Here is a 70,071-nt window from a genome sequence, read left to right on the forward strand (position 1 = left end):
CCTCTCTCTGCCTCCCCCCGCCATATCTGCTTACAGGGCTGGGGGCCCCCACGTGAGTATTTATTTTATTTTATTTTTGGGGGGGTGGTTGAGAAGGAAAGTGGTTTTAGAACCAGCTGTGAGTGGCGTTGAGAGGCTCAGGGCTGAAAGGAGGTGGGTGGGGTCCTCTCTCTAGGCTCACTCAGGGAAGCCTGGAGTCTGGGTTTCTTTTCTTTCTTTGGACATAGAGGGAAGAGAGGAGTACCAGGTGCCTCCGGTGGATGGGAGCGAGTGTGGGAGGGGCAGGGGAGAGGGGCTTCTGTACTAAACCGGGGGTGTAGTGGGGTAAGCCTTTCGTTTCTGGCATCCTGGGTTTCTGGCAACAGGACCGCAGAGTGGCTGGGAGCTGTCCCAAGTGCTGAATTGGACTCGGTGGGATTTGCTCCTTTGGAACTGTCCCGGGTATTGAATGGGGCTGTGTTGGGGGCCCAATGATGGAAAGGCTGCTGGGCAGTGCTGAGGGCTCACTAGAAAAATTCTCCCTGATGACCTACTTTCCAAGGACAGGATCCCTGGATGGAAAGATAGATTTTGGGGTCCTTCCTCTGACCTTAGGCCTCACGGTTCCTAACGGTATTTGGGAAAGGGACTCCTCTTTTCCTGTTTCAGTTCCTCTCCCCTTTCCAAAACCACCCGACTGTTGGTGTGGGGGTAGGGATGGAGGGTGATGTTGCGGTTGTGAGCTCTCTTCTCTTGGGTAGTTTTTAGTGCAATAAGCTTAGGGGTATTGGCACCAGCCTTTCTCCTACTGGGTCCCAGAACTTCAGGCTCAAGGCAGATCTGGATTAAGAGACTTCAGGTTTTGCTGGTTAGGCCTGGGGTGCGTAGAGCTCAGGAGTTTAGGATAATTTGATTGACCATGTAGCATCCCCCTGCCCACCATACTTTCAAACTCAGGACAGGAGACAGTGACATTTTCTGCAAGCCTGTCTCATGCTTTGCCCACCCCAACCAGAGCTCAGAGCAGCATTTGGGAGAGACTTTGTTGGGGAGAAAGATTTCCAAGCAAAGGACTTAAGGAGTGGGTGGGATTGTTCAGTGCCATGCAGCAGAGAAGGAGGAGGCTACTAGAGATGGGGCAGTGGGAAAAGAGAAAAATCTGGGGGGAGAAAAATGATTCAAATCGGGGGATGGGGGTCTGGATTTCAGTTCTTAGCTCCCTTGTAAATCTTTCCCGCACTAATCTAGGGTCAGGATCATCTTAATTTTCTGGGTTCTTATGCTCCATCTTTGTAAATCTGAAGGGAATAGAGCAAGGACTTATTTTTCCAGGTCCCTTCCCTTGTCATCCCAGGGGGATGAGAGCCAAATGTCAGGACATGCAGATGAGGCTGTGGGGGAACAACAGGCAGGAGTGGATGATAGCAGCTTCACCTCCCATCCCCAAGGAACAATCAAATATTCAAATGGGATCCTTCTTGAGGGGAGAGGAAGGAGAAAGTTTCTGGATGCTGGGCAAAAACTGGGTGTGGCAGGGAGTTCAAAAAAAAGGGGAGGTATTTAGGGACCCCAAACTGAACCCGTTCATCCCTTTCCAGATGTGACTTCTACTTACTAAGGAGCCCCTCACCCATCATGTTTTTGATGTAACTCATCAAGATGATTCCTCCCTTCTCTAGCTGCTTGGGAGGAGCTGAGTTCTCCAATGCTGTGGATGCTGGGAGGTGGTGGGTGTGGGTGTGGGTGCCTGTTTGGGGAGGGGAGGTGTTTGTGCTCCACTCAGCTCCCTTGGTTACATAACAGCTTTGATAAGACTTTACTTTGGAGCTGCTGCTACTGCCTGAAGCAGTCACCCCTCCACCCCCACATGGAACGTTGGATGTCCACCCCCTTCTCCCTGGCCCATTGGAGGGTCCTGCTATTCACGACCCAGTGTTCCAGCAGCTGCCTTCCTGTTGGGAGGTGTCTTCAGCTTGCTCCCCTGCTCCCTACCCAGCTACTCTTTTCTAAATACTTGCTTCTTTTATTATTGTGAGCCGAGATCACCCCCTGCCCCTTTACGTTTTTAAGCCTCCAGGTCTACCCTGTCTTTGCTGGGGCCCTTGGCTGGAGTGGGAGGGGTTCACTGAACATGATGAAGCTGCCCTCTAGGGAAGAAGAGAAGCATCCCCAAGAAGTTTTAAGGCCCAGAGATAATTTTCTTCCTGTTCCTCCCTCTGCCCCAATAGCTGTTTTGGAGTCTGGGAGCCGTGGACCATACCCAGAGATACTGGGAGGAAGAACTCTGGCCTTGATATTTTCTCTTCATTTCCCCTTTCAGAATTAAAAAGTTGTATATATATGGGAGGTGGGGGCTGCCTGTTGGGTGGAAAAAGGTGCACCTATTCTGAGGTGTACCTACTCCATTGTTCCCTGCCTCCCAGGTTGTCTGTGGAAATATTGGTTATTCCAGGCATGAGACAAGGGGATGACAGAGCCCTTTTTTGGAATGACTTTTGTTTTCTTTGAGTGGGTAGGAATGGAGTATATCCAGGAGTGGGGCATATCCTATTGATAATAGGAATAACTTTCCAAAATGAAGTGGGAGACTGGCAAGAGGAGAGAGCAAACGCAAACTTGTGATGTCACTTGGAGAGAATGTGGACTCCTGGCTTTGTGCACATCTCTGCTATTCCAGTGCATGTGCATGTGTGTGTGACTGTGTATATGTCCATACGTATGTGTGAGTATGCTGTATGAATGGGTACAAACACATTTATGAGTTTGTGTATTACGTGTATATGTATGTATGACTCTGTGTATGCGTCTATGTATATATGTGACCATAAAAGCAATTACTTAAACCCGTGTGTGGGAGGGTGCTCACCCAACCATACATATATGTGAGTGTAAGTATGCATGTGAGCACGTATGTGGGGGCACATGAATTAACAGCATGTGAATATGTGTACATAAGTTGAGTCATTCGTGTGAATAAATGTGACAGAAAGAATGAGACGGAGAGATTCTGACTAAACATTGGGACTGTCCAAAAGTCGTTTTCACACAAGCTTGAACTTGATCCACTCTCATGCCTGTGGCTCTTTTCCAAAAACCAGGCTCCTCGAGGTGTCTCAAGTTATCTTCTCATGGGGACCCAACTCTTCCCTGCCACCATCCGTATGAAAGGATCTTGCAGAGGAGAAAACTGTACAGGCCTTGGGGACAGCTGAGAAAGGGAGCTGAGCTCAAGGCGCATCAGATGCTATGGTGCTCAGGGGTGTATGTAGGGGAAAGAGTTTGGGAGCTTGAACGTTACTGCTGAAGTTTCAAGAATGAAGCAGAACAAGCTGGGCTTAGTGGATGAAAGGGGTAGGGATTTTTAGGGAGGCCCAAGTGTGTGCATCAGCTTCACACATGGGCGTGTGTACATGTATATGTGTGCATTACTTGTCTATGCCTTAATATGCATGTCTGAACATAAATGCACTTTCTAAAATGTATACATACACGTGAAAAATCGACAGGAATGTGCATACCAACAGAAGGATTTGTCGACATGTACATACACGCTAACACACATATGCATATAGACAGAGTAGAAGAAATATGTGGGCATGTGTTAATACTGGCCTGATTGCCACCCACGATGACATACACGTGCACCTCACTCACCCAGGTTAACAACAGCCTACAAATAGTCCCTGTTCCATCACATGTGCCTCCCCCAATTCATCCATTCATTCAGCCAGCGTTTTTCTTATGTCGGTGATGCGCCACAGACCGTGCTGGACACTGGTGATGGTCCTTGACCTCAGGTAACTTACAGTCTAGAGAAGGTAAAAGACCTGGACCCAAGTAAGGAGAGTGTTCAGGAAAGTAGGAGGACGTAAGTGTTCACGGGGGCAAGTGGAGGCCTATGGAGGGCTTGGTCAGTTCTGGAGCGGGGAAGGGAGGGGTTTGGTAAAGGAGCCATAGAAGAGGAGGCCTTTGAGCCAAGGCTTGAACAGGTGTTCACCAGGTGGGCAGAGGTAGGAAAAGGTGGTTTAGTGACAGGAAATGTCCCAACTGGTCTCCCTACCTCCACCCTTGCCAGCCCCTCCTCCGGAGAGTCTCCCCACAAAAGCAGCCAGCTTAAGATGAGATCATGCCTTTCCAGTGGCTTTCCATCTCACTCAGAGTGAAATCCTAAGTGCTTAGTGGGGTCGGAGTGACATAAGTGCTGTGTGTAAAATAGCCTCCAGGGACCTCCCTGATCTCAGATGCCACCCCTACAAGTGCCTCCCTTCGGTTCCACAAAGATGCTGAGCACAGCCTCACGTTGGGGGCCTCTGCTTTTCCCTCAGCCCGAAACGCTCTCCCCTCCAGATACCCACATGACTTGCTCCCTCGCTTGATTCAAGTCTTTGCTCAGAAGTCACTTTTTTGGAGAGGCCTCCCCCACAGTCTTTTTTTTGTTTGTTTGTTTTTGTTTTTGCGGTACGCGGGCCTCTCACTGTTGTGGCCTCTCCCGTTGCGGAGCACAGGCTCCGGACGTGCAGCCCCAGCGGCCATGGCTCACAGGCCCAGCCGCTCCGCGGCATGTGGGATCTTCCCGGACCGGGGCACGAACCCGTGTCCCCTGCATCCGCAGGCGGACTCTCAACCACTGCGCCACCAGGGAAGCCCCACAGTCTATCTTAAATAGCCCCTTGTCATGCTGTCCTCTCACCTCCCCTTTTTAAAAAATAATTCAGCACTTACCACTTCCATTATTTCATATATTTGTTCATCATCTCTTTGTCCATTAGGAGAGAAACTTCATGAGAATGGAGCAAGAGAATGTTTTGTTCACTACTGTACCTACTGTGTCCAGAAGAGTGCCTGGCTCGGAGGCACTCAATACGTATCTGTTGAAGAAACAGATTTTAGGAAGATCGCACTGGCAGCCAGTGAGGAGAGTGGATCGGGCTGGGCCAGGATACAGGCAGGGAGATCAGTTAGGAACCCATTGTAAGAGCTTTAGTGAGAAGTTAGGATGAGGGCAGCCTGATGGAGAACATTGGGAGTGGAGGTGGAGAAAGGGAGATACAGTGTCCAAACACGCGCATGTATGCACACACAGGCACACGTGTGCACATGTCATATTTTAGCCAGTGACATCTCCTATCTTAGTCGCGGAAGGCTAAGGAAGAAAGTAAAAGTGTCTATATGTAAATTGGTACGTATGTCATGAACACCCAGTGACAAGCGGGACAGCCTCCAGCTAACCCTGGATGATGGGATCTTCTCACCAACCCCCCCCCCCCCCCCACATATGTCTACCCCTGTCAGCCAGGCTGCGAAGGGCTGCCAGGCAGGTTCCATTTGATCAGTGATGCAGGGCCGCTGCCTGAGGGAATAGGGATAGGGCACAGGGTGCTGAGCGGTAGAAAGGGTCTTTGGAAGGCAGAGTCACAGAGCCTGAGAGACACACGGGGAGAAACACGTGGACCCTGAGAAGAGTGCTCAGAGCCCGTGAGGAGCTCAGGCCTGGCCGAGACTTCCTGAGGCCAGATGTGGTGGGAGGCAGGACAGCATCCTCAGGCAGCGTCCACTTTCTAGCCCTCACCTTTCCCTGGCCCCACTCCTCTCCCTGTTCCACTCTGGTCCCGTTTCCTAGCCGGGTGGGTGCCTTGACCAAGTATGGGCTTAGGAGTGAGTGGTTCCCCACTAGGGTGTGGGAGTTCCGGGATGTGGGGACACCCAGGGAACTGGGACCCGATTTCTAGCGGACAGGCTGGGGCTTTGGCGGTAGGGAAGGAATCTCTCTGAGAGGCTCTGCTGTGTCTGATTTCCTCTCTAAGGAAAGAGCATAGAGACTTGAGCTTGTGTTGCAGAATGAGGAACTGAGGTTAGACCTCAGGCACGACCATTCAGCTTCTAGGGTGAAGTGACTGAAACTTAGTACCTGGGGAACGCTTGGAGGCGGGCTGGTAAGAAAAGGAGGAAGAGGTGGGACCTGTGGGTCAGCCCCGCTCGTGCCGCTGCCTGACCTGCGTAGGGGGCGGGCCCTGAGGCCTAAAATCCGCGTTGAGAGATCCTCCGCAACCCCTCCAAGAGCTGGGTTGCCTCATTTCCAAGAGCTAGAGCCCCTTCCAGGTTCCGGGGTGTATGATGGGGACCTTCTGCCAATCTCTCCTCTCATCTGGACCAGGGGCGGGGGCGCTGCCGCCGCTCCCCTCCCACCTGGGCTCTGAGCGTGGGGGTTGGGCCGAAAGAGCCGCCAGAGCCGCCCACCTGCCCGCGGTGTCATGGCAACGACTCTGCCCACGTGGACGACGAGGAAAGGGAGGAGAAGAGAGGAGAGGAGGCACCACAACAGACAGGAGAATGGGAGGGGGCTCCTCAGGGTCTTGCACGCGGGAGCGCCCATCCCTCCAGCTTGGCCCAGGGCCCCCGGGGCAGGGTGGGGCTTGTGCTCCCGGCCTGGCCTCAGAGAGTGCGTGTCCTTGGGCGTCCTGAGTGATGACAACCTTGGCCTCCTGGGCTGGGCGCCCCCCCCAGTGGAGTCCTGGGGGAGATGGGGCTTTGGCATGTGCAGACCTCTCCTTCTCGCCCCACCCCACAAGTCCGGGATGGTGCCTGGGGTTGAGGGGATGAGAGCACGACCTACTTCTCCATTTTCTCACTATTTTTCAAAAGGAAAATGACCCACTTTTCAGCCAATTGGACTGGGGCCTTTTCCCAGGCTCATTCCCTGAGCCCCCCTGCCCAGGCCTCTGCTCCATCCTCAGCCTGTTAGTCACGTGCTGGACCCACTTCCTGAGGGAAGCAGGTGCACCTGTGTGGAGGGTCCGTCCCTGCCATCTGCGGCAGGCAGGGGAGGGGCCTATTCCAGGGGTGGCCAGGGCCTGAGTGATTTTATGTCAGCCCCCCTTTGGGCTGACAGTCCCCATTGACGGCCATGGTCCTGGGCACTTTGAGTGTCCTGTCTGCCATCCCCTTACACTGCTAGGACGCACACCGTGGAGGGGCAGGAAGGACTCTGGGGAGGGTGGGAGAAGGACTGTACCCCTCCTCTCACTCTGTATTAGTGGGTGATGGTGGGCTGTCTTCCCAAGCTGCACCATTTCCATGTGGAAAGGGAGAGCCGGTAGCACTGGAGAACCATGTCTGTCTGTCTGCCTTCCAGAGAACCCTCCTGGAGGGTTCTGTCTGTGCCTCTCTTCCCAAGCCCCTCCTCCTCTCTAGGATATTGGTCTGGGCCTCAGAGCCCCCTCCCTCCCTCAGCTATATTGGCTTGGGCTGGCTTGGGGGGGGTGATTAGGGATTTAATTATTTAGTTTCTCCAGCTCAGTAGATTAATTCCATCCATCACAGGCAGGCTGAACCATCTCCCGATCTTTGGGTTGCCTGGCCAACCCCAGAGGGAGGCAGCATCATTGCTCACCTGGGCCTAGTATTGGATCTGGGAACAATGGATAAAGTTCTTGTTGGGGGAGGATTTAGTGTATGACATTGAGCAGATGTGGGTGCTTAAGTGATGTGAAATGAACATGTATGTCGGTTGTGTGGGGATAAACATGTGAACGTGTATGTGAGGTTCTATATCTGCACAGCTTCTGTGTGCACAGGCATCAATGTCCATTGGATGAAAATGCACGTGCGTGTGGACCCTTGTGGGAACAAGTTTGTATATATCTGTGCACATTATGTGATGATGACTAGCTATTTGAGGACAAATGCCATGTGAGTTGCGTTGGATGAGTCTGCATGGCTGTGTAAGCTGCTTCTGGAGAACACGTGTGTTAAATTGTGAATAAGCAGTCTTGGGACCGGATGCCCATGTGCAAGGGAGGGATGGCAAGGGTGGAGGTTTCCTGAGGCTGAGTGATGAATCAGGGCACACTGAGGGTCCACCTGGTGACCTCAACAGACCAGTTTGGTCAGAGAGAGATGCTCCTTTAGACCTGCCAGGGGTTGGTCTCCTAGTGGTTGAGAGTGTCAGGCCAGGACTAGATCCAGATTCAAATCCTCCACCACCTGTGTGACTTTGGGCAATTTTCTTTGCATTTCTTAGCCTCAATTTCCTCATCTGTAAAATGGGAATAATAATGGAACCTACTACAAAGGATGGTTGCGAGGCCTACACACAGAAGTACATCTAAAGCACTTAACACAATGCCTGTTCAGTTGTAGGCATTCAAAGAGCTGAGCCTTACACTTCAGAGTTGAAAGGTACCAGAGGGTGTATGATCTGAAATGTGTTCTGTGCTTGAATGCATACTATACCATCCTCCAAAGTGGTCCTCCAATCTCAGCTTATATGCCTCCCTGGACAGGACACTCCCAGCTCTTCAGGAAACCCACGTCACACTTTACCAGCTCTGCCTGCTGGAGAGTTCTGGTCCGGCTGCAGGGAGTCATTTCCCTCATGCCTTCTCCCATTTCTCTCCCTATTTCTATGCACCAGCCGAGGGGTGCTGCTTCTTGATGGCTCAATTATTGATCTTGAACTTATTGAGCATCTACTATAGGCCAGGTTTTGTTTATACAGAGATAGATCAGATGGATCCTGGTTTTCAAGGAGCTCACAGCCTGCAGACAGCTATTTATCCTACTGTGTTGAAGTATGGGACCTTAGAGAAGGTAGCAACTGCTGTGCTCTGGGATTGATGAGGAGGGCACGCTTAGGTGAGGTTTCTCGGAAGAGAGGATACTTGAACTGCATCAGAGGCAAAGTTGGGAGGACAGGCTTTCCATACGGAAGAATCTCATAGTCTGTGCTGACTCCTCTCCCCATACTCTCTCCCGTTGTGGTCCTAGCTCCTGCTAAGCCCGGAAGTCCAGCGAGGAGAGCAGGGGTTAAGAGACCCTGGCTGCTGGGGGAGGATCAGCCAGAGCAGAGGGGAGGGAGGTGGCACCACGTCAACCTGGCAGTTAGCCAACCAACTAGCCCTCATCGGGTCCCCTGGGGGCTGGCTCTGTGCTTGACTTCCCTGTAGGAGAGGCCCAGAGAAGACAGACCCTGGTGCGGGCAATCCTGGCCCCACCTCTCACAGAGAGCTTCCAGGACAGTGTGCCAACCCAGGAGGCAGGCTTCATGGGGCAGCAAGACACCTGGGCCAGAGAGTAGCACAGGCCACAGGCCTGGCCTGGCTGAGAAGCTGCTGCCCAGGGGACCCTTGCCATGGACTTGGGATTCTACCTGTTGTTTTCTAATGGCCCTAGAAGGTTCAGGTCTGGCAGCATCCTGGAGGCCAGGGCAGCGTCAGCCCAAATCTCATCAAACACATACAAATAAAAGAAGGCACTAGGGTGCTCACGTCAGGAGAAGCCAACGTGTGGAAACATATGTGCCAGTTGCCTTGAACAGATCAGCTTATTTTCTCATTGCCACAGCCTTAGAAGGTAGGTATCGTTATCCCTATTTTACAGATGACCAAATTGAGACTCATGGTCACGCAGGTAGACTGAGATGAAATGGTCGGAAGCAGATGATTGTCTTTTCAATACCGAGCAATAAGTTCACCGGGCTTTCCCTCCCGGATCCTTGGAGTTGGAAGAAAGACCACCAGCCCTGGCTGCGGGGATCAGTGGGGTCTACAAATCAAGGGCGTCTAGTTCTCTCAGATGCCATCATCTTTGGCCACCAGAGCTGCTCTGCTGTCTTCAGCATGCTTAAGGGGTGGGAGGTCTTCAAAAGGAACCTAGGCAAACAGAAAGTCCTGGGTGAAGCATGAAACAAATGAGTATTCAGGGTTTTGGATCTCTGATCCATACCTGATTCAGGTATGGCTACAGCCTCTGACCGAGGCTGTCTGAGGAACCCTCTCAAAGGCGCTGCTCCCAGATCGCACGTGTTTTAGTGTTTTCTCCCTGGTAGTCAGGAGCTAACCCTCAGCTCTGTGCTACTTGACCCGCAGTACCTTAATCCTCGTGACATCATGGTGAGAAAAGAGCTAGGCTTGTCCCCATTTGGAAGGTGAGGAAACTGAACTAGAGAGAGATGCAGGGACTTCCTTAAGGCCACGTGTCTAGTAACTGGTGGACCTGGGACATGAACCCAAACAGTTGTCACTCGGGACCCATCACCCACAGTCTCTCTCGTTAGCCGTCCCTGACCAGGGTCCTATAGGAGTCTAGTCCTGGGATCCTGCCTCTCAGCGGTTGGCTGGGATGACTTCCCCAAAGCAGACTCCTGGAGACCTTCAGGAGGGGGAGCAGGGACAGGCTGAGCAACCTGAGGATTGATGAGTTGACAGAAAGGGAAGAACGGGCCCAAAGCAGTTGGCTGTGGCCGCAGCTAGCGGGTATGAGGGGTGAGGCTGGTCAGGCGGAACTGTATCTCGTAGGGCATTTGGTAGCCCTGGAGAAGCCTGAACTTTGCTTCTGGTGCCTCTGGGCTATATGGCCCCAGCTGGGAGAGAAGCTGGGACCCAGAGAGTCTGGAGGAAGAGACCTATTTGGGGCTGGGAGATTCCCTCCTCACGGTCTCCTCCTTCTGCTCTGCAGTGTGGGGAGTGTAAATTTCCCCCTTCATTCCTCTTTCCCCTTGCTGCCTTCCTTGAACTCTGCCAAGGGGCACACCTCGAGAGCCCCAGACGTGGCTGGAAAAGAACCATCTTTACCTGCCATTTGAGAGGGCCTAGATAAACAGTGACGAACAGGGCTGGGTTTGGTGGCGGGATTTCGAATACCAAATCCTCCAGGGGCTCTTTAGAGCCCTTATAGGGAAAGGAGCGGAGGTCCTTTCTGTGGGCTGCTGGGCACAGGAGTGGAGTGGAAAGTGACGACATTCATTCATGTGATAGATACTTTTTGAGCACCTGTTCGTGCTAGGCCTTGCTCTAGACACTCAGAATACTGCAGCACATAAGACAGACTTAGTCCCTGCCCTCCTGGGGCTTATATTCTGCTATGGGGAAACATACTATAAACATGTAATAGATAAAGAAAATAATTTCAAAGAGCAATAGTGCTATGAAGGCAATGAAACCGGGTGATGTAGAGCGTTTCTGGGGGCTGGAGTCCGACTTTAGTTAGAGAGTGGTCAGGGAGGGCCTCTCTGAGCTGAGACCTGAGAGATGAGACAGAGGAAGCCATGGGAATATCTGGGGCAGAGTGTTCCAGCAGAGAGAACATCAAGTACAAAGCCCCCTGAGGTGGGATTTTCAAAGAGATTGTAGGTAGTGTGGGTTATTCACGGGCTGAGCACTGTCCAACGGGTCAGGAGATGGATTTAGACTTGGATCTTCCTGTGTCTCAAGTGTTTTGGAGCAGAAAGCCCATTTTCTGTAAAATTCCTACCCTAAACCCCTAGGAAGAGTTGATTAAATGAAGTAATAAAGGTGAATGAAAAAGATCCCAACCCTCCCTCCTGTTCTGTTCCCCCTCCCTTCTTTCCACTTTCTGGGGTAGTGAGAGGAAGAGAAGGCTTTTCTAGGGTCCTAAGGGTGGGGGCTGGGCACGAGGCCTGCCGAGTCTTCAGTGACAGAGCTGGGTAGCGAGGTTGCAAGAGGCCAGGGGTGAGGAAACCAGCCCAGCTGTGGAGATCCTGCCGAAGGCAGCTGAGAAAAGCCAGTGCTGAAATGGTCAAGGGGGCTGGGACAGCCCTGGATGCAGGAAAAGGCTGGGGCTGAGGAGGAATCCCTATCCGTGGGCATGGAAGTGTGGGCTACAGGTCAGAGGCTCTGTGTTAGGGCCCCCCACTAGCTGGCCCCTTCACCGGGGACGGAGCCCCAGCCTCTGAGCTGCTGTCAGGATAGGGGGTGGAGGAGGACTGGAAAGGGAAACTGAGGCAGAATCCTGGCCACTCTGGTTAGGTTGACACAGGGAAAGGGGGTGGGAAGGCAATGCCTGAAACTTTGAGGTCCCAAGGGCACACGTAGCTCACCCGCAGGCGTGGAGGAGCCTGGGCCTACAGCAGCAAAATGAATTCCAGGCCTCACTTGCTGTAGGTTCTGCTATGTTGGAACTGGTGAGGGGATGACCTCAGAGGCTCCAGTGTGAGGGGACTAGAGAAGGCTGATCCACAGCAAGAGAGCAACTGTACCCTTTTGCTGCCATCTGGACCATCATGTCCAGCTTGTAGCTCTTCCAGACAGCTTCTTGGGGGAAGGCATGAAGCAGTTAATACTTGATTTCTGAAATCTTTATCTTTGCCCAAAGCATCACTTTGTGTCAGCCTCTGAGACCCTGGCTTTTGTCGAAGGCACCTTGCTCCTTGGCTGCCCAGGTGTGGACAATCTTGAGTAAGAACTGCTTTTTTCCAGTAGAATACCTTCGGTCTTATATAGCTGTCCCAGAGATACTAAGTGACCTACTCAAGGTCACACTGTAAACCAATGGAGGAAGTCATAAAAATGAAAATGCAAATACGGATAGCTACCTTTATTGAGTATTCATCATGTGCCAGGTGCAGTATTATATGCTTTACCTGGTTAACCATCACATCCTTCATCTCTTTCTGATGGTGCTAATATTATCCCCATTGTACAGAAGAGAAAATAGGCTGAGAGAGGTGAATCACCTGCCCAAGTACACACAGCTAGTAAGTGAATGGAAAGGGACTTAATGGAGTCTGACAACAGAGGCTATACCAATAACTGCTTTGATCCAGGGAGTTTGGGAGTCACCTAGGTCTCAAGAAAGGAAAATCAGCTGGTTTGGCCACACAGGGTCCTGGGGGAGAGGACAAGAAACCACTGTGACTCTTTCCTCTGCAGCCCTTTTCCTTCCTCCATTTCCCATTGTTTTTCTGGAAGGTAATTGCTTGGGGCAGTGACAACCTCCTGGCGAATTACACAGCTGGTTTCCCAGTGAGATTTGTAACAACAACTCTGCCAGCCTGGCAGCCCCCAGCAAGTTCCAGTTTAAGACACTAATTGCTGGATTGTGTAGTTGGTGCTAAATTGGGTAATTTCTCGGTGACAGCATGTGTGCCACTTCTTCCAATCCCAGATAGATGCGAGCTGCATCAGAGAATGTGTCACTCACAGCACCCTCCTAGCCTCCTTCACTCCCCACTTCCTAGCCAGCTACAGGCAACTGCAAAAGCAGCTGCTCCCCTGGGCTCAGAGGTTCGCCATCTGGGCAGCTCTCTGTGTGCTGGTGGCCTGGGATAGTAGATAGATGACTTGGTGCAATAAAATGGGGGAAAGTAGCACCAGCATCCAAAGTTGTCAGAGGGTTTCAGGGAGCTTCCTTTATTCTGTACTTATCTGACCTTGGACTTGGAACAAATTCAGTACTCACCACTCAGGGGAAAAGGCTAAACCACACTTTGGAGTGTGTAGTATGTGTGTGGTTCTTAGTCATTTGTTTCCTTTTTAAAAAACAAAACAAAAAAACCAAATTCATTACTGTGTTCCTTCAGAAGGGTGTTTAATCCGTTTGGCTTCCCTGAGCAGCAGCCCAGGTATGAGGAAAGCTCAGGCCTTGGAGTGGGACTACACTGGGTTTGACTTCTGGGTTTGTCACCAACTGTATGACCTTGGGACGGTCAGCCCCTCCAAGCCTCAGTTTCTTCTTCTGTAAATTGGGAGGTGGGGATAATACCTATCCCTTGGCATAGTTGTGGGAATTAAAATGTCATAAGTGAAAAGGATCTTGTTCTTTATAGGCTTACATTCACTCAACAAACACCTGCCATCTACCAAACATTGTTCTAGGAGTGGGGGGGGGGGGTAATGCAGTGAATAAGATGGACGAAATTCCTCCACTTACATGGAGCTTACATGCTCCATGTAAGAGAGACAGACAATTTCTGAATCACACAAATTGACAATGGTAATGATAGAAGAGCTATAGAGGTACACAGTGCCTTGAGAGCACACAGCAGGGGGATCTGACCTAGTCAGGGAGGCCAGAGAAAGCTTCCCTGAGGAAGCAACAACCGGGCTGAGATCTGAAGGGTGTGTAGGAGTTAGCAAGGCAGAGGTGGACGGGAAAAGCTTTCTGGACAGGTAGGGGGTGGGGAATAGGCCCCGTGATGGGAGAGATCATGGGACTGCAGAAAGACTGGCCTGGCTGGAGCAGAGGAAGCAAGGGGGAGAGTGTTATGAGCAGAGTTTGGAAGCCCAGGAAGGGCCAGAGCCTGCAGGCCTTGTTGGATGGGTTAAGGCATTTTATCCTAAGAACATCAATAAGCCAGTGAAGAGTTTTAACCACAGAAGTGACATGATCAGATTTGTGTTTCCAAATGACCATTTGGATTGGAGCCGGGTAAGAACGGAAGCAGGGAGACCATTTAGGAGGCTTTTGCAGACGTCCAGGCAGGAGATGATGTTCTGAGGTAGTTGGATTAGTTAGCAGTGTTTTCTGCTGCAAATACAGAAAATCTGGCCAACAGTGGTTTAAATAAGGAGGAGTTTACTCCTTCCTGCATTTAGGCCTGGAGGAAGGCAACTGCTTTATGTCGGAGCCATGGCTCAGTGACTCCAGGGCCAGCATTTCTGTGATTCTCTAGGCCTTTCTTTCATGGTGGCAAGACAGCTACCCTAGCTCCAGGCATCATGATTGTATTCAAGTTGAAAAGAAAGGGAGGAAGGATGGTACTTGCAAGCCCCATCCCTTTTATTATAAAGGCAAAAATCTTTCCCAGAATCCCTCATCAAATTTTTATGTATATATCGTTAGCTACAAGTGAATCATGTGGCTTCTAGGTACAAGGGAGGCTGGGAAAGGGGAAAGGAGGTTGAGAATGAGTTTTGGCTAGTCAGCCGACAGTGATTTGGTGCATATGGAAATAAGTGGGCAGATCTATTTTTAGGAAGCGGAATCCATAGGACTTGGCGATGGATTGAATTATTAGTCCCCTCCTCGCTTGTTTTTCCTGCCTGTGGATTATGTTTAGTAAGGAGGTGGCAGCAGAAGGTATGTGATCATAAGTGTGATATATAGGAGGAAGTTTATATAATGGAATCTATATCAATTAAATCTTCTCTTTAGGAAATCCATCAATTGGATATCTTCTTCTCCCAGTAATTTGGATTTGATTGTATTGTTTAATATTTGGACGTTGGGGATTTGGGAAGTCCAAAATGAAGGCTTCACCTGTGGGATTATATTGTGTAATCTTTTAGAGTTTACAGAGTGGTTTTGTATCGCTTGATACGAAAATCCTTGGAGATAGGTGAGCAGGTATCATTAGGCTTAGATAGGGTAGGTCACTTGTCTAGCGTCACACACTTTCTGGTCTCAGGGCTTGAGCTTTTTCCACTAGCGAGTACTGCCCTGTAGGACATGGGTAAGGGAGTTGGGGGTGGCTTGTCTGGAGAGAAGCAAACACAGGGACCCATCTCCTTTGAGACTAGAGCTGGGAGGACATGGATTGATGCTAAAGAGACTGATAAGATCTTGATGAAGGTTTAGGGCTGGCAGCAGCACCTGTGTGGTGGTGGAGGAAGGGGGGAAACCTGGGAATGCCCACACCATTGGTGTGGACGTTCCCAGGTTTGATGTGGCCACAAAGAAAGCAAATGGGATGGTCTGGGTTTCTGTCAAAGTGGCCTTTTGTGCTGTGAGTCTCAGACATGGGTCCTGCCTGGGGTAGGAAGAAGAGGACCATGCCATGGATGAAAGACCAAGCTATCAAAGCTTCTTTCCAAGGTGGGGAGATGCTTCTAGGTGCTTTTCCAATAGCTGCTTGAGAGGCCATTTTGGTCTGAAGTCCCCTCCGCTTCCCCAGAGGGGGGCAAAGGAGGAGAATTGTCATCTAGAGCCAGGCAGTTAATATCTGTGAGGTGCCCCCCACCCAGTTCCCCTCCAGGCAAGATAATGAACATCTTCTCCAGCCCAGGCCATAGGGTGGGCCAGGGGCTGGGCATGTCCTACCTTCCCCTCTGTGGAAGATTCCCAGGAGACTTCACAATCTTCCTCATTGTCTCACATCCCTCAGGGTCAGGAAGTTCTTCTTGTTGTCTGACTGTGTCTCTTCCACTACTATTAATCATGTCCGCAGAGCTAGCTCCTCCTGACATCCCTGTGCCTAATAATGGCATCATTAGTCTTCCAGTCACGGCTGCTGCAAACTTCAGAGTCGTCTTCCTTTCTGACTCTCTCCCATCTCTTCCCAGTGTTTTCCAAACCCGTGTCTGCTGGAACTCTCTCAACCCATGCCTCAGAATTCCTTATTTGCCCAACTCTTCTGCCTTTATGCTTGCTGTTCCCTCCACTGGGAATTCTCTCTCCCTTACACACAGCCATCTTGTTCTCCATCTTAAACACACTTTTCTCTGGGAAGTCTTCCTCAATTTCCCTCTATTGGATCTGCTCTTGCCCTCATCTTAACGGCCTGACATTTTGGTACCTCTTTCCAGCACAGTCATTTATTCATCTACTTAGCGAACATTTATTAAGTACCAGCTCTGGGCAAAGCCCCGAGTTAGGTGCTGGAGATCCAGTGATAAATAGAGGTTGGTTCCTACCCTGCAGAAGACCAGATTCTAGTTGGGAAGACAGAAACTGAAACAGACAATTTCAGTGCAGTGTGATAGCTGCTTTCATGGGAGGAACCCAGGGTGTGATAAAAACCCAATAGAGAGGCATAACCCAGAATAAGAGCACAAAAAGTCTTCGAGGGAAGGTGGGCTTAATATGAATAAGTGTTAGTTAGCCAGGGGAGTTGGTTGGAAGGTGGATGAAAGGAGATTCTAGGAGGAAGGAGCAGCTTGTGCAAAAATACAGGGACCTAAAATAACCCTATCACGTGAGAGATTGTTCCCCTGTTAGACTACAAGCCTCTCGATGACAGGGGCCACACTTAAATCACCTCTATACACTTCTCATTCCGAGTATTATTATGGTAGCTGCTCAACAAATATTTGTGGAATGGAATCATTTTTGAGGGCAATGAAAAAAAATGCAGTGGCTCAGCACCATGGACAGATCACACAGACACCTGCAGTTGGAGGTAGTCCAAACTGTAAGCTCATTTGCATACATTTGCATAATGAAGCCAACTTCATATCTCTGGGGGCCCAAAGGCTCTGCATCATGGGGGATCCAATCAGTCCTGGTTTGGGGGGTTGGGCAGGGAAACTGTCAAGGCCTGAGACTGATCCTCTGAGGACTCCAGGAGAATCTCTTTTTCTCTTTGCTTACCACCCTTTTCTTTTTGGTCAGGAGCCAGTGGTCCTGAGCCTTCTGAAGTTAGGATTCTGCCTGGCGGTGGGAATCCTGACACCAAGGATGGGACAACCCGGATGGTGAGTAGTAGGAGACTCTGGGAGATGGGGTTCTTTTTTTTTTTTTTGGAGATGGGCTTCTTAAATCAGAATAACCTGGGTTTGACTCTTGATTCAAAGTGACTCACCCATTTACCGGCTTTGTGACCTTACCATTTTGAGCTCAATTTTCTCATGGGTAAGTGTGGATAATGTCTACACATAGGATTTCAGTGGGATTAGAGAATATTAGGTATGCACACTACCTGGTACGTAGCAAGTGCTCAGAGATGAGCTGTGAGCAGGATTTGGAAGAAGCCATCCCCATGGTGGGTATGGGGAGGCAGTGGAGGGGAGGAAAGGAGGAAGAGCCTTGGAGGTGCTGCTGTCTGGAGTCTTTGAGGCTGTCATCACCTCATAGTCAGCAGATGGCCCAGGAGCCTGGTCTGGGATGAGAGAGGGCGCCGTCTGCCAGCTCCTCAGTCCCTGTCCCTCCTGCTGGCACCCCCTCCTGCCGTAGCTCCTGTCCTGGCAGCTCTGGAGTCCTGATTGGAGGCAGTACTTGCTGAGAGCTGACCTCTCTGTCCTGTAGTCTTGGCAAGCCTGGGATGGGGGCCAGGAGCACTGGTTCCAATGCTTTCTCTCCATCACCCCCCTGCCCTGCCAGCCCACTGTTCCTGGGAGGAGGAACTCCTGGGTTCTAACCCCAGTTTAGGATTCAGATGCTGCTCGAAGAGCCAGCATTCTTCCTCTTTATGTTTCTCCTCCCTTCATGACTCCCCTCCATTGGAATGGGGGTGGGTGGTAAAAGGCAAAAGGGGAAATTTCATCAGGGGATATTTGGAACCCGGAAGAGGAAGGTGGAGTCATCTCAGGTTATCCCTTCCTATCTCAGTCCTGGGTAGGGGGGAAGGAGAATAAGCTTACAGCCAGATAGAAGGAGCTGGGTGTGGAAGGAAGCAGAGGGGTTTTCCTGCAGAATCGTGATTGATACGTAGATTTGGGTCCAGTGTTCTCTTTGGTTATTGCTTCTGGGAGCTGTGACCCAGAGGCCTGACTCTTCCTAGCCGTGGAATTGGGTAGGGATGAGACACAGGTGTGGTGCTGGATCGATTTGCCTCATGTCAGCTTGTTAAAAGCTAGTTCACCTAATGGCTAGTATGTTTGACTATTGTTTTTATGTCTGTATTGGTATCTTTTTATTTTGGGTTACCTAAGGATTTTTAAAAACCCATTTGGTTGAGGGCATTTCCTCTTGTGAATAAGTATTTATCATATCTGCAGCATTTGATGAATGGTGACGTTATTTTGTGCCCTTGTGAGCATCTTTGTCTAGTATGACTGTTTTAAGGCTTTTAAGCCCATTTGTGGAAAGATAGTGGAATCAATCGCACTAAATTGGTATGCACTACCTAAAGGGATATAAGAATACCTAATAAAAGATAGTTTCAGGTGACGTGGCCTGTCGTTCAGTCCTAATCCCACTGCTCCCTGTTTTTCCAGGAGGTTCCTGGGGCCTGGCCCCCAGCACTATGAAGAGCCCTTGCTGAGGCCATGAGGGGTTATCATGGCGACCGAGGCAGCCATCCCCGCCCAGCCCGCTTTGCCGACCAGCAGCATATGGACGTGGGCCCCGCTGCCAGGGCTCCATACCTGCTGGGCTCCGGGGAGGCCTTCTCCACCGAGCCCCGCTTCTGTGCCCCAAGAGCTGGCCTGGGACACCTTTCTCCTGAAGGGCCCCTGAGCCTGAGTGAGGGACCAGCGACAGGCCCCGAGGGAGGGCCGGGAGGGGCCGGGGTTGGGGGGGGTAGCAGCACCTTCCCCAGGATGTACCCTGGCCAGGGCCCCTTCGACACCTGTGAAGACTGTGTGGGCCACCCACAGGGCAAGGGTGCCCCCCGCCTGCCTCCCACACTTCTGGACCAGTTTGAAAAGCAGTTGCCCGTTCAACAAGATGGCTTCCACACGCTGCCATACCAGCGAGGGCCAGCAGGGGCCGGGCCCGGGCCAGGGTCTGGCACTACCCCGGAGGCCCGCAGCGAGAGCCCCAGCCGCATCCGGCACCTGGTTCACTCTGTGCAGAAGCTGTTTGCCAAGTCCCACTCTCTGGAGGCGCCAGGGAAGCGGGACTATAATGGGCCCAAGGCTGAGGGCAGAGGTGGCTCCGGCGGAGACAGCTACCCTGGCCCGGGCTCTGGAGGCCTCCACACCTCCCACCACCACCATCACCACCACCACCACCACCACCAGTCCCGGCATGGCAAGAGGAGCAAGAGCAAGGACCGCAAGGGGGATGGACGGCAGCAGGCCAAGGCCACGGGCTGGTGGAGCTCCGACGACAACTTGGACAGTGACAGCGGCTTCCTGGCCGGTGGGCGGCCCCCTGGGGAGCCTGGTGGTCCCTTCTGCCTGGAGGCTCCAGATGGGTCCTACCGGGACTTGAGCTTCAAGGGGCGCTCGGGCGGGTCGGAAGGCCGCTGTCTCGCCTGCACTGGCATGTCCATGTCACTGGACGGACAATCGGTCAAGCGGAGTGCCTGGCATACCATGATGGTCAGCCAGGGCCGGGATGGATACCCAGGGGCCGGGCCAGGCAAGGGGCTCCTGGGTCCGGAGGCCAAGGCCAAAGCCAGGACTTATCACTATCTGCAGGTGAGGCTTTGGTGGGGGTGGGGAACAGGGTCCTCAGCCCTCATCAATGTTGTCACCCAGGGAGCTGTGGAAAGGGTTGGGTGGGAGCCAGCTATTCCCAGGATGGAGGGTCTGGAGTCAGGGAGGCTCTCCCTTGCCTCACTGTATTGCCTTGAGCCCCTTTGGGGACCTCAGTTTCCCTGTTTATGCAGTGAAGGGGCCCTTCTATTTTGATATTGTATGTCAGTGCCGGGAAGACTTTTCCTTTACCTGAGGTTTTGGACAAGCTGTGCTGGCCTCTGCCTCATGAGGCTGGAGGCAGAATGAGGTTGAGAGTAGGCAGTGAACAGGACAGTGCGGTGCTCCCTGCCTGTAGCTTCCCCAAGATTGGAGGTCAGCCGTTGGAAAGCAGTCCTCTTGCCCCTTAGGCCTTCTCCAGACCTCTTTTCTGCCCAAACCTGGGTGGTCCAGATATTGTTTGAATGTGAAGGTCAGTTATTTCCAGAATGTGCCTCTGCTGGTGTTTGTCGTTCTGGGGAACCTGCAGCAGGACACCCGTGAGGCTGTGGAAGAGCCTGGGAGCCTGTCTCATGGGTTTCCCCAGGCTGGGCTTCACACAAGTCTGAGCTCCAGACACAGCAGCAGGCCAGGGCACACTGTCCCTGTCCTCTTCTACCAACTCTATAGTGTCTGCAGTTGAGGCTAAGAGCTCTGAACCCTTCTTCTTATGGAGCCTTCATCCATCTCTCACTGTCCCCTCTCCGTCTTCCTATTGAGATGGGGTCGGGGGCTCTTCTTGCCATCAACCTCCCTCTTCTCTGCCTTACGCTCCCCTCTCATATCCCCTGACAGGCTTTCTTGAGCCCTGCTATAGTTTTAGGAGGAAAAGTCTAGACAAGTCCTAGAAGTCGAGTAGACTTAGGGTTATCCCCCAAACCCACGTTCCGCATAGTTCGTCTGCGTCCATTCATTCAGTGAGCATTTCCTGGGTGCTGTGGATACAAAGATGAAGACACAGATGCTGCTTGGGAGGAGCTCACCATTTAAAGGTGGGATAGACAAGGCATCAGGTAGAATACACTGTGATGAGGCTGTGAGAGGAGAGAGCCGTGGGAGCCTTGGGAGCCCAGAGGAGGCACCTCACCCACCTGGGTGATGGTGGCCAGAACAACTTCTAGGAAGAATGTCCCCTGAGCAGAATCTCAGTGGAGAATTTGGAGTTAGTTGAGTGCAGAAGTTCCAGGATTAAGGGTGTTCCAGGAAGAGACTACAGCACGTTCAAAGGTGTGGAGAGTTGAGCTTGCATGTGTCTTTGGGTGTCACTGGCCTTTTTGGTAAGTTGTTCACATGTTAGGGCTCTCCTGGGTAGGGAACCCACAAAAGCTCAAGGGAACAGATAGGGCCACAGTGGAAGCAGGAAGGGGTGGGAGACAGAAGGGGAGGTTGGAGACTTCTAGGATTCAGGACTTCTGGGTTGGCCTTGGATTGCCCCCTCCCTGGGAGAGAGGTTCTCTAAGCTGGGGATTGAAGGGTCCAGCAGAAAGGGTCGAGGAGAGAACACCAACCCTTCTTCTCCCATCCCTGGAACCTTGCCACCACTCTGCTGCTCCCTGCTGCTTCTCCAGGGCTTCCCTCACCTCCCTGGGGGCTTCCTTTTTAACATGCAACTCACAGTGTCCTGCAGAGGAGCCAGCAGCTCCGCAGTGGCTATGGAGTGGGAGCCCTGCAGTGTGCAGAGCGTGCCTGGCTGTCCCATCTGCCTCCCTCTGCCTCTGTGGCTCCTCTCTGTAGAGTATGGGGAAGGGCAAGGATCGATCAGGGGCTGGGGTTCCAGGGAATCTTAGGACTGGAAAGTCTGAGCCTGTTTGGGGGAGAACAAGGGGCTGCAGGGACTCTCTAGACAGACTGGTGCCCCCCTGGCACAAAAGCAGGGGAAGCTGGCCACATCAGACCAGGTGTCTTTGTTGGATCCCCAGTCCTTTTGTTGAGACCTTGTTCCCCTACTGGATGCCAGCTCTCTCTCAGACTTCTTCCAGAATCCCTCTTTTCACTCAGAGCCCTTGTTCCTTTATGGAGCCTCATCTCTTCCCTGCGTTCCCATCTTCTGATTGAGCCCAGCCCCACACCGAGCCCTGTCCGCCTCACCCCCTGAGGGCTCCTTCATGGGGCCCCATCCCATCCCTGTTCTTACACTGATCTCTGACCCCTCATTTAGTCCCACCCCAGAATCTCTATTCCTCTCCCGAGCCCTATGCTCTCCCTGAAGCCTGACCCCCACCCCATTTAACCTGTTCTTTTCAACAGGTGTTTTAAATCTTCGCTACCTGCCCTGGGCCCCTCCCGCATGCCTTCATTACACCTCATTCTTCACAGTGTAGGCCAACCATCCCAGACTCCCTCACCTTCCTGTCAGTGCACCTGGGGACTCATCAAAATCCCCAGCCACCCTCATACCCTTCCTTCTTGGCTCAGAGGAGAAGCCAGGATCACCCATCCCAGCATGACGCCTCCACAGGGCTTGAGCCCATCTCTCTGGGATCCCCTCTGTCCATGAGCTGTCCCCCCTTCCTCCCCACATTTAAAGACTGTCTCTTTACTGACTCTTTCCCTCATCCTGCAAACATGCCCAAATCTCTCTCATCCTAAAAAAAAAATATTTTTCTTCAACCCCATACCCCTTTCCATCTCCCTCCTGTCTTCCCTTCATTTCCAAGTTCTTAGAGTGTAGACTCCACTACTTCACTTCCTTTCACTCTCCCCTTTACTGCAGTCTGACTTCCACACCCCTGTCCTCTAAAATGTCCTGGGAGTGGTCACCAATGGTCTCTTGAGAACTCTCCTTGAAAGGTACCTTTCAATGCTTATAACAATGGTCAACATTGGGCACTTACTCTGTGCTGGGCACTCTATATTGGCTCACTTATCTTTCCCACCAATGCTGTGAAGTGGGCATAATTATCATCACCAGTTCACAGACGAGGAAACTGAGGCTTAGAGATTAATCAGTTTTGCTTAAGTTTACCCAGCTAGCAAGTGACGGGGCCAGAATTCGAACATGGTTCTAACTCCCTAGCCTGAATCACTAACCTCTGCAAGCACTGTGGCATTTGACATTATCAACTCCTTCTATTCTGGAAATGTCTCCTGTTTCCATGACATGGCATTCTCCTGACTTCCCTCCCACCCTTCTGCCCACTCTTTCTCAGGTGACTTCATAGGCTCCTCTCCCTTTCTTCGCAGTCCCCTTTTAAATGTCAGTGGATCCCTTCCCACCTCTCTTTCTTCTTTCCCCTGGGCTGTTTCATTCACTCCTGTGGACTCAGCTGCCACCCATGACTCCCCCATGTCTGCCTCCAGCCCAGATCTCTCCACTGAACTCCAGAACCAAACGCCCAACCACCTGCTCCACAGTTCTCTGCCAACTCAAGATGCTCAACGCTGAACCTATCACCTTTTCCCCAAACCTGTTTCTCTGGGATTCTGTGGCTCAGTGAGCAGCAGCCCCATCCCCCCAGGTCCTCAGCCAGCAGGATCTCAGTCGTCATCGACTCCTCCCCACCCCCTCACCCCCCACGTCTAATCAGGCTCACTGATGCTCCTTAACACCTCTCATTTCCATCTCCTCTTCCCCCTCATTGTCATTGTCTTAATTTAAGCCTCATCATCTCTTGCCTGGATAACAGCGTCAGCCTCTTAATTGGTCTCCCTCTCGCCACTTGAGCCCCTGCCCTGCTCCTGGCCCTCCACGATCCATCCTCTATTTGGACGGTTGAAGTGCTCTTTCTGAAGCACAGATTGATGTCACTCCCTCTGTGGTTCTTCACAGAAGGGAGGCAGAAAGTTAGAGGATTTGGGCTATAAGCAGTTAAGAGGATGAAGGAGAAGGAGGGGTGAAAGGTCACTGAGGTCAGGTGACGCTTTATAGGGGTGAGGTTGACATAGGTCACTTTGGCCTCTGAGCTTCAGCCTCTTGGCACCTGGCATGTCAGCTCCTAGACTCTCTAGGTGGTCCTCAGTTAAGGAGCGAAAGGCACATGGGGGATGATGAGGCATCTCCTGTAGCGGAGACCTCACCTGCTCTGCCTCTGCACATTCCTGAACGTGGCCTGCTTGAGCCAGGGCTGAGTGTCTCCCACTGGCAGTGGAGAATGTGGGTCCCCACTTCCAGATTCAGCAGGGACTTGTCTGAAAGATAGAGGCCCCTTGTCCCTGCAGGTGCCGCAAGATGACTGGGGGGGTTACCCCACTGGGGGCAAGGACGGGGAGATCCCCTGCCGCAGGATGCGGAGCGGCAGCTACATCAAAGCCATGGGGGATGAGGAGAGTGGAGACTCAGATGGCAGCCCCAAGACATCTCCCAAAGCGGTCGCCCGGCGCTTCACCACCCGCCGCTCCTCCAGCGTGGACCAGGCCCGGATCAAGTAAGGACAGGGAGAGCTGGGGTGGGGGTGGGGTGTAGGATGCTGATCCTGGGTGCCTGTAGGAGATGTGCGTAGAGTGGGTACCAGTCAGGTTCCCTGCCTAGGGTTCAATTGGGCAGTCTTGCCCTGCCCCATATAAAGAGGGGGTGCCTGTGATAACCCCTATCTGAATGTCTCTTTGGCAGAATCCCTTTACCCAGGAGTCTCCTGGGGATCTCTGGGATTTCTGAGGGTTAGACCTGCTCAGGGGCCTCAGTGCTCTCATTCCCCTCCCCCACCTCCTAGCAGACCCCCATTCTGAATCTGGAATTTTGACCTTTCCCAGCTGCTGTGTCCCACCCAGGATCCACCCCCGGAGCTCCATCCCTGGCTATAGCCGTTCCCTCACCACCGGACAGGTAGGGAGAGGCCCAGCATGCTGGAAGGAAAGGGTGGGAAGGGGGATTCAGTCCCATGCTCAGCCTAGGCCTTAAAATCAGGAATCTGCCCATGGAGAGAGAACAGGTCTTGTTCTGGGGATCTGGGAAGCCTGCCTTGGGACTCCTGGAGCTGACTCAGACTGAGGATCTCAGAGAGTCACATCCTTAAAAACCACAAAGCATCCTCAAAGTGATGAACTTGTAATGGCAGCGTCAGTTCTCTGAGGTTCCCCAGCCCTTTCGTGGCCTGATTGCTCCCAACCCACCCCATGTAAAAGGCAAGATTGAGCATATAGACTGGAGATAGGCAGAACTGCAGTCTCAGAGATGATCAGGGCTTGAGGTCTTTCCCCTCCACTCCACCCTGTGGAACACTGGCAAGATACCTCCCTCTCAACGCCTCTGTTGGCTCATCTTTTTTTTTTTTTTTTTAATGTAATTTATTTATTTTTGGCTGTGCTGGGTCTTCGTTGTGGTGCGCGGGCTTCTCATCGTGGTGGCTTCTCTTGTTGCGGAGCACGGGCTCTAGATGCGCGGGCTTCAGTAGTTGTGGCACGCAGGCTGAGTAGTTGTGGCGCATGGGCTTAGTTGCTCCGCGGCATGTGGGGTCTTCCCGGACCAGGGCTCGACCCTGTGTCCCCTGCATTGTAGGCGGATTCTTAACCACTGCGCCACCAGGGAAGCCAAGCCCCTGTTGGCCCATCTTTGAAATGACAATTGTAATGATGATTATCTCACAGGGGTTTTGTGAGTTCAGTGAGAAAATATATGCAAACACAAGGTACCTGGCCCCACACTGGTATTTTACAAGTGTGAGTTCTACCTAAGTGTAGACTTTACCCTTAACTAAAGGAGGCAGTGCAGTTTAGTGATTAAATGCATGAGGTGGGTTTGAATTCCAGCTCAGCTACTTACCAGCTGAGTGACCTGGGGCAAGATACTTGACTTTTTTGAGCCCCACTCTCCCTATTTAAAAATAGGCATCATAATAGTGTTCTTGGCACACAGCCAGCACTCAATAAAGGTTAGCTATTTTTACTGTTTGCTGGGCAAAAAAAGCAATGCAAAGACCGTCCTGGTTGGCTCCCATGGTTTTGCTGCTGCAGTCTCTCAGCATTTCTTTGTTACATTTCCTGAATCAGGGAATCTGATTGGCACAGCCATCTTTTCACAGAAGACCATTCTATGTTGCTAAACCCACTAGTTAATGCTCAGACCTTGTTTTACTTGATCCATCAGCAACATCTAATGCAGCTGATGACTCTCTCCTTCCTGAAACACTTTTCTCAGTTGGCTTTGAGGACACCACACCTTTTAGGTTCTTCTGCCTTCTCTCTCTGGTTGCCTATTCTTAGTCTGTGTCACTGGTGCCCGCAAACTTTTCAGGATCTGAACACTGGAGTTTTCCAGGGCTTAGTTCCTGGACTTCTTCCTACACTCACTCTTTGGGTGAGCTCATCCAGGCTCATGGCTTTGAATATTATTGAGAGCCTGATGACTCCCAAATGTCTATCACCAGCCCACATTCTCCCATAAATGCATATATATCTGTGTGTTGAAATCTCACATGGATGTTGAGTAGACATCTCAAACTTAAGATGTTCAAAGCCAAACTGCTGGCACCCTTTTCTCCCTCCTCAAATTTCCTACTCCATCCAATGTCTTCTCCATTACAGATAATGGCAATTTTATTATTCCAGGAGCACTGATCTAAAACACTGAAGTCAGTCTGGACTCCTTTCTCTCTCACACATCCCATGTCCAACCCTTCAGTAAATCCTGTCGGTCCCACCTTCAAAGTATTTCCAGGATCCAGTCACTCCTCACCATCTCCACTGCCAGCACGTCAGTGCAAGTCACCATGTTCTTTTGTCTAGACTGTTGCACTGTTTTCTAGTTGATCTCTTGCACTTGTCCTTGCTCCACTTCATTCTCTCATAATACGGCCAGAGTGATCATTTAAGAATAAAATTGCATTCAGTCAAGACCTTGCTCAGGGGAATAGTCAAACACTGTACTATGATGTATAAGGCCCTGCATGATCTGGCCCTTTGCTACCTCTGAGTTCCTGTTCTAACACTGTTCCCATCCCACACCCACTCCAGCCACACTGGTCTCCTTGCTGCACCTCCGACACCACACGTGTGCTTCAGCCTTAGGTCCTTTGCTGCTACCTCTGCCTGGATCTCTCCTTCCCAGATACTCTCATGGATTGCTCCCTCGCTTCTTTCAGGTCTTTACCCAAACGTTCTAAATTTTAATTTTAACCCCCCTCAACATTTCCTGTTTCCCTTCTCTGTTCTTCTCCTTTTCCTCTTCCCCCCCCCCCACCACTTCTTCTTTTCATCACTTTACACTATCTAACATCATGTATACTTTACATATTTTTCCAGGGGGGCATGGTTTATAACCCCTGATTTACAGAAGAGGAAATTTACAGGTTTAATGAACTAGCGACGTCACTCTATTATCTTTATCACTTTTTGCCCTTCTAGTATTTTCCTAGAACATCTTTTCCTATATTTTACTTTAAAGCTTTTGTCTCTTTATGTTTTAGGTGTGTCTTTTGTAAGTAGTTTATATCTATATTTTATTTTATATCCATTCTGACAATTGTTTGAGAGTTTAGTACATTTATATTTATTGTGATTTCTGATATGCTTGGATTCATTTCTGTCATCTTATTTTGTGCCCGTCTATTTATCCTGCCTTTTGGGAGATGCTTTTCTACTCCTTTGCTGCCTTCTTTTGGATCAATTGGATTTTCTTCATTTTTCTCTTCACCAAATCCCACACTGATTTGGTAGTTATATGTACTAATTTCATTATTTTTGTGGTTATTCTTATACTTTCGTGTGCATATTTGACTTAGCAAAGTCTCAGATTGTCTTAGATTGACAATTACTTCTACCCTTCTTCTGAACAATGTAAAGACCTTAGGACGCTTTACTTTTGATCACCTCTTCCCTTCTTACATGTACCAGTTGCCCAGTATTTTAGTCCCACCTTTTTTTTTACCTCTCTCAGTTAGTCTTTATTATTGTTATTAAATTTTATACTACCAATACTTGATTAGTAGTATTACTAATACTTCACATTTTTACCTTTTCCCCCCTCACTATACCTTCTTACATTTCATTTCTTCCTTTTAAAGTAAATTCTTTAGTAACTTTTTTCAGTGAGTGTCTGTTAGTGGCAAATTCTGCCTTTAACCAAAAATGTCATTTACTCTCACTATTTTATATAATTTAGCTTATTACAGAATTTTAGGTCAACATTTATTTTCTCTCAGTGTTTTGATGATATTCCTCTGTCATCTGTTCTGTTGTTGCTGTGGGGAAGTCTACTATCAATCTAATAGTCTTTCTTGGTTATTTTCATTTCTCTCGGATTGTTGTCAAAATTTTGCCCTTGATTTTGGTGTCCTACAGTTTCACTATGATGTGTGTGTGTGTGTGTGTATGTGTGTGTGTGTGTGTGTGTGGTGTGTTCCCTGAATCTGAGGATTCATGTCTTTCATCAAATCTGGAAAATTCTCTCATGGTTACTGTTTGCTGGTACATCTTTTTCCTTCTTTTTACTTTCTATCTACTTGCTTTTTTATCCAGTCTGAAAATCTCTGCCTTTTGGATGACGGTGTTTTGTCTACTCACATTTAATGTGGTTATTGATATGGTTGGATTGTCTCATGTCATTTTTGTTCCTCTGTTCTTCCTTTACTACCTTCTTTTGTATTAAATACTTTGTGTACCATTTTAATTTCTTTTCGTTAATTCCTTTTTACTATATTATTCAAGTTATTAGTGGTTGCACTAGAAATTACAATGTGTATCTTAACTTATTAAAATCTAATTGATTCTGGTAAAATACAGAAGCATTGCTGTAATATATCTCCTTTCTCTCTCCCTTTTCTGTGCTATTATTGTCATATGTATTACCTATACCTGTGTTATAAACCTAAAAATTATTATAAACCAATAATAGTATTATAATAATTGCTTTGCTTACGTCTTTTAAAGAAGTTGAGAGAAAAAAATGTGAAAAATATATTTATAGACCTATTTATATTTACTCACATATTTACCATTTCTGGTGCTCCTCATTTCTTCCTGTGGATTTGAGTTACTACTGGTTATCACTTCCTTTTAACCTGAAGAACTTCCATTAGTATTTCGTGTAAGATAGTTCTGCTGGCAATAATTTCTTCAGTCTGTATTTATTTGGAAATGTCTTTATTTTTACTTCATTTTTTGAAGGATAGTTTTGCTGGATATAGAATTCCTGGTTGACAGTTTTTTTCTTTTAGCACTTTCACTATACCATTCCACTGCCTTTGGTGTTCATTGTTTCTGATGAAAAGACAGTTTTTAATCATATTTTTTTTTGTATGCGATGAATTGTTTTTCTCTTGTTGCTGTTAAGATTTTCTTTTTGTCTTTCAACATTTTGACTGTAATGTGTCTGGGTGTGGATCTCTTTATGTTTAACCTACTTTGGATTCATTGAGTTTCTTTGATCTGTAGATTAATGTTTTTCATCAAATTTGGAAAGTTTGGGGCCCTTATTTTTTCAAATACTTTTTCTTCCTCCTTCTGTCTCTCTTCTTCTGGGACTCCCATTACATGCATACTGATATACTTGATGTTGTTCCATAGGTCTCTGAGGCACTGTTCATTTCTATTCAGTCATTATCCCCATCCAGTTCTTTATATTGGATAATCTATACTCATCTATCTTCAAGTTTACTGATCACTTTTTATGCTGAGCCCTTCTGGTGAATTTTTAATTTCAGTTATTGTACTTTTCAGCTCTAGAATTTCCATTTGATTCTTTTCTTGTTCTTTTAAAAAACTAATTAATTAATTAATTTTTGGCTGCCACTTTTGGCTGGTTGGGTCTGCGTTGCTGTGTGAGGGCTTTCTCTAGTTGCGGCGAGCGGGGGCTACTCTTCATTGAGGTGTGTGGGCTTTTCATTGTGGTGGCTTTTCTTTGTTGCGGAACAGGGGCTCTAGGCTCATGGGCTTCAATAGTTGTGGCACATGGGCTCTAGAGTGCAGGCTTAGTAGTTGTAGTGCATGGGCTTAGTTGCTCTGCGGCATGTGGGATCTTCCCAGACCAGGGCTTGAACCCATGTCCCCTGCATTGTCAGGTGGATTCTTAACCACTGAGCCACCAGGGAAGTTCTTTTCTTGTTCCTTTTTAAAAAAAATTCTCTTTGTTGTGATTTTCTATTAATGCTGTCACTGTTGTCATACTTTCCCTTAAATATTTAAACATGCTTTCCTTTAGTTCTTTGAACATTCTTATAATAGCTGCTTTGTAGTCTTTGTCTGATAAATCAAATGTTTGGGGACATTCACATTTTCTTGTTTATTTACATGTGTCACAGATTTTTTGGTTGAATACTGAACATTTTAGCTAATGTATTGTAGCAACTCTGGATTCTTATTTTACCTCTTGAAGATTGTTATTGCTTTGCTTGTTTGTTTGTTAATCCCTGGACTAAATCTGTGAAATCTATCTATGATTCCAGATGCAGCCTCTGATTTCTCCACTAATTTTTTTTCTTTCTTGTTTTTATTTTAAAGCCTGGTTTCCTAGGGGTTGACCCTGTCTCTGCATAGCTTAATGTCCAGCCAGAGATTGATCAGAGGTTGTGCTCAAAAACTTCAAGCCCGTAAGACTTCTTCTCTCTCCTTTTATGGTTCTATGTGTGATCTGGGGAGTACAAACACTGTGCTGTTTTCAAGCCATCTCTGGCTTTTACTTTCCACCAGGCTCTCTTGCATTTCTTCTGCACGTACGCACAGGCTCCATTGGCAAAGGATATGTGGGTGGGCTCAAGGCCTCTCTGATCTCTGTTGTACATGCACCCAGCCTCTAGTTAACCCAGACTATGTGAAGAGCTTATCAAACTCTCTGTGGCTGTCTTAGCCCCTGGAACTCCCCATCAAATCCCTGTCTAGTCTGACAGTCCCATTGCTTGCCCCCAAACAGTGCTGAAACCTCAGCCTGGCAGGGCTGCTGGTTATTCCTATCCTTGACACTATAACAGACAATGCTCAAAATTAAGTGAGCTCCCTTTGTTAGTTGCAGTGAAGCAGCTGGTTTTCATAGCCTGGCCCACCCTTTTTGAACTATTGCAACAGACAGAGCTGGGAGCTTGGGTAATGGGAGCAGCCTCAGGCAAGGACACCACAGACTCATGCTGTCCTTACCCAAAGTTCAGTAGTTTTCATGAATGTGTTTCTTTGCTGTATACCTTTGATTGATTTTCAGAGTGATAAAATGGTTGTTTTTGACAGTTTTGTGCAGCTTTATAGTTGTCTTGGGGGACAGGATTTGGTATCCTCACTCTGTTGTGTCTGAAGTCAGAAGTCTGGAAAATTCTCAGTGACTATTATTAACCCTTTGAATATTGCCTCTTCTACATTTTATCGAGTCCCCCCTCTAGAACTCTTATTTGTTGTATTTGAGGCCTTTTTATTCTCTCCTTCATATTTTCCATCTCTTTACCTCTCTATGTTGCCTTCTAGGTAAGTTCCTCAGATATTATTCACTATTCACTGGTTCACTATTTTTCTCTTCAATTGTGTTTCATTTACTCATTAGTTGTGTTTTAAATTTCCCCCTTTGCCCCCTAGAAATCTGATTTAGTTCCTTTTCAAATCTTTCTGGTTTTTTCAAAACTTTTTTTTTGGCCGCACCATGCGGCACGTGGGATCTTAGCTCCCTGACCAGGAATCAAATCTGTGCCCCCTGCAGTGGAAGCGTGGAGTCTTAACCACTGGACCGCTAGGAAAGTCCCTCAAAGCTATTATTCTATCCTTATGTTTTCAGTTTTATTTATCTTTTAAGTTTTAGAAAATTTAAACATTGTTTAAAAGCTATTCTGTTTTAGCTAAGGTAACACTAGCTGCAGTAACCGATAAACCTTGAATTCTCAACGGCTTCACTCAGTAGAAGTTTAGTTCTTGTTTATGTCACTGTCTGCATTAGTGATCTATTGCTGCATAATAAATTACCCCAAAACATAGAGTCTTAAACAAAAAATATTTATTATCTCACAATTTCTGTGGGTCAGGAATCCAAGCACAGCTTAGCTGGGTGCCGCATGGATCAGATGTCTCACAGGCTTCATCAAGGTGTTGGCCAAGGCTGCAGTCATCTCAAGGCTTGCCTAGAGGAAGATCCCCTTCCACACTCACATGGCTGTCAGCAGGCTTCAGATCCTTGATGTGTGGGACTCACCATATGGCTCACAACATAACACAATTCAAACATAACAACTTGCTTCCCCCAGAGCAAAGACTCCGAGAGAGAGATGGTGAGAGAAAGTGTCCAAGATGGAAGCCTCAGTGTTTTTTGTAATCTAATCTCAAAAGTGACATGCCATTGTATCTGCCATATTCTGTTCATTAGAAGTGGACCAATAGGTCTAATCTGCACTCAAGAGGAGGGCACTATGCAAGGATGTGAATGCAGGAGGTGAAGATGATTAGGAGCTGTGTTAGAGGTTGTCTACCACACAGTTTAATATGAGCTCATCTTCAGTGTAGCTTTATCTTTGAGAACCCTCATCAGCCTGGGTTAGGAGTGGGTCCCCCAGAAAATATTTTTAATTAATTAATTAATATATTTTAACATCTTTATTGGAGTATAACTGCTTTACAATGATGTGTTAATGTTTGCTTTATAACACAGTGAATCAGCAATACATATACATATATCCCCCTATCTCCTCCCTCTTGCATCTCCCTCTCACCCTCCTAATCCCACCCCTTTAGGTGATCATAAGGCACTGAGCTGATCTCCCTGTGCTATGCGGCTGCTTCCCACTAGCTATCTATTTTACATTTGGTAGTTTATATAAGTCCATGACATTCTCTCACTTCGTCCCAGCTTACCCGTCCCCCTCCCTGTGTCTTTAAGTCCATTCTCTACGTCTGCGTCTTTATTCCTGTCCTACCCCTAGGTTCTTCAGAACCATTCAGAAAATATTTTTAAATTGCTTCTGTTCAACTATTCTCGGTCTGGCACCTTTTTATGTTAATTTTTAATTTGGGGGGCGTCTGGCCCATGCAGACACTGAAGGCTGGGTCTGTGTGAAGACGAGCTTGTGGGTATAAATTCTTAGGAAATTTATCATCTTTCCCCTCTCCCCAGTGCCTGGACTACAGACTAGCTCCCTTGTCATCAGTCTGTGTTGATAATTGATTTTTCTAGTTTGTCTTTTCATCAAAGCTTTCCCCTTTCCTACTTTTATGCAGGTTCCCATTTCCAATTCCACGCTTCATGTGGGCCCAAGTGGGTGTTAAAATCTAAGCCCTTTGGTTACTGAGACCAGCAACCCCTGCCCCCGCCTCCCACCCTCCACTGGGCTGTTTGCAGCATTGGCTCACACAGTTAATATTCTGATTTTCCAGTCTCCTCTTTGCTTTTGTCCCCTGGGGACTTACCTCACTTTCTTGTGAGCTCAATTAATGTATATAAAACGTTTGTTATATTTTATTAAGTGTTTTAGAACGTTTTAAAATGGGAGGGTTTTCCAAGGTTATCTAAACCAAATGACATATGTAAAGTATACAGGATGTTGCCTTGTCCCCAGTTGGACCCACTAGCTCTAGTACAGATAATTTTCAGTTAGACCCAAACAAAGTATTTTCTTTTAAATATCCCACATCCTTGGAAATATTTACTGATTCTGAGTCTGGTTTGCAGAAAGGTTAAGGTTCTCATTTCCCAAGAGGATTCTGTGGCTTTGACTCTCCTGAAAGTGAGAGTTGAGGGGAGCAGGGTGGAAGGCAGTGTAGGGAAAATAGGAGAATTCACAGCACAATGTCACAATTTCATACTTGTAATACCGTAAAGATCAGCTCAGATGTAGTATTCCTCTGAGAGTCTATAAAAATCTACATTTCCCTTAGGTCCTGGTCCCTTATTGGAACGCCAGAAGCTCCTCTTGGCTGGTAGAGATGGAATATGTGTAGCCCCAGAGAGTTTCACACCCTCCTTCCGTCTGCCTTGGATAGAATTGGTCATGGGACTAGCATATGGTGGGGATTTCAAGAGCTTGAGAACCCTTGGGAAAGATGGGCCTTTGAGAGGTATTGTCACTGTGATTTAAGAACCTCTTGCTACTAATAATAGTAGTTAATGTTTATTGAGCACCTGCTATATGCCAGATATTATGCCTAGTGCTTTACACAGAGAAAAGGGCTGGAGATACAGATATAAGCCACAGAGTGAGATTCCTTCCATCCTTGGTGTCCAGACTTGAGACTGAAATGCTCTCTGCTAGGGTTAGATAAGCTTTCTTGTGCTTCAGAGGGACCCTCTGGGCTGGATTGGTTCTAGTTGGGGAGTATCTTGAGCCCGGCCTAGCAATAGCAAGAGTTAGATCAGCTCCTGAACTTCAGGTACCACTGGTGCTTGGTACCCCAGAGGTCAAGAGATAGGAAAATGAGAGGCAGACTCACAAGGAGTCGTGAAAGTCACAGGTGCCACAGGAGTGTGGCTTGTGCCGGACAAACATGGGAGAACTTCATGTCTACAGGATCTTGGATTGATTTGTCCATGGCCTGTGATTTCTGTACACTTGTAATGAAGTTCCTTTAGAAAAAGCTGCAGACAGTCTTTCTTTTTAATTACTGGACCCATGTTAGCATCACTGAATCTCCAGCAAATTTGGCTCTGACCTTCAAAGCAGCCAAGTGAAGAGAGGCTTATAGTTAGAGAACCCTGGGTTCAGATCCTTAGGGTGGGGACTGAGTTAATACAGGTTTAACAAGCTCTCCAGGACATTCTGATGCTCAGTTAGCCTGGCAGGAGAGACAGGAAACTGGACACTTTAGTTTTCTCACTTACATGCTGGGCATCTTTGGATAATTCATCTGCCCTCTCTGAGCCTTAGTTTGCCTATCTGTAGAATAGGATGGAAATTCCTGCTCAGTTTGAGGTAGACTCTAGTGATATAATGTCATATACACTTTGGGGGCCGAGTTTGGAAACACTGAGCTGCAGTTTACACATGAGTCAAGCTACTCCTTTCTCTGTTGACTGTACATAAATATGATGCCATGAATCTTTCCTGGGAGGTCACAAGATGCAACCATGGGATACTTGCTGTCACATTCACCATGTGGATGCTACTGAGGACCTTGTCCATGACTTCCTCCAGTGGCCTCTACATAATCACCCATGGGGGAATTTCTCTTGGACTCAGTGACAAGAATAGTGTGATTGTCATGAGTGGTGGCCTGTGTCTACCAGGTAGGCCCTGAGACCATCCTGTGGCACTGACTGAGGGCTTACCTGCACCAAGTGCCTCCCTTGTTTTTCTCTGAGTTTCCTAAATCGCCCTATGAAGATGGTACCATTATCATTCCCATTTGACAGGTGATTAAACAGAGGCCCAAAACTTTAATGTTCCCAGGCCACACTGCTAGGAATTAGCAGAGCCAGCACTTGAGTCCAGTTGAGTCTCACAACATAGCCCATGTGGGCAACCCAGAAGCTATACTCCTTGAAGCTATGGGTGCTCTGAAGCTCAGGGTCAAATGTGCAACCATCCTGTGCTCTGGGTGTTGAGCTGACCACTGAACCACCTCCTTCCCTAACTTTATATTTTCTTTGTGTCAGTTTTCTCATATAAAGCAAATGAAGCTACAGCCGCTGGTATATTTAGTCTTAGTGGAGTGTTATGTGACATGCTTCCATGAACAAAATTTTTGTTTTGCTTTTTCTTAGTTGCTTCAATTTTTTTTAAACACCACGGGTTCTGCATCACAAAATATCAAAACCAAAACCAAGAACCTCAATCAGCAGTGGCTGAACTTTCCTCAGAGGATGAGGGCAGGGAAGGAACCGGCAGGCTGAACCAGAACCCTAGTTAGTGGGCAGAAGGTGGGGGAGGGCTTGGAACACTTGAAGGATGATAATTTTTGCTCTGTTATGTACCCATTAATTTCCTTCCTGCCACATCATTTTATCTCTATAGGTTGCTTTCCATCATTTTTGTAATGCAGTTGGTCATAAATAATAAAATAAAAGTTGTCCTTCCCTACAGTACCCCATCCCCATACTTGGCAGGAGGGTGGCTGTCAGCTCTCTGGTCCTCTCCCCCCAGGGTCAAGTGAGAGAAACGTGAAGGGCTGGGACAGGTGGAGAGGAAGATGGGGTGGTCTGGAGGCACCCGAGCTAGGCATCTGGGAGAGGCATGGGGCGGGGGTCGAGGGAGGAGTATTTAGAGGAAAGATTAGACCCCAAGGCTGGTCCCAAAGCAGGCCTGGCGAGCAGCACAGGGCAGAGGTGCCTCCGTCTTTCTTTGCAGGGGGTGAGGGTTTCTTTTAGTCCAAAGGCGTTAAGAGTCATACAGAGACACAGCTTCTGCAGAACTAGATATATTCCTAAGGCAAAGTGCCTCAGAGACGCCCCCATCCCATCTCAGCACCACGGTAACTGTCCTTCTGGCTCCTGTACCCAGCTCAGCGAGGAGCTGAACCAGCAGCTGGAGGCCGTGTGCGGGTCCGTGTTTGGGGAGCTGGAGTCCCAGGCCGTGGACGCCCTGGACCTTCCCGGCTGTTTCCGCATGCGGAGCCACAGCTACCTCCGGGCCATCCAGGCCGGCTGCTCTCAAGACGATGACTGCCTGCCCCTCCTTTCTACCCCTGCCTCTGTCTCAGGGAGGCCCGGCTCCTGTGAGTACGCCCCCTCTGTCCCTGGCCCGGCCCTAGGTTGGAGAGCGATCTGGGTCCGGTTCTGGCCCTGGTCACGGCTCTGCTGTGTGACCTTGGGCAGATCGCTTGCCTCTCTGGGTCGGATGATGGGGAGAAGGATCCGTGGTTCTGTAGGTAGCAGCACGTGGAGTACACGTGGCTGCTGGGTCCCGTGGTACCGCGTGGGTGTGGGGAGTGGCAGACACCTGTCAGGACGTGTTTCTCACCCTATGTGTCTTTGCTTTCCCTGGCCACAGCCTTCAACTTCAGAAAGGCCCCGCCCCCCATCCCACCGGGAAGCCAGGCCCCGCCCCGCATCTCCATCACCGCCCAGAGCAGCACCGACTCCGCCCATGAGAGCTTCACCGCGGCGGAGGGGCCAGCCCGGCGCTGCAGCTCCGCCGACGGGCTGGACGGCCCGGCCATGGGCGCGCGCACCTTGGAGTTGGCGCCGGTGTCACCCCGGGCCAGCCCCAAGCCCCCCACACTCATCATCAAGACCATTCCAGGCAGGGAGGAGCTGCGGAGCCTGGCGCGGCAGCGGAAGTGGCGGCCGTCCATCGGGGTGCAGGTATGGAAGGAGGAGGCGCCGAGGAAGTTCAGGCCCCGTCCGGTTGAGGATGGATTGAGGGGGTCAGTGGGCCCTTCTGGATATAGACCTTTTCCTCGCTTACTCTTAGCTTGATCATCGACGGGGCTGCTCCAGACAGTCCCAGCCCACATCCTTGTCCCTCATCCTGGCACCATCACCCCTGGCGAGCGGAGAGCGGTGCCCAGAGGTTGGCACCTTGATGCATCTAACCTCCTGGGTCTCTCGTCTTGTTCAGGCAGATTGTCTTTTCAGGATTTGCCAGCTGGCTTGGGGCTCAGGCATCGCTTGCCCTTCTCCCTGGGAAGGACTTGCATCTCTCGGTCTAGCCCTGGCCACTGACTTCCCAATCCTGCCACCAGGTGGAGACTATCTCAGACTCGGACACGGAGAACAGGAGTCGAAGAGAGTTCCACTCCATCGGTGTACAGGTGGAAGAAGACAAGAGGTGGGTCCGAGTGGGGATATCTCAGGCTTTGCTGGGGGTGGGGTGGAGAAGAGGAGAGAGGGATGCATAACGACCTCACTGGCCTGGGCTCCCTGCACACCCTCTCTTCCTGGTCCTGAGAACAAGCCCTTTGAATGGGGAGGTGTCAGAGCAGCCACAGAGGCTCTCCATGGAGGTGTCACCAGGGCAGTCTAAAGTGAATTCTCCTTGTACCCATACCTGTCCCAGGTGCTGTGAAGTGGACAGGAGAATACAGTGGTCCCGGGAACAGGGTAGTAGGGAGAAGTAGCAGGTAGGTGCAAAGCAGGCCTCTAGCAATTGTCCTTTAGAGGGGATAACAGGATTTTTCCAATCCCTCGTTACTTCCTGTGGTGTACAAGTATGTGAACCCCAAAAGAAACAAACAAACATGAAGATTGCCTCTCAGGGGCCCCGGGCAGATATAATACTCCTCCCCACTCGGCTCATACAAGCATTTAACCAGTTGGGGGTATGCCACTATTCTGGCATTAGGTGGCCTCAGAAACAGTGTTTCCTTAATTTCAAACTGAAAAATTTGCACTGAGAACTCTGGAGGGAATACTGGGAGGAATCCCTCTGTTGTTGGCTTCCTATGGGAAGATGCTTTCTCTAATGGCCATGTGGCAGCGTCACAGTGGCCCATCCGCCCTCTGGGCTGCAGTGCTCCCAGTCCAGTGGCCCTAAGTGTGGTATCTGGGAACCTGCCTGGGGCTGGCTGTAAGAGTTTCATGGTAATCTGTGTTGCCCAGGCCATACCCCTTGAAGGAATAAAAGTAGAGTGCCAGAAGCAGTCCCTCACAGCTCTGTTCCCGGTTGCCATTGTTGGGTTTTAGACCTTCCCTAAATTCCCCCAACTATTTTTGGGAACCCCTGGGAGCATCTTGTGTGTGTGTGTGTGTGTGTGTGTGTGTGTGTGCCTGATCAAGACTTCTTGGGGTTCCTGTGGGGATTCATCACTTTTCTCTACTCTCACGCTAGCTCCCTGCAGCTCCATATGCTCCTGAAGCTGTAAATGCCTCCATCGGGTGCGGCAAAAAGGCGCCCTTGTTGCCCCCGTTATTACTGAAAGCTACCGTCTTCCAAATTCTTAATATTCCACAAAGATCACAGAAAAGTAGCGCTTTACGGTAAAGCCAATTCTGCAAGTCTATGACTTGAGTTCTTGAGAGGTGGGGTAGGAGTCATGGCTGGGTGCAGCTCTGTGTTCAGACCACTGCCCCCAGCTCTGATGCTGCCCATGGACCAGAAACCAAGCCCATGTGCCCCCATTTGCTCCCTCATGGGGCTTCTTGGTCCCTCATCCATATAGACCCCTGGGGGTCCCCCCATTCCTCCTAACAAGCCTGAATCCTGGGAAGAGTGCAGCAGGCATTCTACTGAGACTCAGACTATGTCAGTAACCTCTGTCATTCATTTGTGGATTGATTCATTCAGAAAATACTTATTAAGCATCTGTTAATAAGTATTATTAACACTTATTATGTCATAAGCATATGACAGCGCCTGTTAAATGCTCAGGGAAATGTGGAAGACATGACTCTTACCTTTGTAGAAGTTATGGCCTAGAAGGGAGTCAAGGCAATGAATAAACAAACCATGAGTAAAAATATGATTACACACTGTGGTATAATAGGTAATGTGATATTATTACAATTATGGTGGGAATATGAAAGAAAAAAGCAGGCACTAAGAGAGAAGGAACTTTATTTAGGTTAAGCAGGTGACATTTAAACTGAGACTTGAGGGTTGACTAGGAACACTCAGGTGATGGTCGGGGGAGGAAGCATTCCAGGAGGAGGGAATAGCATATGTGAAGGCACTGGGAGAGGAAAGAGTTTGACATGCATTGGGAACTGAAAGAAAATTCATGTGGCTGGTGTGGAACAGGACAGGACAATGGTGAGGGAGTAGATTGGAGAATAGGTGGGGGCCAGGTCATGTACAGCATGGGCATGATAAAGAACTAGAATTTAATTCTAATTAATGAGTAGCCCTTAAAAGGTTAAAGAAGGAGTGTGGTATGATCTAATTTATGTTTACCAAAGATCACTAGCTGCTGAGTGGAGAATGAATTTCAGGGAAGTAATGGTGGGTATGGAGAGGTAGAAAGCAGGTTTTTTTCATGATCCAGAAGAAAGGCATTATGGACAATCTTCTGTTGGGGATCTTTTTTTTTTTTTCCTGTTGGGCAGTACCAGTGTCTGGGAACACTATTAAGTTTTATATGTTGATTTTGTATTCAGCAGCCTTGCTGCTCTCTCTTATTAGGACCCAAAGTTTGTCTGAAAATCACGCTGGGTTTTCTATATAGTCAGTTATATTTTCTGCAGATGAGGATATTTCTTTTAAATCTGTATTTTTATAATTTCTTTCCCTTGTAATAGTGCATTGAAGAGGACTTCTAGTTTACTGTTGAGTGTAGCACTCTTATGTCCTTCCTGACATTAGTGAATATCTTCTAAGGCCCAGTTATAAGTGTGATGATGTTTGCAACAGATTTTTTTTTTTTTTTTTTTTTTGCGGTACGTGGGCCTCTCACTGTTGTGGCTTCTCCCATTGTGGAGCACAGGCTCCGGACGCGCAGGCTCAGCGGCCATGGCTCACAGGCCCAGCCGCTCCGCGGCATGTGGGATCCCCCCGGACCGGCGCACAAACCCGTGTCCCCTGCATCGGCAGGCGGACTCTCAACCACTGCGCCACCAGGGAAGCCCTGCAACAGATTTTGTTGGATACTATTGATCAGGTCAAGGAAATTCCCTTCTAGTCCTAGTTGGCTAAGAGCTTTTAATTTTTATTTTTTAATAAAAAATGAGAGTGGAATTTTATTGAGTGCTTTTCCAGAATCTACCTAGATGATCATAGATTTAATACTTTCATCTGTAATGTGGTGAATTATATTAATAGATTTTCCATGTTGACCCATTCTTTCATTCCTGGGATAAATCCCACTTGATCCCATTATCAGTTTGGATTAAGTTTGGCTGTAACAGGGTCTCAATAGTGACTTCAGTATATTTCTCTCTCACCAAGAAAAAAGAAAAAGGCTGGATGTAGAAGTTCAGTGTCAGGACCCCAGCTCCTCCTGTCTTGCTGATCTTCTACCCTTTGTATATGACTCATAACCAAGGAGCTGGTGCTCAAGCCCCAGCCATCCTGTCTGCATTCTGAGCAGCACCAAGGAGAGAGAGAGAAGGATGCAGTTCTTCCTTTTAGAAAGACTTCCGGCGGGAATTCCCTGGCAGTCCAATGGTCTAGGGCTTGGCACTTTCACTGCCATGGCCCAGGTTCAATCCCTGGTCGGGGAACTAAGATCCCGCAAGCTGCTCGGTGAGGCAAAAAAAAAAAAAAAAAAAAAAGAAAAAAAAAGATTTCCTGAAAGTTACACACAACACTTTCCCACATCATACTGGCTAAAAACTCATTCCGTGGTGGCATCTAGCTTCAAGGGAGGTGCTGTGGAATAGTCTCTTATTGGGAAGCAATGTGCAATGAGCAGAGCTGAAAATCAGGGTTCTTATGGCTAAACACAAAGAGAAGAATGGGAAATGGAACTCTAACAGTTTTTGTCACAGTCTTGCTGTATTATTTTCATATAGGTTCCTGGATTTTTGAATAGCTGTTATTTTATTTAAGATTTTTATATTTATGTTCATAAGTGATATCGGCCTACAATTTTGTTTTTATTGTTGTTATTCAGTTCAGGCATTAAGGTTATGCTAAACTCCTAAAATGAGTTTGGTAACATTCTCTCTGTTCTGTTCTTTGAAACGATTTGTGTAAAGTAGGAATTATCTATTCCTTAAGGTTTGGTAAAGGTTGCCTATAAAACTATCTGGGCCTTTTTGGGATAAGAGAAACTCTTTGAACTACAGCTTCAGTTTATTTCATGGTTATTGATCTATTATGGTTTTATTTTTCTTCTTCAGTCAATTTTGATGATTTATATTTTTCTAAAAAATGGACCATTTAACAAAAATTGACAGTTTTCAAAATTTTTGGTACAAATATTCTTTCTCATGGTATTATAATTTTACACATTTTTATTATATTTATAGGTTATGCCCCCCTTTTTATTCCTAATACCACATGCTTATACCCTACCTCTCTTTTTTGATTCATTTTGCTCAAGGTTTGTATATTTTATCATTTTAATATATTTTTAAAATTATATTTTATTAGTCTTAAAAAAACTAGCTTTTGGTTTGGGTGAGCATCTCTATTGTTTCTCTTTTAGCTTTAATATTTCCTTTCTTCTACTACTTCTCTGTTATTTTCTTTCTTCTACCATATTTGATTTTATTCAGCTTCTTGAACACTATTTCTTATTTTCTAACATGTTTTTAAGGCTATAAATTCCCTTCTAACTACACTGCTGTATCTGTATCTCATACGTTTTGGGGTGCAGTGTTTTCATCGTTCAGTTATAAATAGTTTGTAACTAACTTCCTTTAGGAAGTTTATCATAACTTACTTTTTAACTTGTAAATTATTTAGAAGAATTTTTTATTTTTTAATTTTTTTTAGTTTCGAAATGTATTTTTTGGTTTGAGGGGCTCCTTTTCACTTCTGATTTCTAGATTTGCTATATTGTGGTCATGGAATGCATTCTGTATGATATTTATTCCTTAGAATTTGTCAAGGCTTCCTTCATCATATACACATAGCATATATATGGTCAGACTTATAAATTGCATTTTTCAAATGTTTATCTTTGATATTTTTTGGATGTCTGATCTAAGAGTTCTGAGTGAGGTGTTTTAAAAATGTCTCACCATGATTGTGAATGTGTCATTTTCCCTGGGAATTTTATCAATTTTTTCTTAATTTGAGAGAATGCTATTTAGCATTCAGGCTTATGATTGTTGTGTCTTCTTGGTGGGTTGGCCCTTTTATCATTAAATAGGATGCTTTTCATCCTTACTATTGGTTTTTGCCTTGAAGTTGATTTTGCCTGATTTTATTGCTACGTCTGCTTTCTTTTGATTAATTTTCCATTATATCTTCTTCCATCCTTTGTCTTTCAGCCTTCCATAGCCTTATGTTTTACATATGTTGCTTGTAAGCAGTATGGAGCTAGAGTTAAGTAGACCTATTTAATCCATTTATATATTTTTTGATTACTGATTTATTTGGCCTTATTTCTATCATCTCTTTAAAAATTTTCTACTGGACATGCTTTTTTATTGTTTTATTGTTTTCAGTTCAGGCATTAAGGTTGTGCTAAACTCCTAAAATTAAGTAAAGTAGACCTATTTAATCCATTTATATATTTTAATCCTATTAAATCCACTTAATCCATTAAGTAGACCTATTTAATAGAGGTAAGTAGACCTATTTAATCCATTTATAGATTTTTTGATTACTGATTTATTTGGCCTTATTTCTATCATCTCTTTAAAAATTTTCTACTGGACACGCTTTTTTTTTTTTTTTTTTTTTCTTTTTTGCGGTACGCGGGCCTCTCACTGTTGTGGCCTCTCCCATTGCGGAGCACAGGCTCCGGATGCGCAGGCTCAGCGGCCATGGCTCACGGGCCCAGCCACTCCACGGCATGTGGGATCTTCCCAGACCGGGGCACGAACCCGTGTCCCCTGCATCAGCAGGCGGACTCTCAACCACTGCGCCACCAGGGAAGCCCTGGACACGCTTTTTCTTTGCTTTCCTCCTCCCCTACTTTTCTGTCCTCTATTGAACCGATCAAGGTGACTTTATTTCTCTTGTTCCCTCCATCCCTCCACTGCTTTGGAAGTTTACGTTTTAGTAGTGATTTCCCTCAAATTTTAAACAAATATACTTAATTTCATATGTCTCTGATAAAGTCTAAAATTAGTTAGTACTTCTATCCTGAAATAGGCACAAAACAAGAACCTTGGTATACTTTAATTTCCTTCTTAACTCCCTCCTCCCATTTTCCATGTTTTATATATATATATATATATATATATATATGTTTTAAATTCTTCCTTTATTGGTAAAAAAAAAGAGTGATTCTACAAAGCAATCTCAAGGGCCATCAAAGTGTGAAAGCCATCAGGTGTGTCTGGCAACAGGCAGCTTCCTCCTCCTTCAGGGCAGAGCCAGTGTTTCCCATGCCTTCCAGCCCTGAGTCAGCACTTTTTTTTTTAACATCTTTATTGGAGTATAATTGCTTTACAATGTTGTGTTAGTTTCTGGTGTATAACAAAGTGAATCAGCTATATGTATACATACATCCCCATATCCCCTTCCTCTTGCGTCTCACTCCTACCCTCCCTATCCCACCCCTCTAGGTGGTCACAAAGCACCGAGCTGATCTGCCTGTGCTATGTGGCTGCTTCCCCCTAGCTATCTGTTTTACATTTGGTAGTGTATATATGTCCATGCCACTCTCTCACTTCATCCCAGCTTACCCTTCCCACTCCCCGTTCTCTATGTCCATTCTCTATGTCTGCGTCTTTATTCCTATCCTGCCCCTAGGTTCTTCAGAACCATTTTTTTTTTTTAGATTCCATATATATGTGTTAGCATACGGTATTTGTTTTTCTCTTTCTGACTTACTTCACTCTGTATGACAGACTCTAGGTCCATCCACCTCACTACAAATAACTCAATTTTGTTTCTTTTTATGGCTGAGTAATATTCCATTGTATACACGTGCCACATCTTCTTCATCCATTCGTCCGATGATGGACACTTAGGTTGCTTCCATGTCCTGGCTATTGTAAATAGAGCTGCAATGAACATAGTAGTACACGTCTCATTTTGAATTATGGTTTTCTCGGGGTATATGCCCAGTAGTGGGATTGCTGGGTTATATGGTAGTTCTATTTTTAGTTTTTTAAGGAACCTCCACACTGTTCTCCATAGTGGCTGTATCAATTTACATTCCCACCAGCAGTGCCAGAGGGTTCCCTTTTCTCCACACCCTCTTCAGCATTTATCGTTTGTAGATTTTTTGATGATGGCCATTCTGACCTGTTTGAGGTGATACCTCATTGTAGTTTTGATTTGCATTTCTCTAATGATTAGTGATGTTGAGCATCCTTTCATGTATTTGTTGGCAATCTGTATATCTTCTTTGGAGAAATGTCTTTTAGGTCTTCTGCCCATTTTTGGATTGCGTTGTTTGTTTTTTTGCTACTGAGCTGCATGAGCTGCTTGTATATTTTGGAGATTAATCCTTTGTCAGTTGCTTCTTTTGCAAATATTTTCTCCCATTCCATGTTATATTTATCTAGTATTTTGATTATACCTCTTTAAAAAACCCTGCCTTTAAAACCCTTTAAAGAATCTGTTGTTGTTATATCTTTTATGGTTTAATAGTTTGGATTTACAAACATGTTTTAACAATTTATGTGTTCACTATTGCTTGTTACTGCCCACTGCTTCCTCCTGGGTTCAATTTCCTTTATGCTCAAGCATTGCTTGAGCTTGGGACCAGTTTTAGAGTTAATATCTCAGCTTGAGGTTTCTGTATTTCACTGGTACTACTCATTCAAACCCCGTACCCACAACCAGAGCAGCCTTAATATTCTGATTTCTCAGCATCCTACTTCCAGGCCACATACCTGAATCATGACATGAATTTTCTAGTCCACATTTGTAAATGAAACCACCTTTTTTTTTTGGCTGCTGGCTTTATGCGTGGGATCTCCTTCCAGGTCCGCAGGATGCAGAGGCTTGGGGTCTCTCCTTTAATCCTCCCTGGGCGTTACCATCTAGCCTCTAGGATATATCTGGCCCATAGTCCTGTGGCTCATTGGCTTCGGTTCCCTTTCACCACTAAGGTTTTGAATTTCCTTTTTGTTTCTGATACCTGAAGATGTCTCTTTCCTGCTTTCAAGCTTGGCATTGTAGCAAAACCATCTTTTGGGCTCTATTTGATCCAGCATTTCTATAGGTATGGGGGTGGGGTGGGTGGGCACTTCCTAAGTTAGTCCAGTCCACTACATGGATCAGTCGTCAGCAGCAGTTACAGAGAGAAGTGGGACCAATTTTGGAAGCGTTTGGAGTGAAGTCAGGGAAGGGTGGGGACAGGCAGAGAATGAGGTCTTCCTTGGTCTTGTGTAGGTGCTTGGGGAGGTTTGGAGGGGTGGGCAGGGGAGAGGAGAAGGTTTATGGATAAATGTCTAAAGAACTGGATTGCTTGGGACAGGTGATCACACTGGGAATCCAGAGGGGGTGACAGGTGGGGAGAGAAGAAATCTGGCGCATCTTTCTGGCCAGGCTCCCTTGCTTGTCTGCTGAAGGCATCCTTAGTTATACACCTGCACCGTCCTTTCTCTCCCTTATGTCCCTGGCACTTTAAGTCTGACTTACCGCACACCATGCCCCAGCTGGTACATAAAAGTGAGCCACGAATACCAGCAGCCCTTCTAGGCACACATCCAGGCCTAGCCCCCCACCCACTGCCACCCCATTTTCTTGGACTCTCTTGTCCTTGCTTCTGTCTCACTGGTCCCAGTATTTCTCTCTCTTTCTGTACTTTGGTTTAAAAAAATTGCTGGGGAGGAAAAGTTTCTCCTTTTCTGCCTTTCAGGTGTTCCCTGCTAACCTATAGGGTGAGGAGTGCAGATTTATAGCCCTTTATACCTGGGAGTTGTCTGTGGGTCCGTTCTGTTGCTCATCATCAGTGGTGACTTGGCTTAGAAATAGACAGGGGTTGGGGTTGGTGCCCCTTCAGTTCCATGTCCACCACACCTCCACCTAAGATTCATCTGTCCACAGACATTTATTATAACCCTATTATCTGTCAAGTACTGTACTGGGCACCAAAGATACAAAGGTGAGCAGAGCCAGACACAGCCCCTGCCCTGTGAAGCTTGCTGCCATGTTAATCTAAGAACCTCCTGAGTGATGCAGAAGTACAGCTGAGAAGGAGCCACAAAGGAGAGGTGTGTACACTATGAGAGTGTGTAATAGGGGCCTTTGACCCAGGCAGAGGGCTCAGGCATGGATTTCCTGAGAATGTGACATTTGAGTGGAGATCTGAGGGAGGAACAAAAATTAACAAAGTGAAAGTGGGAGCTGAGTGTTCCAGGCAGAAGGCCCAGCAGGTGCTAAGGCCCTGTGGTGGGAGGGAGCATCATTAAGAAACAGTTACCACCCCCATCTCAGGGCATCCTACAGCACCTGTCTTCCCGGACCCAGCACACTGTGGGCCATGATAAAAGAATGCATCAAATGTCATTGATGGACATGAGAAGTCTGTCCCTAGGGCCTTTTGAGAACATCAAAACCATGTGATTTTTGCCTCTCTCACTAATCATGGGATCCCCTTGTAGCTTCCACTTCTAGATCCCTGCCACTAAGATCTTATCTTAAATTCCAGATTTAGCAGAAACAAAACAAAGTAAACAAGTAAAAACACCATACCACCCAATTAAATTTGATTGTCAGATAAGCAATGAATCATTTTTCGTATAAGTACTTCCCAAACAGTACTTGAGACATACTTATACTAAAAAAATTATCTGTTATTTATTTGAAATTAAAATTTAACTGGGAGTCCTGTATTTTATCTGACAACCCTACTTAGATCCCCTTGTGCCCAACCAGGGCTCCCTGGAGAACTCTGTGTTGGAAGTCCACCCCTCCCTCAGCTTCATGATCATTTCCGGCTTTGGGACCTTGGGAAGGGAATGTGCAGAAAGAACAGGAAGCTTCCATCCTCATGAAGTTAGATTCCAAGAGCAGTCCTGCAAAAGCAACGAGTTGCTGACTGACCACAAGCCAGGGGTGTGGACACTGCCCCTATTCCTCAGCATCAACTCCAGGATGGTCATGACTCTTCCTCAACTCCCACCCTAGCCCCACCTCGGCATCACTGTCACAGCCCCCAGCCTGCGGTGGTGGGCTTGGGGATTCCTGATTGATTATATGTTTAAGCTCTTAGATGCTTTCTCAGAGAGGGAGCTGCTATAATGGCTGAGCCTTGCTGAAATGTCCACGCCCATTCTCCCTCCCACCCCCCGCCAGCCTGCTGCCAAATACTCCTGGCAAAACTTCTTGACAACTCCTGGATGTTGATCATTCCTTGGACAGTATGTCTCATGGGATAAGCCAGTTTCTTCCCAGAGCCTTTTGTGTTATCCCTTAGAGAATCACAGGAGAAACATCTCCCAGAAGTAACCATGATAACTTCCAGAATCATCAGGAATGTGAGCATTGTCACGCTAAAGGACTTGAGGGGAGGAGGCCTCCTCAACCGTGTTAAAAGGCTTGGGGAGAAAATATTGTAAAAGGCATTGTTATGAATTAGTGATGATTCATAACTGAAGCCAGTTTCTCTCCTGTGTTTGCAGCGATTGGTGAAGACTGCAGCAGATACTGCCAAATCCAAAACTAAATAGGGACATAAGCCTTGGACTTCACTACCCTGAAAATGGATCAGTTAGAGTTAGGATTAGGTTTGGCTGTGAGTTACAGAATACCCCCAAATGACAGTGACTCAAACATGATAGAAGTTTATTTCTCTCTTGCTTAGAAGTCCAGAGAGTCAGTTGAGGGCTGGTACGTGCTCCGCAGTGTCAGACCCAGCCTCCTTCTATCTTATTGCTCCTCCATCCTCAGCACGTGGCTTCCATCTCATGTTCCAAAATGGCTGCTTGAGGTCCAGCCATCATATCTACATTATGGTCAGCAGGGAGGAGAAGGGAACAAAGAAGGGCCTGCCCTCTCCTTTTAAGGACATTTTCTGAAAGTTGCACATACTACTTCTGCTTATAACCTATGAGCTAGAACTTAGCCACATAGCTACACCTAGCTACAAGGGAGATGGGTAAAAGAATCTTTATTTGAAGGGGCCCTGTGTCTAGCTTAAAATCGTGGGATTCTTTTACTAAGGAAGAAAGGAGAATGGATGTTGGGGGATGATTCGTAATCTCTACTATCCTCCCTTCCAACCAACCAACCAAATAACCAACGTTTATTTGAGGAAGTGCCCAATTTAGTAAGGGAGACAGATATGTAAATAACTAACTACAATACAATGTGATATGGAGTATAAAAAAGGTTTTATTCAGAGTGCTGTGGGAGAACAGATGGGAATGATCAACAGCAATCATAATAATCAATAACTACAATGGTCTGGCTGGGTTCTCAGAGCTACACTCCCATTGTTTTACTTGTCCACCTCCCTTTTTTATTCAGTGTGAGCTACAAACCTTCCTGCCTCACCATGTCACAGCTAACACTTGCAGTGGGCAGGCCACGTGCTGTTCTAAGTTTCCTAGATACATTATCTCATAACAATCCTGTGAGTAGGTACTATTATCATTCTCATTTATAGATGAAGAAACTGAGGCACGAGCCATAGAGCTGGGTTTTGGACCCGGACATTCTGGCTCCAGCGCATACATGCTTAACCACTCTGCTAGCCTACCTTCCTTAAAACTATTCATTCTCATTCCCTCCCCCAGCCTTCTCACCCCCAAATCTCCAGCAGACGACCTCCCTGCTTACTTCTTTGTAACGACTGAGGTCATCGGTGGGACCCCTCTCCACTGCCGGACCAGCCTCCAACTGCATCTCTTTCCTTGCCTCCTCCAGCAGTCCTGCCTCAGGGGTTGAGGCATCTGCCTTTCTGGTTAAAGCTGCTCCTGTCCCTCCGTCCTAGGAAGGCAGTGGAGTGTAATGGTTTAAGAGCTGGCCTCTGCAGACAGACTGCACTAAATTAATAAGTGTCTGGTCTTAGGAAGTCACTTAGGTTCTCTAAGCCTTAGTTTTCTCGTCTGTGAGTAGGGGTGATACTAATGTGAGGGCCGAGCATATTGATTCATGTGAAGTGGTTATTATTTGTTCCCCTCCTATCTGGTCCTTGGATTACTGCCTCTCTCTTCTCTAGCTTGAGTTGACTTCTCTTTACAGGTTGTATTAGTTACCTACGGCTGCTGTATGATTACAGCACAGTATTATAGCCACTAATTTAGTGGCATCCAATAGTCCATATTTATTATCTTACATTTCTAGAGGTTGGAAGTCTGAACTGGGTTTCACTAGGCTAAAATCAAGGTGTTGGCAGGACTGACCCCTTTTGGAGTCTCTGGAAAGCATCCATTTTTTCACCTTTCCCAGTTTATAGAGGCTGTCCGCATTCCTTGGCTTGTAGCCCATTTCTGTCTTCAAAGCCAGCAGCGGCGGGTTGAGTCCTCACAGGCAATCCCTCCAACCTTGATCCCATTGTCCCATCTGCTTCTCTGATTCTGACTTTCCTACCTCCCTCTTTCACTTATAAGGACCCTTTTGATTAAAATGGACACAACTGGAGACTGCAGGATCTCGTCTCAAGATCCTTGACGTAATCATTTTTGCAAAGTCCTTTTTGCTGTGGAAGGTAACATATTCATAGGTTCTGGGAATTAGGACGTGGACTTTTTTGGGTGGCCATTATTCTTCCTACCCCTTGGGGATATGGCATGTGAGAAGCATCCAGATGTCCCTCCTTTTTCTCCCCCTCAAGCTCTATGGAGATACAATTGACAAATAACCAGATCATGCCTTCCTTAAAGGCACATTGTCTTCTTTCTTCCTTCCTTCTCAACCAAGCCCTTTGGAAGAGTTGTCTTGCCTAGTTTTCTCCACCTCGTGACAACCCCCTCCCATCTGCGTCTGCCCCCATACTCCACCAAACTGACTCTTGCCCTGATCACCAGTGGCTTCCATATTGCCAAGTCAATGGACACCTTTCATTCTCAACTGGCTGCATTTTCCAGTTGGCTGCTCATTCCTGCTTGAGACCCTTTTTTGAGGATTTGATCCTTTTGTGGTCCCCTGTCTGCCTTTAGGTGACTTTCTCTTGATTTTCCTCCTCTTCCTCTCTGGCTTAGACATGCCTGGGGCTCTGCCGTCTCCACTGGCCCCTGAAATGTCTGTGTTCCCCAGGGCTTTGCATCTTTGTTCCATTTCTCTTTTCTTGGGTGATCTTGTCTCACACTGCTGGTTTTAAATGCCACTTGCACAAAGATGACCAATTCCTGCTTGTGCTGTGCTCTGGCTCCTGGCTGGAAGTGTTGGTGAAGATTGTGTTTCCAGTAATCCCATAAGCTCCTCAATTTCTTTGGTCTTCCTTCAAGTAGACACAGTGAGAGAGCTACTTGAGGTACTGACTTGAGAACCATGAAGCCTGGGGCATTCATGCTTCTGTTCCAGACTGCGTGGCCTACTTCCATCAAGACACAGTGTGGGGCTTCCCTGGTGGCGCAGTGGTTAAGAATCTGCCTGCCAATGCAGGGGACACAGGTTCGAGCCCTGGTCCGGGAAGATCCCACATGCCACGGAGCAACTAAGCCTGTGCGCCACAACTACTGAGCCTGTGCTCTAGAGCCCATGAGCCACAACTACTGAGCCCACATGCCACAACTACTGAAGCCTGTGCACCTAGAGCCCGTGCTCCGCAACAAGAGAAGCCACTGCAATGAGAAGCCCGCGCACTGCAACGAAGAGTAGCCCCTGCTCGCTGCAACTAGAGAAAGCCCACGTGCAGCAACGAAGACCCAACGCAGCCCAAAAAAAAAGATACAGTGTGATCTTCTCAGGACCCCTCAGAGGACAGTGAAAGGCACAGACCCAGTGATGACAAAGGACAGCTCCATGTTTCATGGGGGTAACAGAAAAGCAAATAGGGAAGGCAGATCTTCACTAATGTATTTATTGGGGCAAGCCCCACCTTTACCTGTGTGGTTTGCAATTGCTGGAGCGCCGAAGGAGCCAGAGGCTAACGAGCTCAAAGCACAAAAATATTTAAAGGGAGCCAAAGGGCACCCTGACAGTTCAGTTAGACGTACAAAACTCTCACCAGAAACAGAGCAAGGTAACCAAACCGTGGGACCGCCTCCAAATGCAAGAAGACGGCTGAGGGAGGGATGGTACGAGGATGGCCTCGGGGCAGTCAGGGGGCTCACAGAAGAGGAGGGGGCTTGAGCAGGGAACCAACAGGCAGTGAGGGGGAGGAAGGCCATTTCAGGCAGGGGAATAGCACGTGCAGAGGCTGAAGTCAGGGCCAGTATAATCTACTTGGGGAGCAAGGAGGGTTCAAGGGAGATGAGGCCAGAGAGGACTGCATCCAGAGTAAATGCTAGCACAGGAAGCCTGGGCTTTATCTTGTTGGCAATGGGGAGCAATGGAAGGGTTTTGCGCAGGGGAATGGGTTGGGCAGAGGTCAGCTTTAGAAAGACTACTCCAGTGCTGGGTGGATTGGTGAGAGAATGTTGGGCCCCAGATCTTAAAATATGCATAGGTAGAATTTTACAAGGTATAATTTTTAAAAGGTATAATTTCATTTTATTTTATTCAAAAAATTATTTTATTATTATTTCTTATTGAAGTGTAATTGACCTACAACACTATGTAGTGTCAGGTGCACAAATTCAATATTTCTGTACGTCATTCAGTGACCACCACGGTAAGTCTAGTTACCATCTGTCACCGTATAAAGTTACTACGATATTCCTGACTGTATTACTCATGCTGTACATTTCATCCCTGTGACTTATTTATTTTGTAGCTGGAAATTTGTCCTTCTTAATCCCCCTCACCTATTTCACTCATCCCCCACCTGCAAAGTATAATTTTAGAGAGAGGAGGTACCTTGGCATTGGCACTGGTTCATTCCTGTCATTTTATAGCATATGTGTGTGTGTGTGTTTATATATAATATTCATATATATCATATAGTGTATTTTATATACACACATACATATATACGTACTAGATGGCCCAGGTGGAGGCCCAGGTGGAGGGTGAGTGACCTCCCAAAGGCACATAGCAACAAGGTCAGCGTTAGAACTCCGGTCTGCCTCGCAATCCACTGCTCTTCTTCTGTGCTCTTCTGAGTGGAGGCAGCAGTGTCCGAAAGGAGGTTGATCCAATAGTCAAGGAAAGAGAGATGCAAGCCCCGACCAGGGCAGGTGTCAAGGTGAAGACCACATGGGAGGCAATGCGGATATGTTCCTGCTTTCTCTTTCTCTGGGTGGGGGTTGGGACATAGGGCTGGCTGGGGACTGCACATGAGTGCATCTCTCTTTCCTGGGTCCTGCAGCATCCTTCTGGGTCTGGTTTCTATGGCAACAGGCTCCCAGCAGGCAGCCCGCCAGCTGGAGGGAAGCAGGCAGGCAGGGAGAGAAGGCCCAGGCAGCATGAGGAAGGCTAAAGTTGTGGGGGGTGGGGGAGTCTTCTGGGAAGCAGGAGGAGCCCCTAAATCTGGCCCCCCAAAACCCTCTCTCTTCTGACCATATGAGGGTGGAGGTAGCTTAGGACACATGGGCTTTTCTTTCATGGTCCTTGAATTTCCAGACCTCAAACGTCTGTTCACCTCTCCCTGCCACCCTCACATCTCCTGACTCTCTCTTCTTTAAGTATTATCTATTATCTGACCCCAACCTCATGCGCCTCAGGGAGCACTTCTTCATAGAAAAGAGCCCTCACTCTGATTGAACTCGGTGGGGAGGGGGAGAACAAGGTCAACTGACGTCCTGTTTTGCATAAGATTTGCATATTATTAACTCAAAGACAAGAAATTTCCAGGCCGTGTGTCATTCCTGCCAACAACTTAATTCAGCTCCACTGGCACCCGCTGACTGTGTCTGGCCAGGCTCCGTGCTGAGCCATGGGGTCCCTAGAGGAGAAGTCCTCCCAGCTGCAGCCCACCCCTTCTCGCCAGCTGCTCTAAGGCAGTTCTTCCTGATGTTCTAGCAGCTGGTGTGGTGGGAAGTTCTTGGGCTGTGGAGCGTGGCAGCCCTGGGTCCAGATCTTGGCTCCGCTGTTTTCCAGCTGGCTGACTGTGGGCCTCTCTGTGCTATAGTTTATTCATCTCTCCATAGGACTGAGGATATACCCGTACAGCTGGTATGAACTAGCGAAGACACGTTGTTTGTTAAAATGCTGAAATAATGCTGTGTTCATTGGTAAAGAGCCACCACCCTGGACCCTCCCCAGGCCCTTTTGGCCCACAATCCAGCTTCTGCGGGGTGATGCCCTAGCACTTTGGCTTTGTCCGTCTGATTGGTGTCTGCCAGCATCTGTTCTGCCCATGAAGTACAGGTGGTTAAATATTTTGAATATCACCCCTGTCCAGAACCGGTGCAACAGGTAGGTATGTTATGTACCGACCCATGGCAAGGACTGATACATTTAAAGGTCGTGAATTAATGTCCATCACTTTGTAGGTTTCCTTTTGGCCTGGGGTGCGGGTGAGGGCTGGGATGAGACTGGGCAGGGGCAGAGATAACCGCCAGCTCTCTCACCAGGCGGGCGAGGTTCAAGCGCTCCAACAGTGTGACAGCCGGCGTGCAGGCCGACCTGGAGCTGGAGGGCCTGGCCGGCCTGGCCACCGTGGCCACAGAAGACAAGGCCCTGCAGTTCGGACGCTCCTTCCAGAGGCACGCCTCTGAGCCCCAGCCCGGGCCCCGGGCCCCCACCTACTCAGTCTTCCGCACGGTCCACACGCAGGGCCAGTGGGCCTACCGCGAGGGCTACCCACTGCCGTATGAGCCGCCGGCCACCGATGGGTCGCCCGGTCCCGCCCCTGCCCCTACCCCCGGCCCCGGGTCCGGGCGCCGTGACTCCTGGATGGAGCGCGGCTCACGTAGCCTCCCCGACTCAGGCCGCACGTCCCCCAGCCCACGGGATGGCGAGTGGTTCATCAAGATGCTGAGGGCGGAGGTGGAGAAGCTGGAGCACTGGTGCCAGCAGATGGAGCGCGAGGCGGAGGACTATGAACTGCCGGAGGAGAGTGAGTGAGGGGACCCCGGGCACGGAGGCATCGTGGCGGCGGCGGCCACTACCGCGATGTGATAGGAGAGGCCTTTGGCTGGGCCTGACTGTGCCTTTCTCACAGTTTGGTCGTATGGCCCCAGACCTTGGTGGCTCCCATTGGCAGTAGGGCATGTTGGGAGCTCTCGGAAGGAAGCAGGGAGCAGCTTCAGAGGTCGGAGCTAGGACTGGGAAAGTGACCGGGTGAAAGGGCTGGGCCTTCTAGGAGATGGCTGCCAGCCCAAGTCCATGGGGATTGAGGGGACCCTATTCCCATCGGGGCTGGTGTGGGAATCCAGGTCTGATCCAGGTGTGAGACCAGGACTTCAGGCAGAGGGGGAGGCAGTGCACAGTGTCAGCTCATGTCTGAGGCCTAGGAGAAGGAGATTCAGCCAGGGAGACAGGGCCCTGCACGAGGGAGGACATGCCCTTCCCTGCAAGTCCAGTCTGAGGGGAGACACAGTCTTAACCGCAGAATCCCCAATTTGATGGGATAGTGACTAGCAGACAAGAGTCATGCACATGACATTATTTGGTAATTCTCAGTGAGCCAAGGAGTCATATACTGAGGAGTGACAAAGTTCTGCCAGTGAGTGGTCACGGACCTAGTGCCTGGCTAAGGCTATTGGGCTAGGCTGGCACTGCTTTCCATCTGTTCTCTGACATGGGAGGGAAGCGGACACAGGAGGATAAGCGGTCAAGACGTGTAGATCGTGTGAAAGAAGAAACATCAGTGTCTGAGGAGACAGTCTTCTTGGTGAAGTGGGATAGGAGCTGCTTGTTATGACCTTGAGGATGGGATGGGGAGGGGGCCGGAGGAGACAGACGGATAGACGGTGCCAGATAACAGAGGGGTCAGTCATTCAGGGCAGACTTCCTGGAGGCTGGGTAAGGAGAGGCATCTTTCCTCTCCCCGCATCTCCTTTTGCTCTCCAGTCCTGGAGAAGATCCGCAGTGCCGTGGGCAGCACACAACTTCTCCTGTCCCAGAAGGTTCAGCAGTTCTTCCGGCTGTGTCAGCAAAGCATGGTGAGTGCCCATTGGCACGGAGCCTATCAGGTGTGTGTACCTGGTAGGGGACTGGAGTGTGTGTACGCCTGGAAGTGAGACCAGGTGTTTGTCTTGTCTTGTCTCCCTACCTCCCAGTCCCCTCCCCACTCTCCCAGGTTGAGCTTCCTGACAATGAGGGTGGGTTGGGCTTTCTCTGGTCCAAGCTGGGGCTCAGACCCTGCCGACTGACTGCCTCCCCTCTGTCTCCCTCCACTGCAGGACCCCACTGCGTTCCCCGTGCCCACCTTCCAGGACCTGGCGGGTTTCTGGGACCTCTTGCAGCTCTCTATCGAGGATGTTACCCTCAAGTTCCTGGAGCTACAGCAACTCAAGGCCAACAGCTGGAAACTCCTGGAGCCTAAGGTGGGGGGAGGTCCCTTCAAACCAAGAGTCCAGACCCTGGAAAATGCCCTTCCCCAGAGAGTGTGGGTGGGGGCGGGGGGAGGAAGGCAGGAGAAAAGACCCTGGGCAGCAAAGGTAGTCCTGGACAGGTGATGGTGACCCTCTTTGACCCTGCTCTTGGTCACTGCCCTCTGCTTGGTCCCACTGCTCATCACTACCTGAGCTGCAAGAACCCTTTGGTGGCTGCAGCCACCTCGGACCAGCTGTCGTTTGAGGGAGCCAAACTAGAGCTTCCAGAAGGGCAGACTGCCCTCAGCTTGGACCTCGGCACAGAGGGGACCTTCAAGGTCCCCTCAGCCCTCATCTCACTAGACCTTGTCAGTGATGGGTCCCAGCAGCCTGGAACGTGAGCCCTCATTGCCTTGCCTGCGTCGGGGGAACTGCACTCCTCTGGACCAGGAGGGAGCGAACGCTCTGATGCGAGTTGTGGAAAACGGCTCCACCAGGGGGCGCTCGAGTCCATCTCTTTAAAAAATGAAAAATGTGGGTTTCACCTCGGCAGAACAAGTACCCCTGGGGCTTCGGGGGCCGTCACACGCTCTCAAGAACCTCTCTCACGAGTCAGAGGCGCGCGCTGTTAACCGTTCCGGGCCGCGGGGGCGCCGGTTGGGAAGTCGGGTGGGACCCGCCCCCAAACTAAGTGCCGCCCCCTCTGCCGGCAGGAGGAGAAGAAGGTCCCTCCGCCGATACCAAAGAAGCCCTTGCGGGGCCGGGGCGTGCCGGTGAAGGAGCGCTCCCTGGACTCGGTGGACCGGCAGCGGCAGGAAGCGCGCAAGCGGCTCCTGGCGGCCAAGCGCGCCGCCTCCTTCCGCCACAGCTCGGCCACCGAGAGCGCCGACAGCATCGAGATCTACATCCCCGAGGCCCAGACCAGGCTGTGACCGGCCCGGCCCGCCCAGCCCGGCCCCGGGCCCGCGGTTTTCTACCCGTACTGTACACCCAGCGTCGAGGTCACTGTGAACGCGGGCTGCCCCGTGCGCCCGCCCCGCCGGCACCGCACGCCCCGGCCCCTCCTGCCCGTCACGGTCTCGTGGGTTTTTTACCTTCCCGACCCCACGCGAAGGCGCCCGGGCTGGGCTGGGGGCCGTGCCTCTCCGCCCTGCGCTCCCACCGGGACCCCCCACCTTCCAGGTCCGACGCTTCGTCCCCACCTCCTCCCCACGGGCACCATCTCTGCCATTACCCCACGGGCCAGGCCGGGCCGGGTCCCCCATCTGGGCTCTGCGTCCCCCCCACCCCGCGGGGCTGGGCTTCGTGGGGAATCAAGCTTCGTGGCTTTTTATGAAGACTCCCGAACCCCGCCTAGGAGCCCGCCCCACCCTCCCAGGGGCTCTACCCTCAGCCCTCAGCCCACCGGGCCCAGGGACCACAGTGGCTGGACCAACCCAGGACCAGGGCGCCTGGGCCTCTCCCCTTTCCCAGCTGCTGGGGAGGGGAGATGGGGGCTTCCCCTCACCACACCTGTGGCTGTTCCCACATCCCCTTGAGTATCCCAGGAAAAATAAAACGGCAGAACTGCACTCGAGCCAGCTGCTCTCTCCAGAAGAAGCCACCTCTGCCCGAGCCTGGGACGGGGTGGAGGGAGGAGAGGCCGGAGCCCAGGCTTTTGGTCTGGGGAGAGCGGGGTTGTCTGGGCCAGCTGGGGGAACGGGGATTCGGCCCCGCCGGGTGGCGACAGAGGACCTGAGCCCTCCTGGAGGGGCCCGGGTGGGTTGAAGGGGCCCGGGTGGGGTGAAGAGGCCTGTCTTCCAATTCCTCCTAGTTTAGTCCGGTTCCCTTTCTGCCTTCCAGTTCCCCAGGGTTCCCCCAGAGAGGGAAGCCCAGAGCCCAATGCCTGGCACACAGCGTGTGCTCCATAAACAGGAGGGCTGCTGTTCTTCGATATGGGCAAATATTGGTTTCCTTCTCCCTAAGGGGCCACTGTTCTTTCCGCTCCAGAAAACTGTTCAATTCTGTGCTGTCATGTTTTCTGATGCCTCCTGTTCATGGGTACATTGATGGGGAACAAAAGAGAGAACAGAACTTTCCTGGGAAGCTCAGTGGCATCCCAAACCTAGTAGTGATGGCTAATATTTATTGGATGCTTGCTGAGGGTCAGGCAAGATGAGAGTGCTTTACATGAACGTAGCTCATCCTTACAACAGATGAGAAAGCTGAAGCCCAGGAGAGGTCAAGTGCCCTGGCCAAAGTCACAGGCAGGCCTAAGAGTGGTGGACCCAAGTCTGTCTAATGTAAATCCTGAGCGTTTAGCTCTACAGCCTTTTGAGCCCAGAAAGAGTTGAATGGCAGCTCCTACCCACAAAGCCCTCTCTCCAGTCTTTGCGTTGACGTGGACTCTGAGGCAGGACGAAGAACCTTCCAAAAGGGTTGGCTGCTCTTCTGGGCCACACTGGACTAGCCAGTTCTTCTCATTCATGTATTCAGCAAATATTTATCAAGAACCACTGTTGGCCCTGTCCAGCACCTGAAGATAGCTCTGAACAAGTTAGTTTCTGCTCTGTGGTGCTATCAGCCATATGGGAAAGACAAGTAAGTAAGCAGTTACATTATAAGGGTGAGTGCTGGAAAGATGACTAGGTATTAGCCACTGAAGGAGGGCGAGGGCTGGGAAGAATGTTCAAGATCAGAGAACAGCTGTGCAGAGGCTTGGAGGAGAAAGAGGTATTGGGAGTGCAGAGGCTTGATCATGCTGGGCTTTTGGGTCAATTTGAGGAAGGTGGGCCTGGGTCCTGAGGGCCACGGGGAGCCACAGAAGGGTTTTGAACAAGAGAGTGGCATGAACATATTTTACAGGCTGGTCTGGAAGACCACCTGAAAAGCAAGAGGTCATATTCCCACACACACTCATTTGAGACCACTGGGAGGTGAAGAGGGCTCCTGTGCGACCCGAATTCCCAAAAGTGAATCAGCCTGGAGCTGATCCCAAACAGATTCCTGGGCCCTGTGCAAGACTTAGTGAAGAGTCTTTGCTCTCAGATGAGTTTTTTTGGCTTATTTATTTTGGCTGCGTTGGGTTTTCGTTGCTGTGTGCGGGCTTTCTCTAGTTGCGGTGAGCGGGGGCTACTCTTCCCTGTGGTGCACCGGCTTCTCATTGCGGTGGCTTCTCTTGTTGCAGAACACGGGCTCTAGGCACATGGGCTCAGTAGTTGTGGCTCACGGGCTCTAGAGCGCAGGCTTAGTAGTTGTGGCACATGGGCTTAGTTGCTCCACGGCATGTGGGATCTTCCCGGACCAGGGCTCGAACCCGTGTCCCCTGCATTGGCAGGCAGATTCTTAACCACTGCATCATTTTGATGGCAGCCAGGTTTGGGAATACTGAAATTGGATGGCTCAAAGTTTCAACTAGAAATGTTCATATGTCTATTTCCCCCAGATTTGCCAAGTGGGGCACTGGCTGAGTGACTATCATCCTGAGGTTCAGTTTTCTCGAAAATGGGGAGCTGGGAGAGGTTTGAACTAGACAATACTCAGAGCAATCCTATGAAGCAGGTATTGTTATCACCCCCATTTTACAGATGAGAAAACCGAGGCTTGGAGAGGTTCAACAACTTAGCCCAAACCACGAAGCCAGGAAGTAGCTGAGTCCAAGTTTAACCTCTACATTATATAGATTTTTATGGGTCTCTGTGTTTTCCCAGAAACTGGGCCAGGCTTGCCGGGACCATGAGGTATATGGGAATGGACACGGAGAGCCGGGTAGCATCCAAGACTGTGTGGGCATCCTGCTACAGATGTGATGTCTAAAATCTCCCCTTGTGGGGCTAATGTAGGGGGCATGTGGGGAGTCTCCTTAGGGTATTGTGGCCTAGGTAGTTGTGCTGGGCTCCATGGACATGTGAAGGATTAGATCCAGTCCCTGTGCCTGAGTTGCTCCCATCTGGCCATAGCAAGGCGCATAAACACAAAGTTATGGTACAAAGGGAGGCCTGCTCTCCCAGAGGGGCTGAAGAGACCAGAGGAGGGAGCCTCTAGCAGCCGGCGAGTCTAGGAAACCTTTCTGCAAGAGGAGCCTTTTGAACTGGGTCTTGCAGGATGAATTAGAGTTTTGTAGTCAGGGATGAGGAGGGAAGACATTCATTTCAGGCAAAAGGACCGACCAGCTTAGGCAAAGGCATGGAATGCTATGTGTGTGTGGGATAATGGGAAGAGCAGAGACTGGAGAGAGGTGACAGGCTAGAACGGGTAGAGGGGAAATAAAGGAGATGTGGCTGGAAGGGAGCCATGGGTTTAAGTTGGAGAGTCCATGGTTTTATTTAAGTGTTTGAAAGACTCTTTGGCCAACAGAATAGAAATGGACTGGAGGAGGCAATGGAAGGCAGAGAGACCACTGAAGGGAGTTGCCAAGGTGGTCCAGGTAAGAGATGATGATGAATTTGAGAGACATTCAGGAGGCATAGGTGCTATAAACTGGATCTGGGGAATAATGCAGAGATGAAGAGGCCTTGAAGGTGTCACTCAGGTTTTTGGCTTGGTGAGTAAGTAATGCCATAAATGGACATAGGACGTTACAGAAGGAGGAGTAAATTTGAGGAATACTAAACATGCTGGTGATCAATTACCAAGCACTTAGAAGGTGCCATATACTGTAAATGCTAAGCATTTTATACACATTAGGTGATTTAGTACAGAACAACCAAAGGGGGGTGGGTACTATTACTGTCTTTTTTAAAACAATGAGTGTAAACAGCTTTCCTGAGATTAGCAGGCAGCAGGGTTAGGATTTGAACCCACAACTCTCTGATTCCTAAATCTGTGCCCTGCAGCCCCACTCAGTTCTGCCTGACAGAACTGCTAGCCACTACTTGAGACTTAGCTCAAGGGCAGGTTCCTCTGGGGAGCCTCCCCTGATTCTTCCTGGGGCTCCTTCTCTGTGCTACTTGTGCATGCTCCCGTCATCCCATTTCTCACACTCTCTTGACATTTTGTAGACCCCTCTGCTTCCCTGTTAGTCAGACAACTCTTGGGGGAAAACACGGTCCCAGTCATCTTTGCATCCCCAATGCCTAGCACATGTTAATTGGCTGACTGAATGCTAGTTATTCTGGGCAATTCTGTTCCCTTGTCCTCCCTCAGTGAACACGTTCTGCTAATAATGGTTTCGTACACATTTCTTTATTCTTTATCTGTTCCTTTTTCTCCACCTCCATTGTCAGAGCTTAGCATTGAGATCTTTGAGATCATAAAGGAAGGGAATCTACCCTGATAATGCAATCTAGGAGGCTTCCTACCAAGGTGTCCCTTGAGCTTGAAAAACAAGACAGAGCTACTTTGGTAAAGAAAGGTGGGAAGGGCACTCCAGGTAGATGAAAAAGCATAAATAAAGGCACAGAGGTGTGAAACAGTTTGGTCTGCGTGGGGGAGGGGAATAAGAGGGGTTTAGTATGTGTTACCAAAGGTAAATAAGTACGCCTGCCTGAGACTAGTGGAATGAAGGTGGAAGGACAGGGCTAGGTGGGGGTGTTATGGAGCTTAAGCTTTGGTGTTTTTTTTTTCTATATGTGTTAAAGTAGACATCTGTACAGGGCGCAGTGGGGACACAGAGGAGGCAGTGAATACTTGCACCTAAGGGGTCAAGTAAGACAGGTTTTACTATATTTCAATTATTTGTATACTAACAATAGTACCATTTATTTCCCTGCTTGTTATGTGCCAGCACAGCACTTTGCATACATTGTTTCATCAACTCTCACAACATCCTGTGAAATAGGTGTTATTACCTCTATGCATAAGAAGGAAAGGAGGCTCAGGCAGATTGACAATGTTCCCAAGGTCACGCTGCTAGAAAGCTAGCCCAGACCAGAAGAGTTCTTAAGAGTTCTAGATTTTACTCTGCTGAGACCTTCTTGAGGTCAAGGATCATGTTTTTTATTTTTCTGTGTCCAGACCAAGGTCTTAGAAGAAGCCTAATAAACATCAGTTGAATACATGAATGCGTGACCTTCCACTTTCTCCACGCGAAAGCCCGTCGTGATGTCACTGGGAAACCTCCTGTCCGGGAGGGGGCGCTGTGTCCCTCAGCGCAGCGCGGCCCGTTGCGGAGGCCTAGCTTCCTCAGGCCTTTGGCTCTGGAGCTCAGCCAATCCCTGCGCTCCGAGGGAGCCGGCGCCGGTGGGCGGGGCCCGGGGCGAGGTCTCGCGGGCCGCTGGGAGTGGCGGCTTCGGAGCTCCCCCAGCGCGGGCGGTTCGCGGGCGGAGGGCTGGGGCCGGACGGCGGGGTGTGAGCTGCGGCGCGGGTGAGCACTCGTCCCGGCAGGCAGTTCCTACCCCCGAGCGGCTGCTGGGCCGCCCGTAGCTGTGGCGACGGCTGGTGGCCTTGACCTCTGAGTTAGGGGAAGGGAGATGGCGAGCGTCCGCTGCGGCCCTGGCCAGGCTAGACTGCTCCCTCTCTTCCCCGGGCTCGGCGTGGCAGTCTGAGCGCCGTGCAGACATTCTGCAGCCCGGGCTTCTCGGCCTTAGGCACGTGGGTGAGGACAGACCAGACGAGGCCGTGAGCGTGGTGGGATAGGGGCAGGGGACCGGGAACCTAGAGGAGGGAGAAGGGCAGACCCTTGGACCTGACCTCCTTGCGCTCTCATACCCGGACCGGGCTCAGTACCGGTCAGAATGAATTCTTCCACCCAGTCAGGTCTCCTCTGCCCTTGTTAGCAGTTCTCAAATCTCGGACTGCGGCTTCGCGTCTCCTAGGGCCTCCGAGGTCCCCGGCACAAGGGCAGGTTTCCCGGCAACCTTTACCGTTTGACCTTCACCGGACGCTCAGGCTCCTTCATTGCGGGGCTGGAAATATTTGCCACTTTTGCCTGTTTCGTTTTGACACCCTGGAGATGACTTGTTAGAGTATCTAGCTTCTTGTAATCAGCAAAGGCACCTGCTGTGTTCCTGCCGCCTTTCGAGGGCGGGTGGTTAGATGACTGCGGTGGTTTTACACAAATGAGTTGCTTGGGCTCTCATTCATTCACCAGACTTTTTAAGCACTTAATGCCGGGCGTGGTGGGAGGGGTGGGGGATGAATAGGGCACAGTGGGGACGCACAAACATGGGCCTTTCCCTCTTGGAGGGTTAAGTGCTTTGAGAAATGCAGACAAATGGGGTAGGCCAGCCCAATGTGTGACACAGAGAAAGTGGTTATAAATGTTGAATAAATGAAAGGATTACGTTATTTGGGAATGATTAGAATGTGAACCCGACCACAGAGGGAGACCTCGGGCTGCATGTGAGAAGCAATATTAGTTGTGGACTCATGCTTCATATATTTGAAGACAGATTAGAAATCTGAGTGGAGAGTTGCTGTTTAGGAAAAGTGTTTACTTACAGAGAACTTGCTTACAGGTAGGAAAGAAAATGAAATATTAGGTTTGAGATTCTTCAAAGGTGCCTCTTTTAACAACTCCTAAATCTTGTAATGTCACAAATCTCTGAGTGTAATCTTAGAGTTTGCAAAAAGGGAAGCTCTTCTAGGTAGTGAAATGCCAAGCTGATGGGAAAAAATTGCAGTAAGTTCTTCTCAAGTCCAGGATTTGGACAGAAACCATACACCTATTTGCAGTGTGTTCTTTCCAGTAGAAGGAGCATAGGTGTTGAAGTTGGAGAGGCCTGGGTTCCAGTCAATGTCTCTCTCACTTCTGGTGATCTTGGGCAAGTTAAGCTTATGTCCCTGAGCCTTTGTGGCCTTCAACAAAAATCTGGGCTAATAATTCCTACCTCATAGAGGTGTTGTGAAGATCAGATGATGACTAGTGTGTTAATTGTCCAGCATAGTGCCTGGTGCTAAGACAGGGACTCAGAGGGCAGTCTTGGAGCTGCTACAGTTTTTTCCTTGGTGATGGTCCATTATAGTCTTGGGTCCACAAAATGCTGGGGTTCTTCCAGAGAGAATTGGAACCAAAGGGAGGGGGAGAGAGTCATCTTAACTTTGGTGAGGTTCAGACCAGAAATAGCTAGATTGGAGAAATACCTGCAGGGGCACAAAAGGAATGATCTTTCAGTTGAGACTTCTGGGCACGTTACTTAACCCTCTGGTCATGCCAGCTACATCAAGAGAGTGGACATGCGGATTAAAGGAGAGAGTATATATAAAGAGCTTAGCCCAAGGTCTGGCATGTAATAAGTGCTCAATAAATGGAGCTATCACTATTATGATAGTTGTGAATAGTCTTTGATAATTGTTAATAATGATAATAATCATTTGAGACTAAATGGCTGAGAGTGACCCAATTTTTGTGTTTTTACATTATCCTGGTGTTGCCTTACTTAATTTCTGGAAGCCCTGGGGTCATTCCACTTCTTTGTTTCTCCACTTCTTGTACAGTAGTTTTTTAACATAGAATTTTCAAGTTCTAGTGTGTCCAGAGTATGTATAATGGGCTGGTGATATTTTTAGGAGTTTATGCAAATACGAGGATATGGCTTTGGTTGAAGAGAGTGTATTTTGAAAGGGGTTTGGCAAGCAGATTTGTAAGGAAGAGGTTTGTCTTGTTAGAAAAGTCAGGTTCAGAATAGGAAAAAACCATTATCTTTATCTAAAATCCAGAGTGGTTGGGTAATGGTTTGGGGTTTTGGCTGCCTAAATACGTTGCTTATTCTTTATGTGGGGCAGAGGAACTACTTCTCATTAACCTGGAGACAGGAGACTCACAGCGGTGAGCGTGGTGGGGAAAGGATGGCTGGCTCTGCTGATGGAGGAATATTGTAGAGCAGAGAAAGGCTCTTACCCACTCTTAGAATGTTGGCAAGTTGTGCAGGGAGGGCCTGGGGTCAACAGTAGGATTGAAGCTTTATTAGGTAAGGCTCAGAGGTCCTCTCGTGGGGAACGAGGTCCATACGTGGTTGCATAATTGTCAAAGAGTGTAGTACGTAAATGAGATTCTTTCCCCCTTCCCTAACAATTGACTCTTCTGAAATTTCCTGGATTGTTTCGGAGACCCAACTGTTGCATAAAGCAGGGTGCCCTCTTGCATTGCTCTGCATGGGGTGGATGCTCAGTAAATTGTGCCAGGCTGCCTGGTGAGTGGAGAGCCCTGGTGGGTTGTCCGTGTTTGGTGGGAAGGGGTGCTGCTTCTCCCTAATGCGGCCTCCTACTCTTCTGCAGATGTCATGTGGCCTGTGCTTTGGACCGTGGTGCGTACCTATGCTCCCTATGTCACCTTTCCCGTGGCCTTCGTGGTTGGGGCTGTGGGCTACCACCTGGAATGGTTCATCCGGGGGAAGGATCTCCAGCCTGTGGAGGAGGAGAAGAGCATCTCGGAGCGCCGGGAGGACCGCAAGCTGGATGAGCTGCTAGGCAAGGACCACACCCAGGTCGTGAGCCTTAAGGACAAGCTGGAATTTGCCCCTAAAGCTGTCCTGAACAGAAACCGCCCGGAGAAGAATTAATGGAGGACACAGGGCCCTATGGGTCCTTCTGGGGGCCAGGACTGGTCCTGCCACCATGTCGACCCAGCAACCAGAACCCACATCTGATTTACTTTATTGCTTCTTCTGGCCCCTCCCGCCCCACACAGCCACACACATACTGGCTGCTCTGCTATGGCCAGGCAGACACACTAGTAGCTGAGGGGCCAGTGAAGAGGAAGGCCCGTGAGGGTTCTGGCCTGAAGGCTGCCTCTGCTGGATGGTGACCACAGCTGCTCAGGTTTCTGCGTTGCTAGGTGCACCACAGGGAGGAGAGTGATGAAGTGAACATTGGCTGTCAGTCCCTGTGGGGAGGCAGTTTGGCCTCAGGTGGGAGTGGCTGGGATTGGGGTGATGCCTTTAGGAGGGGTACCTACATGCCTAGTTCTAGTTTGCACTGGGAAGAGTTCAGAAATCTCCCTGGCTCCCTTAGCTAGCTTGCTCTGTCCTTTGTGCGCATTCTCCCTGAAATCCTGTCCTGTCAGCTCAGGAAGGGGGTTCCCCTGGGAAGGAAAGCAGTTTTCTGTTCTTGGGAGCCCAGGCTGTTCACCTTGGGGCAGGTGAATTTGCTTGAAAACAGTCATTGTCTTTCACCCCCCACCCCGTCACTGTGTAGTGCAAAACTTGATTAAAGTGGCGTCTGAGAACCATTTTGATCTAATCCTGTCTTCCAGGTGGTGCTGGGGTCTCCTAGGAGCTATGCAAAGCAGGCATCTCCGGGTAGGATAAAATTGGCCTTTAACTAAGGACTTTGGGGCCCCGGAAGCAAGCTTTGTTTTACTAGCGTGGCTGCATTGGATCCTGGAGGCGGTGAGTCCTGGAGGCGCAGGTTCCCAAGGGCCTTTTTATCATGATGACATGAGGCTTATATACTTTCAAAGTCTACATTAAGAGTAGACCAAGGAGCTTAACAATTGCTATCAAATTTTCCAACTTCACACACACATGCACACATACTTTTCCCTATAAAAGTAGTATATGTACATTAAATTTGGTAGGGGTTTAAAAAAGGTTACCCACATTCTGAGGGCTCTGGTACAGATAAAATATTAACATTTTGGTATCTTTCACTAATTCTTGGACTAGTTTTTTTAGATACTACTGTACATTTAATTTTATATTCTTTTTTTACATAGTGTTTTCATATCATAATCACTTTCCTGTCTTATCACATGGTCCTCGTAATCCTAATTGTTTTCATTAGCTGTATAATTGCCCATCAAGTGGGAATACAGCATAGTTTGTTTTTAGCAGTTTCCCTATTGCTGGACATTTGGGTTGTTTCTGGTCGTTCACTAGGAGAAATACTGCAAAGAGTATCTTATATAAGGATTTTCCTGCTTTTTTGGACTAAATGGTAGGAACAGTAAATGGCATTTTGGAGCTTAATCCTTTGTCAGTTGCTTCATTTGCAAATATTTTCTCCCATTCTGAGGGTTGTCTTTTCGTCTTGTTCATGGTTTCCTTTGCTGTGCAAAAGCTTTTAAGTTTCCTTAGGTCCCATTTGTTTATTTTTGTTTTTATTTCCATTTCTCTAGGAGGTGGGTCAAAAAGGACCTTGCTGTGATTTATGTCATAGAGTGTTCTGCCTGTGTTTTCCTCTAAGAGTAAATGGCATTTTGGATGAAATGGGACGAACAGTTTTAAGGGCCTCAATGCATAATACTAAATGTCTTTCCTGAAGGGCAGTAGGAGCTTATACTAAATGCTGCCACTAAAGATGTTGTCGGTGAGGTTGGAAGGGGTGAGAGCAGAGAGCCAACCTATTGCCTCATGAAGTCAACTGACCTTTAACCTGAGTGAGCAAAGACAAGTAATGAGCATTTGATGAAGAATGAACCTGCCTTAAAAGGAGGAGGGTGTTTGCCCTGCCTCTTACCTCAGGATCTGAGGCCCAGTGGTGTTAACAGGTGGGTGAAGGTAGAATTCCTGAACAGGTAGAGATGCCGGCTGTGGGGTGGGAGGAGCGGGGGGACGTGGAAAGTGGTAGCCAGAAGCCAGAGGAGGAGGGGCAAGTCGATTCGGTGGCTTCCCCTCAGTCGCCGAGGCCTGCTGGGAATGTTGAGATGAGCTGCTGTTGCTTCTCAGGGCATAAATCCGATGGGGAGCGTGGGGAAGCAGGGTCTGCTGCTGAAGTGAGGATGAGGTTTCTGGTTCTGGAAGGATGTGCTAGTAAGCTCAGCTTGGTTACAGGCTCAGGCTGTCCAGGCCTCATGGGCAGACCAGTGCTGCCCCCCTGTGGCAGTCCTGAGGACGACCAAGCCTGGGATCCCTTCACTGGGCTAAACCACCAGTAGCAAACTCTCTTGCCTACAGGGGTCAGTCAGGTGGCTTAAATGAGCGGCCAGGCCAGGTGCTAGAAAAGCACAGGCCTGCCTAAAGGGGGCAGTGGCTGTGCAGCTTCGTGCAATTTGTGCTGCTTGCCCAGAGATACCAGATTGTTGTTTTCCTCTCGAAAAGATGCCAGAAGTTCAGATTTTCTGGGGGGACGGGGGAGGTGTGTGGTATGGAAACTTCTGATTTTTAAATGTTGAAAATTTATTTTTTTAAAAATTCTAAGCATGTTAACATACCCATAGGGTTAATTTGATCCAGTGGCTGCCAATATGCCACCTGTCAAGCTGCCCCTTGCCTTCTAATGAAATCTTAGAGGTGTGCTTTGTTTTTAAGCAGTCTAACAACTGTGGCAAACATTAGATCCCAGGATTGGTTCCCTCAAAACACTTTTGGGCATCCTGCACATATGTAGTTTAATATCGGCCTAAGCAAAACATAACAGGACAGAAAACCTACAGAAATAACACAAAAAAAGTTTTCCCACAGACTAAGACATTTTTGGATTTTCAGATATTTTAGAATAACCCCGCCACCACTGATGTACGTCCTCCCAGTGCCTGATGGAAGAAGCACTATCTTTGGAAGTCCAAGTTGCTCCCTTTTTCTAGTCTCACTTTGTGCTCCTTTTAAATAATTTTATTTCCTCGGGCTTGCCCTCGCTGAATTTTTGCCTCCAGCAAGTCTGTTAGTATTCTCAGCTGGCTCGCTCTTTTCCCACGGGCTGGCTGAGCTCCGCTGCTACCGCGGGGCTGTGAGATCATGCGTGCTTTCTTGCCTCTGCTCAGGTATCATCAGGCAGCAGGGTTTCTGTGGATGGGACAAAGGTGGGCCAGGCTTGCTGGGACCAACCAGGGCATGGACTGGTTTTCTTCCACACTTGCTGATTCACCTTGGAGGCACATGACCCTCTTTTGGGTTGGCCCAGCAGTCACGATTCACTGAAACACATTAGTAAGTAGATGTACTTGGGGCTTTTACGCACCCCTCCCGGCCCCGCCCCGTCTCTTCCCAGCCTGGTGATAGTGGTGGCTTTAGAGCTGCGTTATCCCGTCTGAGCATGGCCGGGATCACTTCTCTGCCCTCAGCGGCCCAGGGTCTGGTGCTTTTCCACTCTCTCTCGAGCCTTTCCTGTGCCTGTTGCTGTGTTAGCTCAAGTCAGCTGGGCAGCTGCCAGGACAAGCCTGCCAGGGGGCCCTTTGACTCCTGTCAGCTTCCCAGGGCCCCAGGCTGGTGAGGCCGTCGGCCGAGTGAAACACCATGGGATTAGCGTCCCCAGAGTCACTTGGGAGCCAGGCAGTGAAAATGAAAAGGCTCGTGCCTTGCCTCACTTTTCCTTTTCCACTCTGGTGTGGGTCTCTAGGCACTTGTAGAGTGGTGAGCCAGGGCGGTGTGGTACAGTGAAAATAAAGTGGATTCTCGAGTCTGACAGACTTATGAGTACTGCCTCAACCACTAGCTGAGTGACCTTGAGCAAGTCACGTAGCCTTTCTGAGCCTCAGGTATCGGTTATCCTCATCTGTAAAACAGGAATAAGAGTACCTATTTTTGCTGGGTTGTTACAAAGTTAAGGTAACATATGTAAAGTTCTTAGCAGAGTCCGTGGCAACAAGTAGGTGCTCAATAAATATTGGCTGCTGGAGTTTTATTGCAGAAAAACAGTTCCACGTAGCCTTGTGATCCTAGTGAGTTCACGTAGCCTTGTGATCCTACTGAGCTAGGGATCCGGAGGGGAGAGCAGCCGTGGTTGGGAGGGTGATCACAGGGACCCACCCTCACAGGGACCCTCTCAGGCCTGGTGGTTGAGGGCTTCTTAGGAGTGTTTTACAGGAAAGGCTGCCTTGTCCAAGAACCAGGCTGGCCACGGGGGTGCAGGCTTCAACCTGTGTCGCTAAGTAGTAGCCGCATCGGTGCCGTCTCAAGGTCAGAGACAAGACGGGCGGAGCGAGGTTTGGGGGAACACCGGGGAGTAGCATGCGTCAGGATGGGTGGAGGTGAGAGCCTTGGACTTGGAGGCAAGAGACTGGGGTGGCCTGGGACATGCCCCTTCACCTCTTCTGGCCTTGGAAGAATAGGGGTACTGATATCCTTCCTGCTGTAGTGTAAAAAGAGCGAGAAGCCAGCTTAGAGCTTCGAAAATGTGCAAGTGCTGTTCTATCCCAGTAAAATCTCCCTTTTATCGAAGCAGGATGGCAGCCAGTCTGAATAATGGAATAGACATAAATGCTCCTTTATTCTTTTTCTGAACAGTCTCTTCAAAGTATTTGCTAAGTAGAAGTCTTTGGGGAATCAGCTTGAAGAGTAAAGAGGAGTAATTAGTAATTAGTGTGTATCATTTTGCATCCTGTTCCAGTGGTGCCTTGATGTACTTAAAAAGTTTATTCTTTTTAAATTAAATTTGTTAACATTAGTTATCTGTTTATCAAATCCCTTTTACACAATGCAGAGATGAACCTTGGCTTTGGTTTTTTGTTTAAAAATTCCAAATGGGTCCTCCAAATATTTTTGAGATTTTTAAACATCTTTACTGGTGTCCCAGAAAGGGCAGCTCTTCTGTCTAGAAGAGTCCAAAGTCCCTTGTACTCTTATGCCCCTCTCCACTGGCCCTGTTCCTTCACTTCCAACCCCAGCTCCACTGTCCATTTCTGTTTGCTTCTGGGCCTGAACTGCCCAGTGCAGCTAGAGAATTTTGCATAACTGTGTGGCCTGACACTCTGCATGTATGGGTTCAGATGCAGCCTTCAAGGTGATTTCTTATTTATTTGTCTTCTTTGGCTGTGCTGCGCGGCATGTGGGATCTAGTTCCCTGACCAGGGATCGAACCTGTGCCTCCTTCATT

The 70,071-nt window shown here is 48.8% G+C and overlaps 2 protein-coding genes and 1 long non-coding RNA gene across 6 annotated transcripts; 2 read left to right on the forward strand and 1 right to left on the reverse strand.

Moving 5' to 3' along the window:
- The first annotated feature begins 18,598 nt into the window (after positions 1-18,598).
- Positions 18,599-57,159, forward strand: DLGAP3 (DLG associated protein 3). The gene is made up of 10 exons (XM_033854886.2): positions 18,599-19,739; positions 23,934-24,139; positions 24,465-24,537; positions 36,044-36,257; positions 36,533-36,846; positions 37,227-37,312; positions 53,557-54,041; positions 54,998-55,089; positions 55,330-55,473; positions 56,175-57,159. The coding sequence occupies exons 1-10, from the start codon at positions 18,642-18,644 to the stop codon at positions 56,391-56,393; spliced, it is 2,931 nt and encodes a 976-aa protein (XP_033710777.1). The 5' UTR covers positions 18,599-18,641; the 3' UTR covers positions 56,394-57,159.
- Positions 54,980-56,334, reverse strand: LOC141276490 (uncharacterized). 2 transcript variants are annotated; one of them, XR_012326119.1, is made up of 4 exons: positions 56,203-56,334; positions 55,879-55,977; positions 55,356-55,468; positions 54,980-55,140 (listed from the first exon to the last, which is right to left on the reverse strand). It is a non-coding gene; the product is annotated as an uncharacterized lncRNA (long non-coding RNA). The 2 variants fall into 2 exon arrangements; XR_012326117.1 differs by having other exon boundaries at positions 54,980-55,157.
- A 4,459-nt stretch (positions 57,160-61,618) lies between the features above and the next one.
- SMIM12 (small integral membrane protein 12) lies at positions 61,619-65,548 on the forward strand. 3 transcript variants are annotated; one of them, XM_033838404.2, is made up of 2 exons: positions 61,619-61,744; positions 64,597-65,548. In XM_033838404.2, exon 2 carries the CDS (start codon positions 64,602-64,604, stop codon positions 64,878-64,880), a length of 279 nt encoding a protein of 92 aa, XP_033694295.1. In that variant the 5' UTR covers positions 61,619-61,744; positions 64,597-64,601; the 3' UTR covers positions 64,881-65,548. The 3 variants fall into 3 exon arrangements, with proteins under 3 accessions (XP_033694295.1, XP_033694308.1, XP_033694302.1); XM_033838417.2 differs by lacking the exon at positions 61,619-61,744 and adding an exon at positions 61,776-61,975; XM_033838411.2 differs by lacking the exon at positions 61,619-61,744 and adding an exon at positions 62,859-64,511.
- Positions 65,549-70,071: the final 4,523 nt, after the last annotated feature.

Source organism: Tursiops truncatus, chromosome 1, assembly GCF_011762595.2.
Source record: "Tursiops truncatus isolate mTurTru1 chromosome 1, mTurTru1.mat.Y, whole genome shotgun sequence".
NCBI classification, from domain to species: domain Eukaryota; kingdom Metazoa; phylum Chordata; class Mammalia; order Artiodactyla; family Delphinidae; genus Tursiops; species Tursiops truncatus.

Coding starts and splice junctions, on each gene's coding strand:
- DLGAP3 (XM_033854886.2), top strand. CDS start 18,642: ATGAGGGGTTATCATGGCGACCGAGGCAGCCATCCCCGCCCAGCCCGC. Junction 24,140..24,464: donor GTGGACCAGGCCCGGATCAA/GTAAGGACAGGG, acceptor GACCTTTCCCAG/CTGCTGTGTCCCACCCAGGA. Junction 36,258..36,532: donor CTCAGGGAGGCCCGGCTCCT/GTGAGTACGCCC, acceptor CCCTGGCCACAG/CCTTCAACTTCAGAAAGGCC.
- SMIM12 (XM_033838404.2), top strand. CDS start 64,602: ATGTGGCCTGTGCTTTGGACCGTGGTGCGTACCTATGCTCCCTATGTC.